This window comes from Acomys russatus, chromosome X (assembly GCF_903995435.1).
Source record: "Acomys russatus chromosome X, mAcoRus1.1, whole genome shotgun sequence".
NCBI lineage: Eukaryota > Metazoa > Chordata > Mammalia > Rodentia > Muridae > Acomys > Acomys russatus.
In genome coordinates this window covers 102,765,040-102,836,766 of record NC_067169.1, presented here as the reverse complement: position 1 = coordinate 102,836,766, position 71,727 = coordinate 102,765,040, and the positions used below count along the sequence as shown (strand labels likewise).

At 42.7% G+C, this 71,727-nt stretch overlaps 2 protein-coding genes across 3 annotated transcripts in view; one reads left to right on the top strand and one right to left on the bottom strand.

The window, feature by feature from the left end:
- The window catches only part of Rab33a (RAB33A, member RAS oncogene family), a 14,701-nt gene extending 1,203 nt beyond the window's left edge, over positions 1–13,498 (bottom strand). The window contains exon 1 of the mRNA XM_051142039.1: positions 13,122–13,498. Coding sequence (XP_050997996.1) covers positions 13,122–13,379 — 258 coding nt within the window. The 5' untranslated portion in view covers positions 13,380–13,498. The remainder of the gene's footprint in view (positions 1–13,121) is intronic.
- A 7,769-nt stretch (positions 13,499–21,267) lies between these two features.
- Aifm1 (apoptosis inducing factor mitochondria associated 1) lies at positions 21,268–60,985 on the top strand. Of its 2 annotated transcripts, none has more exons than XM_051141036.1 (16): positions 21,268–21,532; positions 31,352–31,482; positions 37,422–37,521; positions 38,839–38,963; positions 39,089–39,219; positions 41,346–41,436; positions 48,424–48,508; positions 49,095–49,171; positions 50,160–50,268; positions 51,871–51,978; positions 52,494–52,582; positions 54,030–54,170; positions 56,080–56,222; positions 57,846–57,970; positions 60,184–60,380; positions 60,714–60,985. In XM_051141036.1, the coding sequence occupies exons 1-16, from the start codon at positions 21,430–21,432 to the stop codon at positions 60,783–60,785; spliced, it is 1,827 nt and encodes a 608-aa protein (XP_050996993.1). In that variant the 5' UTR covers positions 21,268–21,429; the 3' UTR covers positions 60,786–60,985. The 2 variants fall into 2 exon arrangements, with proteins under 2 accessions (XP_050996993.1, XP_050996992.1); XM_051141035.1 differs by lacking the exon at positions 31,352–31,482 and adding an exon at positions 29,972–30,114 and having other exon boundaries at positions 21,272–21,532; positions 60,714–60,984.
- Positions 60,986–71,727: the final 10,742 nt, after the last annotated feature.

The window sequence follows — 71,727 nt, the reverse complement described above, 5'->3', positions numbered from 1 at the left end:
ACCATGCCTGGCTATAACCAAATTTTCTAATGCTTTAAGACTGTGCTTTTGTGCTGGGTGTGGTGACGTACACCTGTAATCCCAGCCCTCAGGGAGACAGAGGCTGTCGGATCTCAGATCTCTGTGAATTTTGAGGCCAGCCTGGTCTACAGAATGAGTCCAGAACAGCCAGGGCTGATACACAGACAAACCTTGTCTCGAAACCACCCCCCAAAAAAGGAAAAGAAAAGAAAAAGAAAAAAATGAGTTACAAGTCTTGAACTAACAAGTTGCTCCTGACAGACTCGCAGAATGGACCTATTGAAGCTCAGAGTTTTAGAGTTTGCTAAGTGTTTTTTTTAACTGTTGGATGAAAATACTGAGGTAAAACGTTTAAAGGATTGTAATTTTAAAACAGTTCACAAGAGAGGGGCATGGTGGCGCCCACCTTTAATCCCCACACTCCGGGAAGCCGAGTCAGGCAAATCTCTGTTAGTTTGAGGTCAGCTTGGTTTACAAAGTGAGTCCAGGACAGCCAAGGCTACACAGAGAGACCCTGTCTCGAAAAACCAATAATAATAAGAAGAAGAAGAAAAAGTACACAAGGAGGAGCCAGGTGATGGTGGCACACACCTTTAATCCCAGCTCTAGGGAGGTAGAGGCAGGTGGATCTCTGTGAGTTCAAGGCCAGTGTGGTCTACAGCGTGAGCTCCAGAACAGGCTGGAGGGTTGGCTCAGTGTTGCAGAGGACCCAGGTTTGATTCTCAGCACCCATAAGGTAACTCACAACTTTCTGTAACTACAGTCCCAGGGGATTAAATGCCCTCTTCTGACTTTGGCTAGCACCAGACGTGCACATAGTGTGCTTTACATACATGCAAACAAAACATTCACACACACACATAAAACAATAAATCTTAAAAATTAAAAAGAATAGTGCACAGATCAGTCAAATTTTCTGGAGGGTAATGTGACAAGTTTATCAATAACCTTAAAATGTTCACAACTTCTTTTTGTTTGTTTGGTTGGTTTTTTGAGACAGAGTTTCTCTGTTTAGCCCTGACTGTCCTGGACTCACTTTGTACACCAGGCTAGCTTCGAACTCACAGAGATCCACCTAACTCTGCCTCTCAGGTGCTGGGATCAAAGGCATGCAATGTTCACAATGCTTAAAACTATAATTGTACTTCCAGGAATCTATATAAAACACATTGCAAAGATGCTGTCAAATTCTTTGAAAATAGCTTTTTGGTTTTGTTTTGGTTTTGTTTTTCGAGACAGGGTTTCTCTGTGTAGCCTTGGCTGTCCTAGACTCGCATTGTTATACCAGGCTGGCACGCACTCACAAGGATCCATTTGCCTCTGCCTCTCGAGTGCTGGGATTAAAGACGTGTGCCACCACACCTGGCTGAAAATATCTTTTTTTAAAAAAAGATTTATTTATTTATTATGTATAAAGTGCTCTGCCTGCATGTAACACCTGCACAACAGAAGAGAGCACCAGATCTCATTATAGATGGTTGTGAGCCATCATGTAGTTGCTGGGAATTGAACTCATGACTTTTAGAAGAGCAAGCAGTGCTCTTAACCTCTGAGCCATCTCTCCAGCCCTCTGTGAAAATATCTTGATCATAGAGTTATTTTTCCTGAGGGGGAAAATGTTCAATATGAGAGAAATAGCACAGACACACATACACAAGCACACACACACACACACACAGAGTAACATTTGTACCAATTCACAACTGCAATTTCAACACCCAAGAGTAAGACAAAAGGATTGTTGAGAGTTCAAGATCAGCCTGGGATACATGACCAAACCTGTCTTAAAAGACAAAAGAGAGCAGGGCATGGTGGCACACACCTTTAATCCCAGCACTTAAGAGGCAGAGGTAGTAGGATCTCTGTGAGTTCGAAGCCAGCCTGGTCTACAAAGTGAGTCCAGGACAGCCAGAGCTAAATAGAGAAAACAAAAAGAAAAAAATCCCCAGAAAACAGAAAGAAAAAAAAAAGACAAAAGAGAAGAAATGAGAAAGAGAGAAAACATATAAAAATTTTTCAGGGCTGGTGTGCTCACTTTCTAACCAAATAATGCTTCATATGATATAGTTGCAATTTTCAAAAATATTAAACATAAACGTATTTGTAGAAAAGTCTAGAATTGCATGTCTCAGAACAGTAATGGTTATTTGAATACAAGAAATATTTATTCTCCTTGGTTTTTTTTTTTTTTTTCCTTTCCCAAATTTTCTGGTTTAAAATGTGTTAGTTTGTAAGGTTTTCTTTGTCATCATTGTTGTTTTGAGACAGGGTCTTAATGTATATATATATATAGCCCAAGCTGGCCTCAAGCTTGCTACATAGCCCAAGATAGCCTCAAACTAGTGACTCTCCTGCCTCACCCTCCTGAGCGCCTGGATTATAGACATGCATCTTCTTTTCTAACTTTGCATTACAAGATTAGAAAAGATGAATCCAGCCAGTTTAAGCTACATAGCAAAGTGGAGGCCAGCCTGGGCTATATAGAGCCCGCCTTACTCCCATGATGAAAGCAAAACTAGTGCTAACATTCTTAACATTTAGCTTTATTTATCTGTTTATTTATATGAGATCTCATTATGTAGGCCAGGCTGACTTCAAATGCATAATCCTCCTGTCTCAGTCACCCTGGTGCTGGAATTACATGCTTGAGACACCATGCCTGTTTTTTCAATTTATTTTTAAATCCACTTCTTTGTTATGTAAAAGATAATTTAACTCCCTCGCTCTATTTTTCTTCTGCATCTTGGCTTTTGGGATAAAGGCCAACTTATGAAGAGAAAAATCTGGTATCAGTAGCATATGCAGAGGCATAATTCCCAGGGAGTCAACATATATTCAAGCCCAATTTTATTTTCTGTTATATATTCAGGGTCTGGACCAACAGATATTCATGCCCAGAATGATGATCTCAAGACCCTATAAAATTCTCAGTTATAAAAACAAAATTTTGCTGTGGCTACTGATTTGATTACTGTGACTTTTCAAATGAAGTATATAGTGTTTATTTGGAATTAGCAGTCAGTGAGTATAATTTTTGGAATATAATTGAATCTCATTGATGAATGAAGATTTTAAAAGACCATCATTCTGAACATCAGTTTCGTGGTCCTGGCTCTCCTTCATCATCCTCTGGCATCATTTAGTGATGCTTTTGGAATTACACCTTCTATTTGGATCTCTCTTTGACAGAAGCTCTCTGATAGCCTGGCCTGGCCTCAGTCCTTCTGTCTCAGCCTGCTAAGTGTTGGATTGCTGACATTTGTCACCACCCTCAACTCCCATTTGGATTTTCAAGAACCCTGGTCTCCCTATTTCGGGACTACAGCAGTCATTTGGTTTCTGGATGTGTCTATTCCGTTGCCCCCTGAATGCTGCTGTCACACTAGTCACCTAAATCCCTGGAAATCCCTCTTCAGGAAATTATGTAGCCCTTTACTGCAAGTGAAAATATTTCAGTCAGTCTTAATTTGACCCATTCCAACCTATGTTCAAGCTACTTAGCTGCATCTTTCTCTGTGACTTTGGGCCACTTCTATGGTAGATCTGTCTGCCTCCTCTTCCTGACCTCAATCCCACCCTTTTTTTTTTTTTTTTTTTTTTTTTTGGTAGACAAGGTTTCTCTCTGTGTTGTAGCCCTGGCTGTCCTGGACTCAGTTTGTAGACCAGGATGGCCTCGAACTCACTCAGAGATCCACCTGCCTCTGCCTCCTCCCGAGTGCTGGGATTAAAGGTGGGCACCACCACACCCAGCTCAATCTCACCCATTCTTGAAGACTCAGCTTGTGCCTCCACTTTCACCTCAAATTTTCCAGAGAAACGGCATTGTTTTTTGTTGTTGTTGTTGTTTTGTTTTTGTTTGTGTTTGGTTGGTTGATTTCAGTTTTTTTTTTTCTTTTTTCTTTTTTTGGAGCCAGAGTTTCTCTGTGAAGCTTTGACTGTCCTGAAACTCATCCTATAGACCAGGCTGGCCTTGAACTCCGAGATTCACCTGCCTCTACCTCCTGAGTGTTGCCATTAAAGGCATGCACTGCCATATCTGGTTCAAATCTTTCTTTTTAAAATACTTAACGTGTTTATTGATTTATGTATATTTTCTGTGTATGAGCGTGTTGTCTGTGCACCATGTGCATGCAGCGCCTGCAGAGGCCAAAAAAAAAAAAAAAAAAAAAAAAAGAATGGTGGGTCTCCAGGAGCTGGAGTTTCAGATGCTTATCAGCCACCAAGTGGGTGATGGGAATGAAATCCTAGGTCCCCTGCAAAAGCAGCCAGCGCTCTTAACCACTAAGCCATCTATCTCTTCAGCCCCACCCCATCTGCAAATCTGGTCTTACTTCTCTGCAATTCTCTTAGGAATTTCGATTGCACTTTGGGTCTATGTCAGACCACTTAGAATGTATGCGTGTGCTCTCTGTTCCATCAGTGCTGCTAGTCCCTTGCTGACTAAAGTGGAGGCAGTCTTTTTCTGCACTGGATTGCACCATTGAGGTAGTGGTGATCAAAAGCAGTACGGGCCTGAGTCGCCAGAACTACCAGCAGTTGTGCAGTTCAGGTATCTGCCAAAGCCATTTCAGAGAAAGCATCCATTGGTTCCACACAAAACCAAAAATCCTCAAAGACTTATTTGTTTCTGTAAGGAGAGACAAAAAAAAAAAAAAAAAAAGTTTTTTTTTTTTTTTTAATTCCTTCTGCCTCTCTAGTGCTCTGAACAGAAAGAAAGAGAGGCAGATGGGGAGAGGGATGGAGGTCAGGGGGAAGCGAACAGGCCTAGTCCAAGAATATCGTTTCCACTTGGTTCCTGATCTCCACGTCCCACCCCCACTCTCCAGTAGTCTTGACTCTTGCCTCTGTGTGAAGCTGAATCCCTATCGGCCCTCGGGCATGTGGCAGATGCTTTAACACCATGAGCTCAGGATTCTAAAAATACCTGCAAGGAACACGGGTGGGAATGTGTGAGGCGTTTGAGGCTGAGGTAGGTTGGCTGTTTGGCTTCTCCTTGGCTTCCTAATTGTGTACAGCACCCAAGTTGCCAGAGCTATAGGGAGAACCCCTCTCTCGCTGCCCTCCTCTGCCTTCCTGAAGCTACAAAGAAATCTTTGAAGTTTTCATACAAAGCATTGGCCATTCAGGGGTACTTACTGCTCCCATCCCCGCTCTCTGTAAACCACAGCCAAAGTTTTTCTGTCCCTGCCTGTGATGAGACATAAGCCTGGAAGCAGGCTACACCCAGCAGGAAAAAAAATGGAAGAATTAGCTTGTATGGCTTCAATGCCTCTGAAAGGGAAGTATATCAGTTAGGCTCAATGGGCACATGGAATGGGCTCTCTGTGTCAGGGAGTCAGTTTTCCTGTCCTCAATATCCTCACAACCCTTTCATCCTTGCTAGGGAGTGAAAGTAGATGCTTCCTCTCCTCTTTTCTTCCTTCCCAGTGGACATGGTAGAGGCCTGCCCCTTAGCTACATGCCCAAGGTCCTCATCACTCTTAGAAAGTCAGTAGAGTACAATGGAGTCAAATCAACTGGAATGCAAATCTCTGCCCAAATCTCATGCTAGTTGTGTTTCCTTTCTTCAGCATCCTCATCTGGAAAACGAAGACAGTGAGAGCAGTTGTACAGGTATGCTTCAGTGGCATTCCTTGGGTATGCATTGCACTGCCTAGTACAGATTCCAGAACCCCTGAGATGCCCAAATCATGGAAGCTCAAGTGCCCTTTATAAAACTGTGTACTGAGCCGGCTGTAGTGGTGCATGCCTGGAATCCCAGGACTCAGGGAAACAGAAGCAGGTGGATCGCTGTGAATTCGAGGCCAGCCAGGTCTACAAAGTGAGTCCAGGACAGTCAAGGCTACACAGAGAAACCCCATCTCAAAAAAACCAGAAAAACACAAAAAACAAAAAACAAAAACAAGTTTGGTGTGGTGGCACATGCCTTTAATCCCAGCATTCAGGAGGCAGATCACTGTGAGTTCGAGGCCAGCCTGGGAGTCCAGGACAGGCAAAGCTATACAGAGAAACCCAGTCTTGAAAACAAAAACAAAACCAACAATAACAACAACAAAACCAAACCGAGTACTATTTACATACTACCCTACAATCTGCTCCTACTGTTTTAAATTCTCTTATAATATTTAATACAATGCAAAAGATCAAAAATACTTGGTATGGGCTGGACTGTGGTGGTGCATGCCTTTAATCCCAGCACTTGGGAGGCAGAGGCAGGCACATCTCTGTGAATTCAAAGCCAGCCTGGTTTGCTATACAGAGAAAACCTGTCTCAAAAAACAAAAAAATACTTGGTATAATGTATTGCTTATTGTATATGTTTAGAGTAGATGCATGCACACACATATAATATATAATGTATAATATATTAATATATAATATAGATTAGATAGATAGATGGATAGATAGATAGTGTGTTTTGTCTCATAGACAAGATTTCATATAGCCCACGCTGGCCTGCTTCAAACTCCTTCTGTAGCCAAAAATAATCTTCAACTGATTCTCCTGCTTCTATTTCAGGATGAATTCTCTTTTTTCCCAAGACGGGGTTTCTCTGTGTAGACCTGTCTGTCCTGGACTTGCTTTGTAGACCAGGCTGGCCTCAAACTCACAGAGATCTGCCTGCCTCTGCCTCCCCAGTGTGGGATTACAGGAGTGTGCCACCATGAGTGGCTCTCCTGTTTCTATTTCCTGAGTGCTCAGATCTCAGGCATGCCCCACTGGGTCAGGAATTTGGGACACTGGTATTGAACTCAGGGCCTCATAGTTGCTAGGCAAGCACTTTACTTTACTAACAGATCTACACCCCCAATCCGTGCGTGTTTGTTTATGTTTTTTTGTTTGTTTGTTTGTTTTTCGAGACAGGATTTCTCTGTGTAACAGCTCTGGCTGTCCTGGAACTCACTTTGTAGACCAGGTTGGCCTCGAACTCACAGAGATCCACGGGCTGGGATTAAAGACGTGCGCCACCACCGCCCGGCTTGGTTTTGGTTTTTTGAGACAGGGTTTCTCTGTGTAACCCTGGCTGTCCTAGACTATCCTTGTAGACCAGGCTGGCCTCAAACTCACGGAGATCCACTTGCCTCTGCCTCCCAAGTGCTGGGATTAAAGGCGTGTGCCAAGACGCTCGGCTCCAATCCCTGCTTTTATTTCTAAATATTTTGTTCTCAGTTAGTTGGGCCCCATGAGTATTGAAGGCCCAACTGTGTACATTCTTTCTTCCTCTCAGGCCTGACAGGACCACTGAATCTACATAGATGCTTGACTGAGTGAGTGCAGTTTCTTCTTAGTAGCTGAGTAAATGAATACATTCTGTACGTGAAGTTCACTTTCCTCATGTCTTTAGTGGGAACCTGAGCTTCTCTCGGGTTGCTAGGATGGTCCAATGAGATGATACCAGAGAAGAAGCTGTTGTGAAATGTAAGGTGTTCAACGAATACCAGTTGTTATCATTGTCTCAGAAAGCACAGCATCTTTTAGTACTGTGCCTTGGGTCTACTGGTTCTCATCCTGGAAAGCTTGGCTCTAGGAGTTGGAACAGGGCAAGGGCTGCTAGTAGAGAGGGACAGTGAGAAAGATGCATCAACTTGCCATGAGGGGCTTGGCATTGGCCGAGACTAATTGGGGATAAATGAGGGGCACAATGAGGAGAACTGCCATGGAGGAACTGGACCTCTTTACCATTTTCTGAGGGCTGTATCTGTCTGAATGAGCTTCAGCAAAGCCCTCCACACCCTGCACACTCTTAGCTAACCTGGGTACTTTTTTTTTCTCTAGGGGACATATCTGGCATCATTCTATAAATGGGTACGGGTGTCCTTTTGTTGGAGACCAATGGCAGAAGGCATAAGTGAAAAAAGAGAAGCATTTGCAATCTTTGGTGGCTACTCCAATCGATGATGGGGAAAGTTTAAAAGAAATCTTTTTTCTCAATTAGCTGGACTGTCCCAAATGTATCTAAGAAAGCTGACACATACGCCGGGCAGTGGTGGCACATGCCTTTAATCTCAGCACTTGGAAGGCAGAGGCAGGCGGATCACTGTGAGTTCGAGGACAGCCTGGTCTACAAAGTGAGTCCAGGACAGTTAAGGCTACACAGAGAAACCCTGTCTCAAAAAACTAAAAATTGAAAAGAAAAAAAAAGAAAGAAAGAAAAGAAAAGAAAGAAAGAAATTTGACACATATGGCAATGAAAAGGTCAGAGACAAAGACAGGGCAGACACACACACACACACACACTGTGAAAGAGAGAAAGGGGAGGGGGTGGGAGGAAGAGGGAGAGGAAAAGAAGGGAAGGCAACAAGGGACACACACAGTGGTGGATAATTAACCATTAAGCCCTCACAGAAGACATGATGTCATTCTAACTGCAGGCTGCTTAGAAGGAACCCTGAGCTCAGCCTCCTTGCACTTAGTAATGTAACACAGGAAGGTGCTTTCCCCAGTGATCAGCAGAGAGGGAGAACCCTGAAGTCTGGACCATTCCTGCCCAGAGACGTGGCTGACCCACTGTGGAGGTGCTCAGGCTGTGGGAGTACCCAAACTAGACCAGAAGGGCTGCTTTCTTGAAATTTTACCAAGAATGGTTCAACAACGCCTACCCATCTCCATCCTATTCATTTGTTTCTGATGCTTTTAAGCCCGAGACAAACACAATATGGTTTAGCTAAACTTGTAGGTGACACATGCATAATGCATTGTGGTTATTAAGAGAGGCTCCACCCTTCCTTTGGGAGTTGGAAGATATCTCCCTCCTTCCTAGATTGATCAGGAGAAGCTGTCAGCTTTCCTGTGTGGTGTCCCTCAAACAGAAAACCTTCTGGGTGAAACGGACTTAGTACTTATGTACTCTTCAAAGCCTGGCAGAATGCAACCCAGAAAGAGCACAGGAAAAGACATTAGTAAGCTCTCCTTGTTGGCTTGATCTTATTTGGTCTTTGGTAAGTCACTTTTTCTCCCCGAGCTCCAATTCCCTACCTTTAAAATGAGGACTTTATATTAGAGGGGTTTCTCACCCTAAGTAAACTTTCTGGACACCTGTAATTCTCATGTCCAAAGTGAGACAGCCAAGGTGTGAAAAGTAGACTCTGAGTACGCTGTTGACTGTCATGAGTACAAGTAAAACAGATTTCTTGTTTCAATTCTTTTTTATTTATTTAGTCATGCTGAGGATAAAACCCAAGGCCTCACATATGCTAAACACACACTCTACCACTGAACTACACCCCCCCCCAAATCTCAAGAAGACAACTTGAAGGCTCCGTGGGCCATAGCCTTGAGTCCCTTGCCTAGACACAATAAGACTGGCTGCTTGATGGTGTATCATTCCCAGTATAGGGAGCTGGGTATTAGCTTCTAAAGTAGAGCCCAGGGTAAGGAGCATGGAGTCTGGATCTCAACTGAAACCTTAACAGCCACAAAAGATCCCTGTGCCCATGGGCAAGCTATTTCATGTCTCAAACGCAGTCTCCTTAGCTGTCAAATGGGGGGGGGTGATCAAAATCCTAACTTTACCCTAACAAGATGGTTTAGTACTTGGCACCCAGCCTAATGATCTGACTTTAATTCCTGATCCTTAGAGGGTGGAAAGAGAGGATTGGTCCTACAAATTGTCCTCTGACCTCCAACAGGCACATCACACACACACACATACACACACACACACACACACACACACACACACACACACTATAGTTTTGTTTTGTTTTGATTTTTGATTTTTTGAGACAAGGTCTCTCTGTAGCTTTGGCTGTCCCAGAACTCATTATCCAAGTCTGGCCTGGAACTCACAGAGATCCATCCACTTGCCTCTGCTGAAATTAAGTGTATGCCTCCATGCCCAGCCTACAATGTAGATTTGGGCGGGGGGGAGGGGTTGAGACAGGGTTTCTCTATGTTACCTTCATTGTCCTAGACTCACTTTATAGACTAGGCTGGCCTTGAACTCACAGCCTCTGCCTCCCAAGTGCTTGGATTAAAGGCCTGTGCCAACACACCCAGCTACAAGGTAGATTTTTTAAATTAAAAATATTTAAAAATCTTAAATACTAGGGTTTGCTGTATCAAATAAGACACATAGCCAGGCGCAGTGCTGCACACCTTTAGTCCCAGCATTTGGGAGGCAGAGGCAGGTGGATGTCTGTGAGTTTGAAGCCAGCCTGGCCTACAAAGCGAGTCCAGGACAGTCAAGATGACACAGAGAAACCCTGTCTCAGGAAAAAAAAAGACACAAAGTACCTAGCTTGGACTTTGTCTATTCAATAAACAGCTTTTGTTTAGTTTAGATTTATTTTTATTATTTTTATTTATATGTAGGTATGTGCACTTGTATGAATGAATGTGTGTGTGGAGTCCAGAGGCATCAGATACAGCAAGAGCTGGAATTATAGAGTTCTCTGAGCAATATCAGGCATCCTTCAACAGAGTGCCACCCCTGGGACACAAGGATGCAAGCCTAGGAGAGGTCATACACTATGCTAGAACCAAGAAAAGCCAGCTGCAGAGTCTCTACCACTCCCCTGCCAGGGTCTTTATTTTATAATTTGACAGCCTACTGTTGCTGGTAGAAGCCTAGGCTACCTCAGCATACCATACTGCACCTTTCTCTCACCCAAAGGGGAACTCGCTCTGGCAGTCATATTCAAGCCAGGTTTTGGCACTTGTTTGTTCCAAGCAAAGCATGAGGCACAATCTACTTCCTTCTTGATCTCCTGCCATCTTCCCACAGACACCCTGGTCTCTCACCAGCCAGCTTTGGTCTTGGTATTTCACTATCTTACAAGGAGGCAGGTTCCTCCTGCCCCAGGTCCCACACTTCACTGAGGCTTCTTGACGACTTTGTCCTCAGAGGTTCCTCCTTGAACTGTTACAAGGCTTTGTCCTCTTGAAAATATCATCTTCCCCCAAAAGCTCATGTTAAGCACTTCTCTGCACGTGCTGCTGTGCTGATCTGTTTCTAGTGAGTCACACTGTCACACGCTCTGCCCTCTGGGAAAAAAAAAAGTCTGGGATATTTGGCAGAGACTCAGAAACCCAATTTGGTTAAATACAGGGGTGGCAGGAGGGGAGGAATGGTTCAAAACCCTCCCCAAGGCCACTGAATGATGACTCCATCCGCCCCTCATTTCTGCTCCTCCCTTTCTCCCTCTTCATCTTCCCTTTCCCCTAGACTCTCACATGTCCTCTTTCCCAACACTCGAATTTCAGATGGATTTAACAGCTTGCCTGACTTTTAAGCCTGGGATACTCTTCAGCTCACCTTAACACTTGATTTTCAGTAAATGATAACATTAAGCACAAATGATTTTGAAGGTGTTTCAAAACGCATCTATTGATTTATTTATTTCTACTTTGGCAACAACAACAACAACAACAACAACAAAAATCATGTCTTAGACTTTGCAGTATCTTATAGCCATATAGTCAAGAAACTAGATGCCATAGAGGAAGAAGCCCTGACCTGGGCAAATGTTTTGCACGAGAGTCCTTGAAAAAGAGGACAGAAACCCACATTGACTTTAAAAGGATGAGAAGCAACCCTCCCCTCCCCCCGCCCCAAGTGGAAGAAACTAAAATAGACCACAAGTTCAAAAGAATGCACTACCTTCCCCATCCCAGAGCCTCTTCTGTATTTTCCTGAAGTGCCGTGTCTACGCTTGTTTTCTGAAGCCATTTTAAAGTGCAATCATTTTAATCACCAAGAAATCGTGTACAGTTTGGGGCATCTCATCAATCCCTCCAGTTCCCCAGTTCTTCTTTCCTTTTCACTTAAAAGGCAGGACAGGACATGTGGCCACTTTAGCTGTTTGACCAGAAAGAAGTTTACCTTCACTTCTGGCCCTCCCTGGGGTTCAAATACAGGCTCAAGCACAGGCTAGCTATGAGTCTAGAGGACTTGATATTTCTTTTCTTTTCTTTTCTTTTCTTTTTTTTTTGGTTTGTTTTTCAAGACAGAGTTTCTCTGGACTCGCTTTGTAGACCAGGCTGTCCTCGAACTCACATCGATCCACCTGCTTCTGCCTCCCAAGGGCTGGGATTAAAAGCAAGCGCCACCACACCCGATGAGGACTTGATCTTTTATAGCCCTGGTGTCTTCTCAGAAGCTTTCTATGGCACACAAAGCTGTCCTTGCCATACCCTGCTTCCTGCCACCCCTTCCCCATGTGGGGACATAGTCCTATCTTCCTGTGTTTCTACTTTTACTTCACTAAATGAACACACAAAAATATTTGAACTTGACTGATTTAGCAAACTATGCGGAGGGAGGCAAGGCACTTCCCCTGACCGTCAGATGGCTTGTTCTACCTTTTCCCAATAGGCCTTCTCAAGACAATGCCAGTACAATGAGTACTGGGCACTTCCTGCAATAGGTTCCCCAAGCTAGGAGAGAAGCAAGCATCAGGGAGGGACTGCCCCTAAAGAAGAAGTTGCGGAAATTATGAAAAGCCAGCGGTGACTGACTCTGTCTCAGTTTTTAAACGGCTCATGGCTTTGTGACATAACCATCCCCCACTTTACCCGCCGCCCATCCCAACTCAGCTTTAATCTTAAGTGTAAATGGCAATTTAAAATAAAGCAGTGTTCATGTTCCATCAATTCCCAACCTTTCTAATGCCACAGGGCTTCGCCAGGATGATTTTTTTTTCCAGCCTATTGGCACCCAAGCGGTAAAACAAAACAAAACAAAACAAAAAACAAAAACCCTCGAGATGTGTCCTAAAGTGCTTTGAGATCCATCCCACAAGACTAGAACCAGAGATGTCTCAAGCCTTCCTGTGTTCAGGGGTGCCTCTCCCGCTTAGGGTCGAGGACAATTTCAAACCAGCTTTTCCAGGCAGGAGCTGTTGGGCGCGCGGGGGATGGGGGGGGGGGGGGGGAGGAGCAAGGGGTAAGAATGCAAGCACTCTGGCTTGCCAGAAAAATTGGGTTAGGTAGGGATGGGCCCCCTGGAAGAAGCTAAAAAGATTGAGGATGTGCCCAGGGTCTTGAGCTCGGCAGGTGGCGACACAGGCAAATGCAGACATTTATTATCTCTAGAGCTAGACCTCAGGTGAAACCCCCTCCCAGGTCCCTCCCTTCCTGGACCTGACCAGCTGGATCACCTTGATCTTCTCGCCCTCGATTTCCACGGTCTTCTCCCTGAAGTCCACACCGATAGTGGCCTCAGTCTTGTCTGGGAAAGTACCCCCGCAGAAGCGGAAGGTCAGGCAGGTCTTGCCCACGTTGGAGTCCCCAATCACGATGATTTTGAAGATGCGAATCTGCACGTACTGGTCCATAGATGAGTCTAGCTCCAGGGATGCTAAGCCAGCAGCTGAGGCGGGCGGCAGGCTCCCATGGCCCAGGATGGGCTGCGCCATCTCCCCGGGACAGGGCCGGGGTCCCAATCCCACTCGAGGGCTCCACACAAAGAAAGGGCCACGTTAGTGCGCTCAAGACGAGAGAGCTCTGTGTGTGTATGTGTGTGAGTGAGTGAGTGAGTGTGTGTGTGTGTGTATGTGTGTTTGTGTGTGTGTGCGCGCGCGCGCGCGTGTCTGGAAGTGTGTGTCCGCCCGTGTGTGCGTGCGCCGGCAATGTGTGTATGTGTGTGTGTGTGCGCGCGCGCGCGCGTTCGTGAAGGGGGTGCTCTCACCCCAGGCACCCCTCCTCCTTCTCCAGTGCACCCTCCTTGCAGCTCCAAGGCACAGACACAAAAGCTTGAGAAAGAAGAAATGGAGAACGGGCCAGACTTGAGCAGTCTCCTGCCTGTGAGAGAGCTCCAGGACAGCGGGCTCAGGCAGTGCCGCGCCTTTGCCTAGACCCTCCCCTTCTGGACCCCGAGGATACAGTGGAAGGAGAAAGCCTAAGAAGAACAGGGAATGGGTGAGGAGAGTAGCACACACAACCCCAGGATAGCTTTCTCTTCTTGTCCCCAGTTCTGTGGTGGGATTCAGGTTTCACTCCCTGACTTAAGTTAGAAGGAATAGGGTCAGTGAGCAGTAAGCACAGCTGGGGAGGACAAAGAGAGCTGTACCCTAAGGCACCACTGGAGAGCTTTGGGTCCGGTGCAGCACTAGTAGGTGAAGGATCGGGGAAACCTCTCAGATACCTCTTTCATCTCCACAGCGGCTGACAGCTGTGCCGCTGTGGTTCCCTGCCTCCCCGGGTGTCTTAGGATAAAGAGGTGTTCAGTCTTACTGAGTAAGCAGGTGAGCTCTTTGGGATCCAAGGAATTGGGGAGGGGCACTGCTAGGAAGCCAGTACATGCGGTGGCTTGTGAAAGGTCCCCTCGCCGCTGAAAGGAGGCAGACACAGGGCACCGGTTTGAGTGTGTAGGGGGTGTTACTGTTTCTGTCAAAGACTTGCCAGATGTAGGGGGCGCGTACCAGGCGCCAACCTCCCCTCATCACACCACGAACACCCACCCTCTGAATGTTCAGGAGGGCGGCTCCCATTGGCTGCTACAGTCGGTTGTGTTTAGCTGGCCAATGGGGAAGGCCCGCCGCGGGAGAGGGCCATACAGAGGATAGGAGAGGGGGGAAACTAGTGAGGGACAGCTTCAGCAAAGGGGGACTTTGTTTCTATAGCTAACCATTACAGGCCTAGGTGAGAGCAATTAGGACACGGCTTAAAACCCGTATTTCCTAGAGCTCTGAGGCCTCCGTAGAGCCATAAGTTGTTGCAGGACAGCGGAGTTTCAAGGGGGAATTGGAATCCCAAGGAGGGCTCATCCACCCCTGCAAATGAATGTAGAACAAAGTGGTTGGGTCTAATTTGCCAGAAGCCTAGATTATGCTGGGAAGATGATAAATGAACACAACTTTCTTACGATGTCAGAGGGCAGCTTCCCAAGGCTTGCTAGCCATTCAACAACTTGGCCAAGACCCATATTCTTTTTCCCAAAAGTGACTTTTCAGGTTCAGAATTTGTATAAAATCAACTTAGGTACAATTTGCATACAATAGAGAGCACCAGTCTTATGTTTGTTTTAGGAATTTGCGCATCTTCCTCATATTTCATAGGCTAAGATAGCACTAAACATGCCAATAGCATCAACATATGCTAATGTCATCAAAGGCAGGGGATCCAGCAGCACGCGTGAACTACCATTTTGCATGTGAAGTTGATCTACAGAAAGAAAAAAATGTGATAAAATTCTTTTCCACTAAGGAAAAATGAAGCAATTCAGTATCTGAGTAATGTGTGTGTAAGCATATTGGAATGTGAGTGCTCAGCCAAGTTCACGTTATTCAAAATACAGCCTTCTAGTTAATCTTATTCTTGAGTTAGGAGATGTATTTGTAACCCTTTATCATTCATGTGGGTCACCCATTTCTAACAGCCTTGATTATACCAGTCAACATTAAAACCATCCAGAGATGGAGTTAGCTAATCCAACACCATCATTATGTCTACCAGCGACCATCGTGGTACAGTATGTTTGTTTTTCAATTGACTGTTTTCTACATAAGAGAAATGATTGCTTGATCATTTCTTGTAAAAAGCCTGATGTGTCTAGTGATCCATGCCCATAGAAGAGTCACTGTAATAAGCTAGGAGGGGTAGCTCAGTTGGTAACAGTACCTGCCCTAGAGAGGTAGAGGCAGGAGAAACAGAGATTAAATAAAGGTCCTCCAGCTGGGCATGGTGGCCTACTCCTTTAATCTCAGCACTCAGGAGGCAGAGGCAGGTGGATTGTTGTGAGTTCGAGGCCAGCCTGGTATACAAAGCAAGTCTAGGACAGCCAAGGCTACACAGAGAAACCCTGTCTTGAAAAACAAAACAAAACAGGTCAGTCTTGGTTACATAGTGAATCAGAAGCCAGTTTGAGCTATAGGAGACTGTCTCAAAAAAAATGAAGGGATGTAACTTTTTTTTTTTTTTTTTTTGGTTTTTTTGAGACAGGGCCTCTCTGTGTAGCTATCTTGGGCTCAGTTTGTAGACCAGGCTGGCCTCCAACTCACAGGGACCCTCCTGTTTCTGCATCCCTGAATGTTAGGATTACAAGCATGCGCCACTACCACCCCGGGCAGAAAGTAACTATTAATGTCACATCCTTTCCATTCAGTGGAAAGAAGTTCTGTCAACTTATGGGTAAAATTTATGCTAGTATAGTACAAGATACATCTCATATTTTTCGAACTTTAAGACACATCTGCCCGGGCTGGAGAGAGGCTCAGCAGTTAAAAGCACTGACTGCTCTTCCAGAGGTCCTGTGTTCAATTCCCAGCACCCACATGGTGGCTCACAACCATCTACAATGTGATCTGATACCCTCCTCTGGCCTGCAGGTATATACATGTAGGCAGAGTTCTGTATACATAATAATAAATAAATAAATCTTAAAAAAAAGACACATCTGACCATAAGATACACCCAGTTTTTAGAGCAGTAAAACAAGAAAAATAGTAAAAATAGCAATGAGATCATAAGGTGCACTCTAATCCCCTCCCCATTTTTTGGGGGGGAAAATGCATTTTATGGTCCAAAAAATATTATATATATATATATACACACACACACACACACACACACACACACACACACATCTCAAGACATACAGTACAAAAGTACTATACCATGATGGTCACTGGTCACACACACACACACACACACACACACACACACACACACACACATCTCAAGACATACAGTACAAAAGTACTATACCATGATGGTCACTGGTCACACACACACACACACACACACACACACACACACACGCACACACATCTCAAGACATACAGTACAAAAGTACTATACCATGATGGTCACTGGTAGACATAATGATGGTATTGGATCAGCTAACTCCATCTCTGAATGGTTTTAATGTGATTGGTATAATCAAGGAATAGATATATAATTATTCAGATGCTTCTGACAAACAATTATCACTTTGTAAGTTTGGAATTTTGATTTCTAGAAATATAATATTTCACAATGCAGTTTTTATCCCACTGATAGATGTTTGTTACCACATACTTTTGGAATTAGTTTGGTGAGTATATTATTACTAGAGTAAAATATAGTTTTTAATTAAAAGGACAATAGAAATGCCTCATTTTACCTATCAAAAAATTATACGTGTTTTGCACTGATTTTTTTGTTTTAATTATGCATTATTTAATTATTGTAGTATATTCAGTTGATTTATGATTGCACCTATCATATTTTTTTTTTTATTTTTCGAGACAGAGTTTCTCTGTGTAATAGCCCTGACTATCCTAGACTCACTTTGTAGGACTGTCATCATTTTGATAGCATTTCCCAAAGCTTTCTTTATTAAAAGACATGATTGAATGTGTATTAACCCAATTCATGTTTATTATTAACCTTTATTATTAACTTGCTGCTGTTGTTAAGAGATTAGATCTCAGGACTGGAGAGATGGCTCAGAGCTTAAGAGCACTGACTGCTCTTCCAGAGGTCCTGAGTTCAATTCCCAGCAACCACATGTTGGCTCAAAACCATCTATAATGTGATCTGATGTCCTCTTCTGGCCTGCAGGTGTACATGCAGGCAGAGCACTGTATACATAATAAATAAATAAACAAATAAATAAATCTCTAAAAGAGAGAGAGAGAGAGAGAGAGAGAGAGAGAGAGAGAGAGATTAGATCTCACTGTGTTATTCCAAGCTGAGCCCAAACTGCTGGGCTCAAGTGTTCCTCTTGCCTCAGTCTCTCAGTGCATTGTAGGTTTCTAGAAATAAGGAGCAATATCTGGAATGTCTTTAAGATAGAACATATATTTATTTTATTCTGGATTTGGTACTTTCAATATTTATTGCCCAGGCCTTTAATCCCAGTACTCACGAGGCAAAGGCAGGCAGATCTATGTGAGTTTGAGGCCAGTCTGGTCTACAGCATGAGTTCCAGGACTTCCAGGGTTACACAGAGAAACCCTCTCTTGAAAACAAACAAACAAACAAACAAACAAACAAACAAAAGTCACTCATTAGGCCTAGAGAGATGGCTCAGTGGTTAAGAGCATTTGTTCTTGCAGGTGAGTGGGGTTCAAACTTCAGCACCTACATAGCCAACTGTGCATAACTTCGCTTCCAAGGGATCTGATGTTATGGGAGCACCAGGTATGCATATGGTGCACAGACATACATGCAAACAGAACAGTCATACACATAAAATAAATCTGAAAAACGTTACTTGATGCTGGGTGTGATGACTGATGCCTGGATCCCCAGCATTCTGGGAGGCAGAGGCAGATGGATCTTTCTAAGTTTGGGGCCAGCCTGAACTACAGAGCCAGCTCCAGGACAGCCAGAGCTGTTACACAGAGAAACCCTGTGTTGAAAAACCAAAAAGAAAGAAAGAAAGACAAAAGAAAAAAACCCACACAAAACAAAAAAACAGAAAACAAAAACAAAAACAATCCCCTTGACAATGTTACTCACTATGTATTTTGGGACTTTGTGGGGAGCAGTCTTTTTGCCATATATTTTTGAGACAGTCTCTCTCTCTGTGTAACCCTGTCCGGCTTTCAACTTACAGAAATCTCCTGGTATCTGTTCCTCTAGTGCTGAAGTTAATGGCATGTGCCACTCCACCTAGCTTAGTTTTTTTGTTCTGTTTGTTTGTTTGTTTTTGTTTTTGTTTTTCAAGACAGAGTTTCTCTGTGTAGCCTTGACTATCCTGGAAATCGTTCTGTAGACCAGGCTGGCCTCGAACTCACAGAGATCCGCCTGCCTCTGCCTCCCAAGTGCTGGGATTAAAGGCCTGTGCCACCACCGCCCAGCTTAGTTTTTTTTGTTTGTTTGTTTGTTTGGTTTGGTTGTTGTTTTGTTTCTCTTTTTTTATTGAGGCAAGGTCTTTTGCAGCCCAGGTTTTCTCCCAACTCACTAGATGGCTGAGGATGACCATGAACTCCTGATCCTCCCACCTCTGCCTCCCCTGTGCTGTCCCTACAGGTATGTGACACCATTCTTGGCTTCATTACTTGCAATTTTAAACATTGATCTGCTGAAAAGATAATGAAACTTAGATTTATTTTTCATGCAATGAATCCTGCTTCCTGGGTTAAACTTCCTAAAATATGTCGTTGTAATTGCATCCCCTATCCCCTTCCACCAAGAAAAAAAAAGGGTGGGGGGAGAGTTTCACCACTTTCAAAAATTAGGGTCTTTTTTTGGACAATTCAAATTTGGCCTCATCACATTTACTGCCCTTATCACTACTTCCTAATACAGTAAACATGCCTTCTGTCATTGTCTCCTAAAAATGTACTGAACTTTTATTTCTGATTTTTTTTAATTATTTAAAACTTTTTGAGGGGGTAGTGTGGTACTTCAAACTGAACGGAGACCCTGGTAGTGTCAGGCAAACATTTTGCCTCTGGAGTGTTGTTTTGAAACAGTCTATGTTGCTCAGGTTGGTCTCTAACTCCTGATTAGGTTCCATGCGCTGACAAATTATAAACTTCCATCCTTAGTTCCAACAGTCTCCAGGCCAGTTGAAACAATTGGGTGACTTGTCCAAGTAGCAGAGAAAGGCTTCAACCTAGCTCCCTACGGAGTCCATGTCAACAAGCTTAAAGCCTGAAAGCACTGCTTTTGGGGCTGGAGAGATGGGTCAGTGGTTAAGAGCACTGTCTGCTCTTCCAGAGATCCTGAGTTCAATTCCCAGCAACCACATGGTGGCTCACAGCCATCTATAATGAGATCTGGTATCCTCTTCTGATATACAGGTGTATATGGAGGCAGAACACTGAGTATGTAATAAATAAACAAATAAATAAATATTTACTCTTTATTTATTTACTCTTTATTCTTTCTCTTCCATTATTTGAAAACTATTGCTCATCGCCCAGTGTGGTGACACACATCTGTAATTCCAGCACTGGGAGGCAGAGGCAGGCAGATCTCTGTAAGTTCCAGGCCAGCCTGATCTACAAAGTGAGTCCAGGACAGCCAAGGCTACACAGAGAAACCCTGTTTCAATAAACCAAAAACCAACCAACCAAGACAAAACAACCAAAAAAAATTATTGCTCATCCTTTAAGACACAGCTTGAGTATCATTTCCATATTGTTTTCCCCTAGCAGTTCCATCTGTTGCAGTGTCTCTGTTGTAAGTATTATTTAAATGACCAGTAGATCCCATTTCCCCAGCTAAACAGTCATCAGTTTTCATACTTTTCATATCCACAAAAGCCTCTTATATAGTACTGTTCAATAGCAACGGACAAGGTCTCACCACAAAGCCTTGACTGGCTTGATATAAGCCAGGGTGGCTTCAAATTTACTTGCTGTCTACTTGTCTTTGCTTCTGTCTCCCCAGTGCTGGGAGTACAGGTGTTATACCACTACACACAGCTTCACTAAATACTTAGTATGCAATGCAAATCTTTGAAAAAGGTGTATGCATTCTGCACAAGGAAGAGCAAAATACCTCTTTTCTCTGTTCTCACTCTGTATCTCCCACAACTTTCTTTCTTTTTTCACTACCTTCGGACCAGCATCTCCCACAACTCTCTAAGCCGTGCTTAGGATTTCTTTTTCTTATTTATTTATTTATTCACCCAGGTTTTCGAGACTCACAGAGACATGCCTGATTCTTCCTCCCTGAGAGCTGGGATTACTGGCTTGCGCCACTGCGCTGGGCTTCTGTTTAGGATTCCTTTAATTTAAAAAATCTGTAGGGCACAAACTTTTTTGACAGCCTTCTCTCGAACACGAAAGCCATAATAGCGCGAGACTATCTAGGGCTCTAGGTACAGCGTAGGAAATAGATAAGAAGAACACGGGAAGCACACGCCCCCTCCCACCCCCCGGGAAAAAAAACCGGCTTCACGGAAGTGCCAGTTACTTGTAAAAGATGGAAGTTTATTCAGGATTAGGGAAGTCAGGTGCGGTGACTCGGGACTTAGGGAAAGACTAGAATTGGATCACAGGAAGAGATTTAGAAAGGCTTTCGTTGCCTAAAACACACAAAAACAGAAAGTATGGTTCTGGAGTCATGTTTTGTGAAGTGCTATCAGTTCCCACAGCCCGAGCAGCGGTAGCACCACCTACAGCCCCCAGGCACAAGTCCCTCCTCGGACAGGTTTCCTAAACCGCTCGACCTATAACGGCGCCACTAACTCGCTGAAACTTGCAAGTCCGGAGGCGGGGCCCGCGTCTCTGCAGAGCACGTGGGCAGCTGAACGCATGCGCAACCCTCCTCACCGTGGGACCAATTGCGATGAGGCGCCGAGTATTACGCCTGCGCAGTAGGTTTCCAGCCTCAGTGCCTTTTTTCCACCCCTGGGCTCTAGCGGGCGGGTCTCTTTATCCAATGTCCACTCGGGGCTAGGAGGAGGAGCCTGCGTAGTGTGCGTGTGACGGGAGGGGGAGCGGCCCCAAGCCCGTGTGTGACCCGTACGACGGTGTGTGAGAAGAAAAGGAAGGAGCAGGAAGGTTCTGAGTAGCGGTTGCCGAAATGTTCCGGTGCGGAGGCCTGGCGGGTGCTTTCAAGCAGAAACTGGTGCCCTTGGTGCGGACTGTGTGCGTCCAGAGGCCAAAACAGAGGAACCGGCTTCCAGGTGACTAGCTGACCAGCCCCTTACCCTACTTCAAAGTCCAGTGGCCTAGGTGCCGGACACTCCCTGTCCCTCGCAGAGCTAGCTCCGCTGTCCTTAAAAAAAGAAAAAAAGAAAAGAAAAAAAGGGAAAACAAAACAAAAACAAAACTTCTCACACTCGCAAGAATTCCAAATTGGTGGGATAGAAACCCTGACTTTGCACACTGGGCATTCGGCACGCTTCTGCCGACCTGACCTTCAAGAGATTTGAACCCCCGAAATCAGCATGAGGCCTTCTTTTGGGAGGCTTTGCAATGTGGAGATAACAACGCTTGGCCGCACCGTATTGCCTACCGCTGCCACCGTGCCTTTTTTAAGCATTGAGATCAGATGGATGTTGTTTGTCATTTATGGGTTGTGACACAGTCCTATGCCCAAGTTGCTCCTGTAAATCAGATTTATCTACTCTACCTTCCAAAACTCCGCGCAAGAGCTGTAGATTTTAATGTCCTACGATGTGGAAACCCTGTGTTACCAGTAAGGATTCTACACCAAACCTCGCAGTAGCTCAGAATCGGTTTGAGATGATCAGACAGTGCAGTTCATGGTGCTTTTACATGCTTCAATTATTTTTTTTTTTTAAAGAACATGCTGTATTTGTTCTCTGGGAAACTGTTTCATCAAACTTTAGAGCTGGAAGGGATTTTGTGGTAAACATCAACCCACTCATTTTATGGATAATAAATTGAGGAACAGAGAGGTGAAATTACTTGCAGAAGGTCGCATAATTATTAGGTAGAGCTAAGGCTACTCTGCCAGTCTGAAACAGTTAAGAATGAATTAAGGAAAAAAAAAGAATGAATTAAGGGTGTCTTTCCACTAAGTAACCCATCGTACATCCAATATCCATGGGTTTATCTGAGCCTGGTTTGAGTCAACTTATTTCCAGCCTTTACAGATTTGTAGGAATGATTAGCCCCCTTCTACAAGGTGTATTTTTTGTTTGTTTATTTGTTTGTTTTTTTGAGACAGAATTTCTCCGTGCAGCTTTGGCTGTCCTGGACTTGCTTTGTAGACCACTCTGGCCTCGAACTCATAGCAATCCACCTACCTCTGCCTCCTGAGTGCTGGGATCAAAGGCGTGCGCTACCATGCCAGGCATTACAAGGTATATTTTAAAATCAATGATTTTTTTTTTAAGTCATCATCCTAGAGTAATTAAATTTATACTATTAAATGGTATCCTTGAGGCTTTTGTGATGTGCGTGTTTGGACAGTTTGCTCACCGTGGTGAGAGACAAAAAATATTTCTTAGGAAGTGTTATCTGCAGGGTGTAGTGGCAATGCTGGGTGTGGAGGCAGAGGCAAGTAGATCTCTGAGTTCTACATCCTGGTCTACATAGCAAGTTCTAAGCCAGTCATGGCTACACAGTTGAAACCCTGTCCTAAAAAATAAGTATTGTCTGAGTTATATCCTAGGAAGTACTTCTTTTAGATCTTAACAGTATCTGTTTTAGCAAAACAAACAAAAACCACCCCCTGGCTTTCCTAAAAACCCAGTGAATATAATTGGTATGAGTTCTGTGCATGGAAATGGTGGTATTGTAGGTAAAATGTGGAGAAATTTTACAAATTTAGTTAAGCTGAAGATACTGCCCTTTCTAATATTGTGCATTTGTTTTCCTCAGTACATAGCTTTTTACCAGAATTCTGTCGGCTAAAGAAATGTTCTCATCAATTAAATATTCATTTGAGTACAATATTAGAACTATGGAAAAATACAGACTTAAATGCTCTTTTTCCTCAGCAAGGCTTTGTTTGAAGGCAATCTCCTGTAGGAAATACTATGACTTCCTGACATACCCATCCATCTTTTTTGCACACACTTCTTTGTCTTTTGGCCATGCACCAGAGTATGACATCACCTGCTTTAAAAATGAGTGGGGGTAGGGTTACAATTTCAAAAAGAAATTATGGTTGGTACCTTCATTATAGGAATTAACTCTTTTATGGCTCAGTAGCCAATTGCCTTTAATTTGATATCTTTTTCACATAGCAGCATCTTTCATACACTTTCACAGAGGTGGGCAAGAGACAAGGTTTATATAACACTTTTCCCTCTTTTATCCCCCCTGCCCCAATACTTTGCCAGGTTGTTAGCAAACTCTCTTTTATTTTTCTTGTTTGAGTAAACCTTGAGCCTGCTTTGAAGCTATGTCATCTACATCTCTGACCATTGTTACGTTCATTTTCATTATACTTTGCTTTTTGTCCTGAAACCTCAATAGCTGCCATTGTTCTGCTTCATTTGGATTATCTGCCTCTTTCCAGAAATGATTAACAGTAACTAAGTCACAACTCTGTCTTCATCCATTACTGAGCAGCAGAAGGGGTTGGTAATAGATGTTCTGTGATAGTTTATTTATTCACCAAGCATTATGCTGCCCATTATGATCAAATTGGTCATTTAACTCCCACACCTAAGGTTCAGTTATTTGACTATTTTTCTTTATTTGGAATGATAGCATCTTTTTGGAAACAGGGTCTATTATGCAGTCCTGGTTGTTCTTGAACTCACTGTTTAGACCAGGCTAGCCTCGTAGAGGCCTGGATCTGCTTCCTGAATGCTGGGATTAAAGGTGTTGTGTATCTTGAATTTTTACATCTTTAAAGAAGAAACTGAATACCTTGTGTCTAGAATCCTAGATTGTGGATACTGCAAAATGACACAGTCATTTTGGGAGGGGGGATTGAGACAGGGTTTCTCTCGGTAGCCTTGGCTGTCCCAGACTCACTCTGTAGACCAGGCTGGTCTCAAACTCCCAGTGATCCACCTGCCTAAGTGCTGGGATTAAAGGCATGTGCCACCACGCCTGGCTGACAGGCATGCATTCCCCCCCCCCACCAGCTCACTATGAGCTAATTCTGGTCATGATCTGATGGTTCTTCTGTCTTAGCATCTAGAGTACTGAAATTACAGGTCTGTGCCACTGTGCTTGGTGACATTTTTGTTTTGTTTTGTTTTGAGACAGGGTTTCTTTGTGTATAGTCCTGTCTGTCCTGGAATCACTCTGTAGACCAGGCTGGCCTGGAACTCAATAGAGATCCACCTGTCTCTGCTATCCCCGGTTGCTGGGATTATCTGCCAGTGCCATCACTGGCAGGCTGGTAGCATCTTTTGAAACCTAGATGCATCTTCTATACTCATCCTACCTATTCAAGGCTTACCAGAAAAAAATCTTTGACAGGACAACTTTTTCTCTAAGCAGTTAATAAGTTAGATTTAAACAAATTTTTTTTTTTTTTTTTTGGTTTTTTGAGATAGAGCTTCTTTATGTAGCCTTGGCTCTCCTGGACTTTTTAGACCAGGCTGGCCTTAAACTCACAGAGAGCCTCTTGCCTCTGCCTCCCAGAGTGCTGGGATTACAGGCGTGCACCACCATGCCAAGCTGCATGTGTTAGCATTCTTTTTTCCTTCATTAATTTATTTAGTCACTTTATAGCCTAATCTCAGCCCCCTCCCTTCTCTCCTACTCCCTTTCCCCTTCTCCTCAGAGAAGGGTACCAACCGCATCTGCTACCTCAAGTAGGAGCAGGACTAAGCTCATCCTCTCCCACTGAGGCCAGACAAGGCAGCCCAGCTAGGGGAAAGGGATCCAAGGCAGGCAACAGAGTCAGAGACAGTCCCTACTCCCACTGCTAGGGGACCCACATGAAGACCACACTGCACATGTCTAGGGAGCTCAGGTTCCATCCACGCATGTTCTTTGGTTGGTGGTTCAGTCTCTGTGAGGCCTCCCCCATTAACGTTCTTCTAGATCATGCTTCCCAAAGTTGCCCAGGTGTGTGAATTGAGTAAAGGCTATAGCTTAGATCTACTCCAGGATCTGCCAGAGAGACTCCTGGGAATGAGAGTGAATAAAGCTCCCCAGGATAGAGCCCTGAGGTCTGTATTTTTAACCCCTGGAATCTATATTTTAGCAAACTTTTAGACAGAATTCATATACTCAGGTATAGGAAATACTGTTTTAGATGAGTAGTGACTCCTTTCCACTGACTTAAGAATTAAGAAAACATAGGCTGGGTATGGTGGCGCATGTCTTTGATCCCAGCACTCAGGAGGCAGAAGCAGGCAGATCGCTGTGCGTTCGAGGCCAGTCTGGTCTACAAAGTGAGTCTAGGACAGCCAAGGCTACACACAGAAACCCTGTCTCGAAAAACCAAACAAACAAACAAACAAAGAACAACAACAACAACAAAAAGAATTAAGAAAACAGCCGGCGTGGTGGTGCACACTTTTAATCCCAGCCCACTGGGAGGCAGGGACATGTGGATAGCTGTGAGTTGAAGGGCAGCCTGGTCTACAGAGTGAGTCCAGCACAGCCAGGGCTACACAGAGAAACCCTGTCTCAAAAAAAGTTTTTTAAAAGAATAACAAACTCAGCAACCTTGGTTCTCTTGTGATTTGCACCAAGCATATTTTCTCATATTCCGAATAACAGTAATTACTCCCCTATCCTAAATCCAAGGACTGGGAGTCTGTGCTATCTGTTCTTGTGTCCCAAGCATCCTGTACTGAGTTCTCAGGGAAGGTTTTCTTTTTCTGTTACCTAAAGCATTTGTGTCTTTTCTAAGAATGGTTCATACAGTACTATAATTATCATTCTTATTCTTCTAAAATTCCAGCAAAGATTGGTACTTTTTAAAAGGCTGATAAAAATGGCACAGTTTCTGCATTCTTTATAAAAAGACAGCTAGCTATAGCAGGCACCTTAAATAGGTTGTGTTTTATCCCCATTGGAAAAGTTAGATTGATGTTTAGGAATCAAACTTTAAGAGCATATAGACTTCTTGGGGCTGGAGAGATGGCTCAGCAGTTAGAGCACTGTCTGTTCCTCCAGAGGTCCTGAGTTCAAGTCCCAGCAACTACATGGTGGCTCACAACCATTTATAATGTAATCTGATGCCCTCTTCTGGCCTGCAGGTGTATATGCAGTCAGAGCACCATATACATAATAATAAATTAAAAATAAATAATTTTTAAACAAAGGGACTGGAGAGATGGCTCAGTAGCTAAGGGCACTGTCTGCTCCTCCAGAGGTCCTGAGTTCAATTCCCAGCAACCACATGGTGGCTCACAACCATTTATAATGGGATCTGGTACCCTCTTCTGGTGTGCAGATGTACACGCAAATAAAGCACTCATTTATATTAAACAAATAAATCTTTTTTAAAAAGAGCATATAGACTTCTTAATCATTTGAGGTTGCTAAGCATCTCAGTGTATGAATGTGTTTCTGCAAAGGGCTGAGAGTATGGGAGTAGCAGGATGTGAGGCCTCCAAAGAGGAGTTTGCTGGCTAAAGTATTGCTCTAGAGATACTCAGTGGTACTTAAAGTTAACATTTTTTTTTTATTAAGCACCACGAAATTAGTGGGATCTGGTTAGAAATCCTCTCAAAGAATTCGTTAATGTTCAGTCAGTGTTGTAGTTGTAGTTTATACCTGTAATCCCAGCAGGAGGATTGCCCAGACTTTTTAAAAAGATTTATTTATTATTATATATACAGTGCTCTGCCTGCATGAACACCTGCAGTCCAGAAGAGGGCATCAGATCACGTTATAGATGGTTGTAAACCACTGTGTGGTTGCTGGGAATTGAACTCAGGACCTCTGGAAGAGCAGTCAGCGCTCTTAACATCTGAGTCATCTCTCCAGCTCCGGATTGTCTAGATTTTAAGGCCAGCCTGGGGTACATAGTGAGGTCTAATCCTGCCCAGTCTACAGTGTGAAACCATGTCTCAAACAAAACAAATAGGAATAAATGTCCAGTCAAAGTACTGGGGAGGCTGAGGTAGGGGGATTATGGGTTCAAGCAAGTCAGGACTACATAGCAAATTCTCATCTCAAAAAAGAAAGCAACAGCCCCAGCACTCAGGAGGCAGAGGCAAGTGGATCTCTGTGATTCGAGGCCAGCCTTGTCTATAAAACAAGTCCAGGACAGCCAATGCTTCACAGAGAAACCCTGTCTTGAAAAACCAGAAAAAAAGAGACAATGAGAGCCTGGCATTGTGTTGCATATCTTTAATTCCAGCATAGGAGGCATGCAGATCCCTGAGATTCATACCAACGTGATCTACAGAGGAAGTTCCAGGACAGCCAGGGCTATACAAAGAAACTCTGTCTCAAAAAACCAAAACAAAACAAAAAGCAAAAACAAATTATTAGGCCCTATCTAGAACTACTGAGTCAGAAGTCCTGGGGTTAGGGCCTGTTCACTGACTACCTAACAAATCCTCCAAGGAATTCTGACATTGTGGAGTTTTTGAAACACCTATGTAGATCGAAGTGTACATAGTTCTACTTAGCCAAAAATGATCAGATAGCTTCTGCTTGTCTGTTCTACACAACTGAAGCAGATTTACTTTTTTGTTGTTGATGTATTTTATTTTATTTTTTTTTTTGAGACAGAGTCTTTGTAGCTTCAATTGGCCTAGAACCACTATGTAGTCAGGCCTGTCTTTCAATTTAGGATTGTCCAGCCTCACCCTCTCAAGTGCTAGAATTAAAATTACAGGCATGACCACTCCAAGGCCTTATTTATTTATTTTTATAAGTTTTAGATATTTTTGAAACATTCTCACACTGTAACCTAGGCTGGCCTCAAATTTGCATCAATCCTCCTGCTTCAGCTTCCCTAGTATTAAGATTATAGGTATCATCTACCATATCCAGAAGTGTTTATATATATTTTAAATGGCCAAGAAGACCTTAGTATCAGACTACATTGTAATAGTTAAGAAGCATATATCCCAACACTCAGGAGGCAGAGGCCAGCCTGGTCTACAAAGCGAGTTCAAGGCTACACAGAGAAACTGTCCCGATAAACCAAAAAAAAAAAAAAAAAAAAAAAAAAAAAAAAAAGGAAGAAGAAGTATATAAAACTTAGGTTTTAGTGGCTATAAATAAAATTTTATTGGAACATACACCTGTATATTTTGGGGACTGCTTTCATACCTCAGCAGAATTGAATGTTACAGAGACCAGACCAGCCTACCCACAAAGCTGAAAATATTCACTATTCTAAATCAGTAGTGAACTGTGAGGAATAATCTGAGAAGGCACTAGGGCCGGGCCACATCTGAAAATGTCCGTGTCCACTGGGGAAAAAGAAATCTGCAAATGTCTCACATTTTCGCTTTCACAGGATGTCATGATCATATGATTATTACATACTGTTAAGTAGTTGTACATAAAAATGACTGTGTTATCTTGAAAGAGAAACCATAAGACATTGGCTGACACTTTTAAGTTTTGTCATTCTGGAATATACTTTATAGAATAAATTCTTCAGACATTTGTGAAAGGTTAAGTTCACTATGAAATTTTTGTTCTGACTTCCTTCTGAAATTTAATGTTTCTTTCTTTTAGGACACATTACTCTCACACAGGACAGAACTGTGTGTTCCAGGGTTATGTTTGAGCAAGTTTTGAGCCATGTAGATTGTTCCTGAAATGGGTATCATAATGTCTCAGGTAGCCTGTGGTCAATTTTGAATATTTTTAGCCTTCTGATTCTGTTGGTTCCTCATCCATGGATTCAGCTAATCACTAATCAAAAATATTTTTAAGCCAGACATGATGGCATGCGCCTTTAATCCCAGCACTTGGGAGGCAGAGGCAGGCTACTTAGCAAGCTCCAGGCCAGCCAGGTTACATCATGAGGCCTTGCTTCAAAAAATAAAGCTAAATAAAATTTAAAAGCATATCTATACTAAACATGGGCAAACTTTCTTTGTGTGTTTTTTTTTTTTTTTTGGTTGTTTTCCCTAAACAATATAGTCTAGCAGCTATTTGCATGATATTAATCATTATAAATAATTTAGACATGGTTTGAAGTATATGTGGTGATATGTGGTGTGGTGAAATTCCACACCATAGTCTATAAGAGATTTGAGTATATGTGAATTTTAATTCTTTCTGGACATCTGGAATCAAAGCTTCACAGATACTACGGATGGCGATCTTCTAAATAGGTTATCTCGGTGTTTACTTCATTAAGGGTGAAGTTGTAAAGATAATTTGATGAACTGTTCAAATTTTTTACCACCTTCCTGGAAGCTGTGACTGTCTTCATTGGATAACATTTAAATTGTACTCTTGAGAACTCAGCAGCTAAGCTGGGTATGATAGTGTAGGCGTAGAATAATCACAAGCTTGAGTCCAGCTGGGGCTATGAAGCACAACCCTGCCTCAAAATAGAAGTCCTATAGCCAAAGGGTGTGCATAACTATCTGTAGTATTTATGTGTACAGCTTTGATTATATTCTTCTTGGTCATAGACAATAAACATCATGTAACCCAAGGTATAGTTCTTGATTTCTATAGTACATTGCTATTTAACCATAAACAAGTGTTAACTATTCTGTTTGTGTGTGTGTTAACAAATTGTGTTCCTTTAGGCAACTTGTTCCAGCGATGGTGTGTTCCTCTAGAACTCCAGATGGCAAGACAAATGGCTAGCTCTGGTTCATCACGGGGCAAAATGGATAATTCTGTGTTAGTCCTTATTGTGGGCTTATCAACAATAGGAGCTGGTGCATATGTAAGTAAAAAAGCAGCTTGTGTAGAGAAGCTGCCAGACAGCTCCCATTGATAGACACAGTGCTACTCTGCTTTCAAATGTTTGCAACTAACTCTGCTTTCTCCTGTAGGAAAAGTTCCAAAAGGCCTTCTTTAAGGTGTCTTTGGGAGCCCATTTAGGAATGGCTGATATTTGCTCTCATGTTGATTGATCTTTGCTCTTTTTACTTTGTCTTTTTATTCTTTGCTTGAAACTGCTGTGTTTCCTTAGGCTTGACTAACCCACAAAATTACACTTGTTCTCTTGATTGTGATGAAGTAACCTATAGACAAAGTCAAAATTCTTTGCAGCTCCTAAGCACAATATTTGATTTTAATGTATTTGTTAATTTTGCAAAGATTTTTTCTTAGATTGAGATTGACAGTTTCAAAAAACACCTTTCAATCAAAATAAAATATTAAGCATTCTTAAAAGGAAAAACTAAATCCCTATATGTCACTCAAAGACTAAATTATAGAAATGGGGCTGATATCTCCAATTGTAGAACCAGAACATAATTGCTTCATACTGTTAGCACAATTGCGTCTCTTTAAAAGAGCTGATCATCTTAGCATGTCACAGAAGATTTATTCTGTGGGCATTTTTTTCTTTTAGCTTTGCAGAGTGTACTATAAGGTTGAGTGAGTTGACTTTGATGACGCCTACCAACAGCTTGATCAAAGAGAGCTGTTCTCTTCACATGTTAAGAACAAATGGACAGGCGCCATTACAACCTTAGTTCTTTCTCTGCTCATAATAGTAAAATGATTTTGGTCCTCTGTCACTAGGGGGGCATGAAAATTATTTGAACTTACCCATATCTTCATATCATTTTAAAAAATTTCTATTTAATTAATTTCTTCAGATTAAAACTAAATTGTTATCTCATCACTTGTATCCTCCCGTTCCTCCCTCCTTCCTTCCCTCCCATCCTCATATCTTAACCTGAGTCCAAACTGCACAAGAAAAGTAGCGAGCTCCTTCCTGCCAGTTGTAAATCAAATCAGAACAAAAAATAGAAAAAAAATATCTGCCTGATATCTTGACAAAGGAGGCATTCTCCAATCCTGAAGCAACTTCAAATTTTTTTCTTTTTCTTTTTTCTTTTAGCACAGTAACCAAAATGCTTCTCTGCATTTGTATTAAGTGTTTATTCATTAATACTTAGTGCCTTTTCTATTTCCTTTTGTCTCTTTCTTGGCCTTATGTTTACCTACAGTTGTACAGTGTCACCTCCTAGGATCCCCTTCTAGAGCACTAGCGTCTACAGGTGCTTCTGGGAAAGATCGCAGCAGCCTAGTGTACTTCTTAATTGTAGGAGCAACAGTGACTGGGGCAGGAGTTTATTATGTAAGATGCTTATACTAAAATATGTTTGAGGGTTGGGTGGGTAAGACCATGCCACTAATAACTTGGTTCATAGAATATAGTAAAATATTCGCAGCATGTGCTTTCTATAGATATTTGTTAAAGGGACATTGTCAATCACTAGAGAGTCCTCAAATCTCATTTTTCAAACCGTTGAAGTTATACTAGATTGATCTAAACCTATAACTTTAAAGCCAATTTTGAAACTTTTGTCAAATTTGTGCTTATTTGTATGCTGCTGCGTTATATTGTGCTTTAGTGCTGCATGTCTAACAAGACAATCTCAGTAACTGTTGACTATGCAAGGCAAGGGAACATGAGCGCCATCTACTTTCCATCATTTTAGATAAAATGTAATTTTTCTGTGTTGGAGGAAGCAGTGAACTCAGCTTTTACTGTGAAAGGCATTGTATTGAATGCTTCTGAGGAGATCCTCAAAGCCATAGAGACTGGAGTATTTTCCAAAACCACCCACAGTCTACTTCAAGCTAAATTCATTTGGCAGTGTCCCTTTTGTCACCTCTAATTTGGTCAAATGAGTGGCTGAAGCATTCATGTAGAGTGCTTTCTTGAACTCCTCTCATTGATGATTCGGATACTACCCTCTGAGCTTTAACTTTTCCATTTCATGCTTTTCACTTTTTTCTCATCACTTCCACCCCATTTATTTAAAAATAATTTAAAGTATTTTCATTAGATATGTTAATAATGAACCTCTGCTTTTTGTTGCTAACCAGAGTTGAATGACCCCACAGAGTTAGGCATGGAGATATTCTTGGTGCCAGGCCACAACATGGGCTGGCCACTGTTTCTTTCTCCTGTCTCAGAAATATCTACAATGCCAGTCGTGGTAGCGCACATCTGTAATTCCAGCACTAGGGAGGTGGATCTCTGTGAGTTCAAGGCCAGCCTGGTCTACAGAGCGAGTCCAGGATAGTCACAGCTACACAGAGAAACCCTGTCTCAACAAAATAAAGCAAAACAAAAAAATCTACAAAGTGCAAACTTCTCTCAAGTCATTCAGTTAAACACTTCATTGCCTTTTGTGTTTATCCAACACTGGTTGCAATAAACCTATTATAATGGCTCCAGGTTAAATGATAAGTTTTTGTCTACACTTATCAAACTCATCTGTATACTTGTGTTTCAGGTTTTTAATAGTGGGAAACTTATCAAGTACCTTAATTTTTTTCTCTGAAATTGATATTAGTCATAAGAGAAACTTAAAATCAGTGTCCAGATTTGGTGAGAGTTTATAGCTGCAAAGTAAATAAGGTTCAGGGCTGATGAAATGGCTCAATGGATAAAGGTGCTTGTCGCCAAGCCTGATACCTGAGTTCCATCCCCAAACTTGCATGATGGAGAGAGTAAGTTGTCTATCCTCTGACCTCCAGGTACATACTGTGAACTCACATGTGAGCACACACAAATTAATGCAATAAGCATAATGTAGTGCTTATATTTGTTTCTCAGACTGTCATAAACAAATACCACAAAATGGCTTTAGCTACAGACATTTATTTTCTCAGTCAGACAAGGTTAAGTTTCTGGTGAAAGTTTTCTTCATGGCATGCATGTGGCCAAACATCCATATTCCTATGTCCTCACATTGGGGTATGGCAGTGTTGAAAACCAGTTAGGTCCTGCTGGTGTCTCTTTGCTTTTTTGTAAAAGCTCTATCTAACTTGTCAACACTCCTGTCTCTAGATACTGTCATTTTAGCAGTTTCTAATTTGACTATAATTACTCCTATATTAAAGATTCTTTATCTTCCTGGTCCTCTTTGCCCCAATGGCTTTAAAAAACACTTTCTCCAAATGTACAGTAAGAAATGAGGTTTAGGGGGCTAGCGGTTAAGAGGACAGGCTGCTCTTCCAGAGGACCTGGGTTCAATTTTCAGTACCCACATGGCAGCTCAAAACACCCTCATGCAGGCAAAACACCAATGCACATGAAATATAAACAAATAAATAAATCTTAAAAAAAGAAATGCAGTTTATCTTGCAGCCTGTAAAGCTACAAATACATAAAATGCAGTAAGTTTTTTTAAAAAAACATTTGTTTCTTTATTTTATGTATATGAGTGCTCTATCTGTATATACACCTGCATACCAGAAGAGGGCATCAGATCACTTTATAGATGGTTGTGAGCTGCCATTAGATTGCTGGAAATTGAACTCAGGATCTCCGAAAGAGCACACAGTGCTCTTAACCACTGAGCCACCTCTCCAGCCCCAAAATGCAGTAAGTTTTAACCAGTGATAGTCTTACTGGGTAGGACATAAGTTATTGATCTCCCATGTTTTCCCCCTACTAATGATGATCCTAACCTACAGCTAGATCTCATAGCACACTAATAGGTTACAAACATTGACCTTAATACTCACATCTGCTGCTTGATACAAACATGAACTCCTGATTAGCACCCACGTGAGTGTTTTTGCTAGTGACTCCCTCTAATAACCCCAGATAGGTCCTTTAATCTCAGTCTTTTACTAGTTTTCAGTGAACCATCTCAAAGTGGTCTTTAGAATAATTAATGAGGTTGAATATTTGGGCTCTTCACCACTATTCAAGAGATAGAATCATGTTGCCTCAGAAAATGACCTCTTTTCAAATTCCTTTTTAGTTAAAGAAACACGACCGTACTATTTAGAAAGGTTGTCTCCACTAACATTTTTCATAAACTTGTAGTATGTCTTAGCCTAACATGGATTTGCCCCCACCCAATTGGAAATCTGTATAAACTAGGAATACAGAAACCCTTTAGGGAATATAATTTGTTATTTAGTGGGTATATAAACTAACTTTCACTTTAGAACATTGAGCTCAAAAGCTCATCTATTTCCACATCTAACCTTAACAGCCCTTTCTCCACTGACTCTTCTCTCCACTCTTTTCATGTGTGAAAACATCAGGAGATACAGAACAGCTTAGACCATTTCTGTATGACCCTCTCAATATAAGCATAGCCCCAGTCTAGTTCCCGTTCACTCCCGTTGATAAGAGTAAACCCTCTGTATTACTCACCTCTCAGGGTTTAGGTTCCCCATTTGCAGCATGCCACCTAATGAGATGCTCTGTGAAGTGGTTGTAGAATGGCTTTTTTTCTTTATTTTTTTCTTTTTGTGTGTGTGTGTGATATTAGAGATCAAAACCAGGGCCTTGTGCCAAACGTTCTACCATGGAGTCATAGCCCTGACCTCATAGGAATATGCTTAGAGTATACTTTATGATACTTGTTCCAGTTGTCCTTATTTCTACAATTGCTCTGATACTTCATTTGCCCACTTGAGATACAAAAGAGCAAAAAATTGGGCTGGGGAGATGGCTTGGAGCTTAAGAGCACTGTCTACTCTTCCAAATGTCCTGAGTTCAATTTCCAGCAACCACATGGTGGCTCACAACCTCTGTACTGAGGTGCCCTCTTCTGGCCTGCAGGTGAGGTATACATGCACTCATACATAAAATAAATAGTCTTAAAAAAAAAAAAAAAAGAGCGCTGGGTGAGGTGGCACACGTCTTTAATCCCAGCACTCTCGGGAGGCAGAGGTAGGTGGATCTCTGTGAGTTGGAGGCCAACCTGGTCTACAAAAGCAAGTCTAGGACAGCCAAAGCTACACAGACAAACCCTGTCTCGAAAACAAAACAAAACAAAAAAGAAAGAAAGAAAAAGCTAAAACTCGTGATTAGAGGACATCTTGGGCTCAGTTAGTAGAGTGCCTAGCACCTAGGAAGTCCTAGGTTTGGTCTCCAGAAGTGCATCAGTCAGCCCGGTACATTGTTGCATGCCAGTATCCCAGGATGTGAGAGATGGAGCTAGGAGGATCAGAAGTTCAAGAACCCCCAGCTTCATGAGACTCTATCTAAAAAAAGTCATTCTTGTCTACCACTTCTTACATTTTAGGTAATTAATATTGCTTGGCTATAGTGGCACATTCCGTTAATCCCAGCACTTGGGAAGCAGAGGCGGGTAAATCTCTGAGTTTCAGGCCAGCCTTGTCTACAAAGAGAGTTCCAGGGCAACCAGGGCTACATAGAGAAACTGTGTCTCAAAAGATCCAAATCATCATCATCATCATCATCATCATCATCATCATCATCATCTTTGAGACAAGGTCTCATTGGCTGGCCTCAAACTCACAGAGACCATCCTGTCTCTCTATGCTAACTGATGGAATTAAAGACTCGTGCTAGCATGCACAGCCCATTATGTATTTATTTAATTGGGGGGGGGGTGGCTTTTTGAGACAGGGTTTCTCTGTGTAGCCTTGGCTGTCCTGGAACTTGCTCTGTAGACCAGGCTGGCCTCGAACTCAGAGATCCACCTGCCTCTGCCTCCCAAGTACTGGAATTAAAGACGTGTGCTACCACCACATGGACCCATTTTAATAATTAATTACTTTTTAAAAGATAAATGTATTTATTACATATGTAGTGCTCTTCCTGCATGTGCACCTGCACACCAGAAGAGGGCACCAGATCTTATTATGGATGGTTATGAGCCACCACGTGGTTGCCGGGAATTAAACTCAGGGCCTCTGGAAGAACAGACAGTGCTCTTAACCACTGAGCTGTTTCTCCAGCCCCTGATTTATTCATTTTTGAGATCAAGGTCTCACTGTATAGCCTCACTGGCCTAGACCTCATTTTATTGACCAGGCTAGGTCTCAAACAGAAATCTATATGCCTCTGCCTCCCAAATGCTGCGATTAAAGATGTTACCAAAACTGTTAACTTTTATGAAAGTTACCAATTAGGGCTGGGGAATATAGCTCAGTGGCTTGGTATGCATAAGGTCATAGGTGATTTACAGCTACTTTTTTTTTTCCGAGACAGGGTTTCTCTGTAGCCCTGGCTGTCCTGGACTCACTTTGTAGTCTAGGCTGGCCTCAAACTCACAGCAATCCACTTGCCTCTACCTCCTGAGTGCTGGGATTAAAGGCATGCACCACCAATGCCCAGCTTTTTTTTTCAAGACAGGATTTTTCTATGTAGTCCTGGCTATCCTGGACTCTTGCTTTGTAGACCAGGTTGGTCTTGAACCCACAGAGTTCCATCTGTCTCTGCCTCCCAAGTGCTGAGACTAAAGGTGTGTGCCACTTGGTGCTTCTAAATATTTTAAAAATAAGTTAAAAGCCACTTTTATAAAGATAAACAACAGAAACTAGTCATAATACTAAGATAACCTTCCTCAATTCGAAAGTATAGGGGAAAGAGTATATTTGAATTCTAACAGGTTTTTAGTGAAGAAAGTATTTGAACCCTTAAGAATTATTAATTTATAGTGTTTCTAAGTGAGACTCCTACCCCCTTAGTTTAGAAAAAGTAAAAACTATTCCTGGAAAGATTAGTTACATTTTAATAGGATACACCTAATCATATATTTCAATCCCTGGCAACTTCTGAAACATCTACCAGGAAGATGTATTTCCCAGTTTTTACCTAGGCCCATGTAGGTTGATTTTACAGCTAGCACCCAGCACAGTCCAAAACCTCTTTCTGTACTTTAGCTATTTCTATACTTACTAACATTACATTTCCTTTTCTTTACTTCTACTTTCTGAGTTCAATATCAAAAAAGTTTCTAATCAAGAGTCCTAGAAAATCTGAAACTGATATTTTGATCTGCCTTCAAGTATTCTTTCCTCACCAAATATGTGTACACTGAATGGTTTTATTTCTTGAGAAAAGAAGTTTGGGCTGGGATAAAGCTCAGTGGCAGAGTGCTTAAGTAGCATGCAGAAAGCTCTGGGTTCCATCCCCAGTGCTAGAAAAGTAAAATTCTCCTCAGTAGTTTTGGCATACAGGACCCAACCTCAATGTAGACAAAAGCTTCTCATTTAATTGAAATGATATTAACTTTTAGTATGACTTAATCTGTATCATGAAATAAAGTTTCTCCGTGCTTGAATCTACAGGCTTACAAAATTATAAAAGAAGACCAAAAAAGATATAATGAAAGAATGTCGAGTTTAGGACTGACACCAGAAGAGAAACAGAGACGGGCCATGGCCTCTGGTAAGCATTCCCTTACCTCTCTTCTGTATGATTGGAGATTAAATAAGGAAAAGTGACAAAGGTTGAGGTGCTATGATTTGCTAATATCCTGATGAAGTGTAATAGTGTGAGATTGTAAGCTTCAAGACTATGGTTTTACCCCACAACAGAGAATACTTTACTAAAGTATTCGGTTGCCATTTCAGTCTTGAGAGTAAAATTCATCATTGTGGGTGCCTGTCTTTCTTTATATGGGCTTTTTAAAGGGCAAACTTGGTGAGGAAAAACTACAGAAAAAGATAGGAAAGCCATTTTTCCAAAGACTAAACCTTTTTTAAAAAATATTTATTTATTTATTTATTATGTATACAGTGCTCTGCCAGAAGAGGGCATCAGATCACATTATAGATGGTTGTGAGCCAGCATGTGGTTGCTGGGAATTGAACTTAGGACCTCTGGAGAATAGTCAGTGCTTTTAACTGCTGAGCCATCTCTCCAGCCCTGACTAAACCTTTTTAGTCATCTTAATTCCCCTGACTTGGGTTTTGAGTTGTTATAGATGTATTTGTTTTCCTGTAGCACAAAGCTCTAGTCTTGACTCCCATTTGATTCACTTGGATTTTTAAAGAGGAATATTTCAATCCTTTAATAAGCCCTATAACTCTGAGTAGGGGGTCTATATTACTCTTTTCGCTAATGCCTCCTTCTTCATGAACATTGTATAAATCCCTAATTGACCTCCTAGGTGTTTCTCTTTTATTGCTAACAGAAAGTGCAACTGAACTTGATAATTTCCTGGTGGTCAGTAGAAAAATAATAATGGCAGAAGCCTTTAAATACATGTTTTCTAATATATTTGAGAAATAACTAGCCAGGTGTGGTGGTGTTTTTATGTAATCCCAGCATCTGAGAAACAGAAGCCAGCCTGGGCTACAGAGTGAGACTATATCTTAAAAAACGGGGAAATACAGAAAAGACAGTTAAGGTAGTTCCTAGATCCAGTATAGGCCTAGTAAATGAAAGACATTGATCAACCCATTAATCACCACTAGTAAAAGAAAGGAATACTTGCTTTCACTCCTCCTACCGGAATATTATGAAGATTGTCTTGTGGGTTTCTTTTCATTCTTTTTTTTTAAGTTCTGGCTGTCAAACCCAGAAATCTTGGACATGATCGGCAAGCTTTCTACCACTACGCTATATCTTAAGCTCAATATACTTTAGATGAGTATAGGTGTGCTAGTTTTATTTTTTGTAAAGGGTTAAGACAAATGCAAGGTGGCTTTCTGAAATAGTGACCAGGAAGAAGACTTACCCTGCTTGTTCTGTTGCTTACAGCTGCAGAGGGAGGCTCAGCCCCTCAAATCAGGGTACCAAGTCACGTCCCTTTCCTGCTGATTGGTGGAGGTACTGCTGCTTTTGCTGCAGCTAGATCCATCCGGGCTCGGGATCCTGGGGCCAGGGTAAGGTGCATGCTATTTTGCTTGGCATAGAGGGTATAGTGGGCAAGCACTTAGCCAGCATGAGTGCTTTGACATTTGCCACTTAAATTACTCAGCTCTGATAAGTATTGTTTTTGTGTCTAAAGGTCCTGATTGTATCTGAAGACCCCGAACTGCCATACATGCGACCTCCTCTTTCAAAAGAATTGTGGTTTTCAGATGATCCAAATGTCACAAAGACACTGCAGTTCAGACAGTGGAATGGAAAAGAGAGAAGGTATGTGTGCTTATGTAAAATGGACCTGACTGACAATTTTAGCTGAGCATAGGGAGCTGGTTAGGATTTTGTCACTGACCACAGATGATAATAGGAAGGATGTACATGGAGGTCTGCTATTGTGTATACTTGATCAGGCTCAGAGGCAGCAGACCACAAAGAGCATTCTAGCTTCTGTTCCCCAAAGTACCAATAGTCAGTGGTTTAGTGCTGGACTGTGAGGTATTAGGGTTCCTATTTCTGGGACCTTCAAGTTTGATTTCTCTGCTAGAGATTAGCTTATTTGGTGTCCTCATTTCTTTATAAATGCCTAGGCATGTCACATAAAAGCAAGTGACACTGATTTTTGGCACCTTTACTTAATTTTATGTATGTGTTCACATGCCCCCCCCCTTTCTCTCTGTGTGTGTAAACCAGAGATCAACTCTTCTTGTCATTCATTAACTGCCATCTCCTTTTTTTTTTTTTTTTTTTTTTTTTTTTTTTTTTTTTTTGAGACAGGTTCTCTCCATGCTCTGGGACTCAGCTAAATAGGCTAGGCTGGCTAGCCAGTGAGCATCAAGGATTTTTTGTCCTTGTTGGAGTTACAGGTGCATGCCACCATGCCTGGCTTTTTTATGTGGGTTCTGGGGCTAAAACTTGGTTTTTATGCCTCACTTAACTGAGCTGTCTCTCCACACCATTAATAGCACTTTGACACTGGCTGGCATTCACATTGTGAGGGTAGACTGGGAATATTTAAAGAAGAACCTCATTTTCCGAAAGTTCGCACAAAAGACACTTGGAGCTAGCTGGGCGTGATAGTGAATAACTGAAACCCCAGCATTTGAGAGGCTGAGGCAAGATAATCAAGAGTTCAAGACTAGCCTGAGGAACAGCCTTTGTCTCAGAAATACAAAGCAGATGAACAAGCTGGGCCCACATGGTGGTGCACACTTTTAATCCCAGCACTCAGCACTTGGGAGACAGAAGTAGGCAGATTGCTGTGAGTTCTAGGCTAGCCTGGTCTATAAAGCAAGTTCCATGAGAACCAGGGTTATGTTACACAGACAAACCCTGTCTAGAAATAAACAAACAAACAAACAAACAAACAAACAAAAACGTTGAGTCTTAGGGCTATAGTCCCAGAAGCTTTTTTCTTCTCAAGAACTCCAAGTCTCTCAATTCCAGTACTGTTCTTGGTGCTCCAGTGTTTTTATCATTAATGATTCTTTGATTTGAACAAAATTTTACAAACTTGGGCGAGAGAGATGGCTCAGCATTTTCGAGCACTTTTTCTTTTTGCAGAGGACCAATATTCAATTTCCAGCAGTCCCACATTGGTTTTGGAGCCATCTGTAACTCCAGTTATAGGGAATTGGATACCATTTTCTGACCCTTGTAAGCACAGACATACATGCAGGCAAAACCTACACACACATAAAGTAAATACATCTAAGAAAACTTTAAATGCCAAAATATGTTTGCCTCCCTCATCTTTACTATTAGGTTCTATTTTCATGCAGAATACATACTTTGAATTAAGTTATCTCTGCTTAATGTACCATAATTATTTACTTAATTTTTTAAAAATTTGAGTTCTCACTTTGTTGCCCTGGCTAGCCCCAGACTACTGGGTTCAATTTGGAGTTTTTTTGTTTTGTTTTGTTTTTTGAGACAGAGTTTCTCTGTTTTAGCTCTGGCTGTCCTGGACTCACTTTGTAGACCAGGCTGTCTTTGAACTCACAGTGATTTGCCTGCCTCTGCCTCCCAAGTGCTGGGATTAAAGACGTGCACCACCAATACCAGGCAACATAATTCTTATTGGAGATATAGGCTGTCCTGTATAGCACACATCCTTGTTTCTAGCTACCAGATACAATAGCACCCCCTTTTAAGTAACCCTAACCCAAAATGTCTCCAGAAATTGCCAAATGTCCCATGGGGCTAAAGTTGCACCCAATTGAGGACCACTGGTGTATAATACTTCCCAATAAGCAAGTTACCAGCAAAATCTACTGGCTAGAGACCTCCTCTGGAAAATGTGCCTGAATTTATTTTTCATGATGGACATCATTTTACTAAAGCTATAGGGGGAGCCTGTAGCAGTTCCAGATGCTTATGATTTTCTCCTTTCTCCCATGCAGCATCTACTTCCAGCCACCTTCTTTCTATGTCTCTGCGCAGGACCTGCCTCATATTGAGAATGGTGGTGTGGCTGTCCTCACTGGGAAAAAGGTGACGCCAGTTGCTTTCTTTGTTGAGCTCTAAGTAGTTACCAGCCAGCACAGTGTTGTGCTTTTCTAATACAGTCCATGTTTCCTCTCTCACTGTCGTTCATCAAAAGAAAAGTCAAAGCATTTTAGGACTAATACTGTTGAGTGTCTGTGTGCGGAAAGCCCATAGCAAAGCCTAGAGTAGGAAGCTGGCTAAGCTTTTCTAGAGAAGTCCATTGTCAGATACTAGAATCCTAAAAGTTCTTGTCACTTTTGTTTGTGCTTCTGCATTTTTCTTCCTTCCTATTATTTTGTTTTATCCTTCTCTGCAATTATTGATAACAAGAGATTAGACAAAATTTTCAGCACAATACAACACTTCCATCATAACATAGCATGGAAAATACTGTCAGACTTTAGGGAGAGCGGTTATTGGAGGATGTTTTGTGCTTTATTTTTATTATAAAAACAGCAGACTACAGAATATGTTTGTAAACTACTGGCAGTGTTTCAATAAAGGTGATGCTATTCTCTGAAGACGGCTGAAAGTAAAGGGGATGAGGAGCACAAATGGAAAGATTGATCTTTGACAACTTCTCCCATAATACAGACTTAGAATGTGGTTAAACTGGTAGTGGGACATGTTAAATAGGGAAAACAAAAATAAACAGGAACACAGATAATTGTATCTCACAAATGTGTTAGAAATATGTATGCTGAGAGTTACTAACGGGAGACATGGGCAGTGCACTAAATGCAAGGAGAAAAAAAAATCTTTTTTTTTTCCGAGACAGGGTCTCACTGTGTAGCCTTGGCTGTCCTAGACACACTTTGTAGACCAGGCTGGCCTCGAAACTCACAGCGATCTGTCTGCCTCTCCTCCCGAGTGCTGGGATTAAAGGCATGCGCCACCATGCCTGGCCCCCCAAAAATCTTATAGACCTAAAATCTTATTAAAATACTTTTTAGATTTATTTATTTTTATTATGTCTGAGTGTTTACCTGTATGTATGTATTATGTATGTATGCATTGCCTAATGCTCCCAAAAGTCAGAAAAGGGATGCTGGATCCCCTGGAACTGGAGTTACAAATGATTAACGGCCATCATGTGGATTCTGGGAGCTGAACCCAGGATCGCTGGGTGTGAGTTTGGTATGTGGTGTGGGTGTAGTGTAGGAAGGGTGTCAGGTGTCCCTCTCTATTACACTACCGACTGTATTCCTTTTGAACAGGTCTCTTACTGAGCCTGAAGTTATCCTTCTGTCACTACCTCGCCTCAGTACTAGGTTTACAGACGGACTCACTACTGTGCCGGGCTTTTTTGCTTGAGTGGCAAGGATTGCAGTTTATGGCCTCATGTTCATACAGCAAGTGCCCTTACCTGCTGAGCCAGAAAATATCAGCAAATGAAGAGATGTAGATTACATACAAGCAAAGACCATTCAGGAGAAGAACTAAGCGCATAGCTGTGCTCAGCGGTACAGAAAAGCACACTTAGTATAAGGAAAGCAAACAACTAGCTACTGATAAAGCAGAAGTCCTTTTTTCCCCGCATTTTCAAGACAGGGTTTCTCTGTGTAGCCTTGGCTGTTCTGGACTCGCTTTGTAGACCAGGCTGGCCTCGAACTCACAGCAGTCTGACTACCTCTGCCTCCCCCTGGTGCTGGGATTAAAGGTGTGCGCCACCACACCCAGTTCAGAACAGAAATCTTGATTAGAGGTCTGGGGATGTAGCTTAGGGGTGGAATACTTATCTAGCATGGGTAAAGTACTAGGTTTGATCCCTCACTTGGCAAAAGAAATGATAGATTGGAAAATAAATATAAGAAGGTTTTCTTTTGTTTGTTTTTTTTTTTTGGGGGGGGGTTGGTTTTGAGACAGAGTTTTATTATGTAGCCATGCGTGGCCTGGAACTCTCTATGTAGAGAAGACTGGCCTGGAACTTACAGAGAGAGCCACCTGCCTCTGCTTCCGTATGCCAGGATGAAAGGTGTGTGCTACTCTGCCTGGCAAGAAGAATTAAAAAAAAAAAAATCCAAGTTAGGAAGTATCAAGAGACAAAACTGAGACGTTATACTAGGCATTGGTTATGGAAGGCTTTTATGCCATGTAGGAGAGCTTGACCTTTACTTATACTGAGGAGCTGGTGACACTTGAACAAAGAGATAAAATACTTGAAATGAACTTTAGATAATTACTGTTGACTATGACATGATGGATTTCAAGGGAATAAATACAATTAGAGATGGAGGGGCCAGTGACATGGTTCAGCAATTAAGAACAGTGGCTGAGCTGAGTGTGGTAGCACACATGGCCTTTAATCCCAGCACTCTGGAAGGCATAGACAGGCAGGTCTCTGTTAGTTCAAAGCCAGCCTGATGTACAAAGGAGTCCAACACAGCCAAGGACACAGAGAAACCCTGTCTCAAAAAAAAAAAACAAAAAAAAACAAAAAAAAACAGGAAAAAAAAGCACTGGCTGCTCCCCTAACAGAACTAGGTTCAGCCCATGGCATCCACATAGTATCTCACAGCCATCCAAGCACATATATGGTACGTGTACATAGATGCAGAATGAACATCCATCCATATAAATTAATTTTTTGAGACAGGGTTTCTCTGTGTAATCCTGGCTGTCCTGGAACTCGGTCTGTAGTCCAGGTTGGCCTCAAATTCACAGAGCTCCTCCTGCCTCTGCCTCCAATGCTGGGATTAAAAGCATACATCACCACTGCTGGCTGTAAAGTATAATTTTCAAAAAGAATAAAGATAGACCATCTCAAAACTTATTTTAATAATTCAGGCAAAAGATGATGATAGTTCCACTTAGGATGGTGGTGGTGATGATGATAATAAACACAAGGACTATAAGGACTATATTTAACATTTATATAGTACCTATTTTAGCCTCTTTTTCTTTTAACCTTCTTTTTAAGATGGGTTCTTATGTAGCACAGACTGGTGTGAAACTCATTATATAGCCAAAGATGACCTTGACCTCTTACCCTCCTGCCTTCACCTCCTGGGTGTGGAGATTTACATACATGTACTGCCATACAGGGTTTTTTCAGTACTGGAGATGAAATCCAGGGCTTGATGCATGCTAAGCAAGCACTCTCAGCCCGAACAACGTCCCCTGCCCAGTGACTCTGAGTTCTTTTTTACAGTACTGGAGATTGAACCTAGTACTCCCTGCATGCTAGTCAGACACTCTACTAGCTGAATCTTATAAGCAAAGGTTTTAAAAAATGCTTCATGTTCATTATTTCTTATAGTTCTTTTGTCCTTACAGTAATCTTGTGAAGTTGTATAAATTCCATTTCATAGAGAAATTTTAAATAACTGCTCTAAACTTGTACAACTAATAAACAAGAGACAGAATACAAACCCCAGCTTATCTGACTCATGAGTTGGAACCCAGAAATTCTGACCAGAGCCCAAGTTTCCAATAATAGATTACTTCTTGTGTAGCACTGTGTTAGATGCCCAGCATAGGGGAAAACGTGATCAGAGTGAGGGACTTGCTTGAGGGATGCTTCGGAGAGAGAAGAGATAAAATTTCTAGTGTGTGTGTCAGAGTAGATAATAGTCCCCATGCACTGGGGAAAACATTTTAAGAGGAAGATCTGGCTTAAGGGGAAAGATAAAAATCTGTTTGGACACCAGGCATGATGGTGCGCGCCTTTAATTGCAGCACCTGGGAGGCAGAGCTAGGCAGATGTCTGCAAATTTGAGACCAGCCTGGTCTACATAGAAAGTTCCAGGCCAGCTAAGGCTACATAATGAGACCCTGTCTCAAATAACAACAAAAACAACAGAAAAGAAGTTACAGAGAAGTACAAGGAAATCTAGGACAAGGGCAGGAAGCAGAACATGACCCACAGTTTTTCTATTGCCAAGGAACATGGTAAGGAGAGAAATATAAGGCGTCCCTTTCAGGTTTTCATAATACTGCCAAGTTAAACCACCCTGTAATTTTATTTGTTTGTCTTTTTTTTTTCTTTTTTTTTTTTTGAGACAGGGTTTCTCTGTGTAGCCTTGACTATCCTGCACTCGCTTTGTAGGCCAAGCTGGCTTCGAACTCACAGCGATCCACCTGCTTCTGCCTCCCAAGTGCTGGGATTAAAGGTGTGTGCCACCACTGCCTGGGCATCACCCTGTATTTTTTCTTTCTTTCTTTCTTTTTGCTTTGCTTTTTTGAGACAGAGTCTCTCTGTGTAGCCTTGGCTGTCCTGGAGTATCTTTGTAGACCAGGCTGGCCTCGAACTCACAGTGATGCACCTGCATCTACCCCCCAAGTGCTGGGATTAAGGTATGCACCCCCATGCCTGGCAAACCACCCTGTATTTTCTCCATGGGTATATGCATGTTCACATTGTGTGTACTCATGCATGTAAAGGCCAGAGGTTGATAGAAGGAACCTCTCTACCCTATTTACTGAGCCAGAGTCTCTTGTTGAACCTAGGGGTTACTGGTTCTGCTAGTCTGCTAGCTGGCTCACTTGGAGATCCTGTTTCCACCTAGCCAGCACTAGGATTATAACTGGGTGGCTACAACTGCACAGTTTTTATGTGGATATTGGGGATCCAAGTGCTTTATTTACTGAACCATCTCCCTAGCCCCTACACTATTCATTCAGTAAATTTAAATGGGCTAGCAAGGTAGCTTAGTCAGTAAAGTACTTGAGGATCTGAGTTCAATACACAGAACCCATGTAAACAAATCCAGGTGTGGTAGAGCGTATTTTTTTTACTTTCTTTTTTTTTAAGATTTATTTATTTATTATTATGTATACAGTGCTCTGCTTGCATGTACTCCTGCAAGCTAGAAGAGGGCGCCATATCACATTGCAGATGGTTATGAGCCACCATGTGGTTGCTGGGAATTGAACTCAGGACCTTTGGAAGAGCAGGCAGTGCTCTTAACCACTGAGCCATCTCTCCAGCCCCCGATAGAGTGTATTTGTAATCCCAGTGCCTGGAAGGCAGAGACTGGTGGATCCCTAGGACTTGCTGGCCAGCCACCCTAGCCTGTTTGGTGAGTTCTAGGCCCTCTATATGAGACCTTGTTTCAAAAGATGGTGGACAGGGACAGGGCTTGAGGAACAATACCCAAGGTTGTCCTTTGTCTTCTACATATATGAATACACACACCCATACATACAGACATGAGAAAACACACACACACACACACACACACACACACACACACACACATATACAAACACACACCCCTACCAAAATTCCAATGAAATTTTGGCATGGTAGGTCACCCTTTAATTCCAGTATTTTGGAAACTGAGTCAGGAGGACTGCTAAAATTTTGATGCCAAACTGGGATATAGTATAGTCAGTTGTAGACCAATCTGGGCAAAAGAGTGTGACCCCCATCTCCAAAAACTTAAAGGCCAGAGGTATAGCTTAGTGGTACAGAGTTTACATGGTTTGATCCTCAGTACAGTAAAAGTAAGTAAATAAAATGAATGGTTTTTATGTGGGTGTTTCATTTTTTACAATCAGCAGAGAGGCAATTGGATAAAAGTTTGAAGAGGAAGTAGAATCAAAAATTGATATTACTGGACATAATGGCTTGAGGTCTAAGATCTCAGAAGAGGCAGAGGAGTGAGCAGACAATTGTCAGGGGAAGGTTCTGAACAAGAAAGGAATGGCTAGACACACAAGAATAGAAAGGTCTCCTTACTCCACAGCTAGAAAAAGGAAGTTAACAAAAGTATGGATCAGTTTGTATGCATATGCGCGCGCGTGTGTGTGTGTATGTATGTGTGTGTGCAGGTAATGTTTCATGTATGTCCAGGTATTGACATTGAGTGTCTTCATAACCCACCTTATTTTATTTTATTGAGATAGGGTCTCTCACTGAACCTGGCACTCACTAATCCAGTTAGACTGGCTACAAACCTCTGTGGTATGCCTGTCTTTGTTTCCCCAGCAATGGGGTTACAGACGCATTGCCACTGTTTGAAGCCAGCCTGGTCTACATAGTAAGTTCCAGGACAGCCTACATAGTGGGACCCTATCGCAAACAAACAAGCAAACAAAACAATCAGCCTGGGGGAAATTTGTGGTAAGATATTTGAGGTACAAGTAGCATTTTAGGAAATAACAAGAGTTTGGATGTGGCACTGAGGAAAATAGGAGCCAAGTTCCAAAGTCCTTGAGATAAGGAGCAGTGGCAGGAAGTGGTTTACTAACAGTGATTTAAAGGGATGTAGGTAGGTTTCATGCAGAAGAGGATGGGGGTAAATACTCTAGAAGCATCAGCAACAACCACTCAGGAACTATGGAAGAGGAGAATACCTATCTCTTCCTGGCTTGTGTTATGGAGTGTGAAAATGAACTGTCTCTAACATTGCAGAGGGATAGCTGAGTTTCACTGAAGACTAGAAGTTGGAGAAAGATTCTGCAGAGATGTTGGGACTGTAGTAGAGTTGTTAGCAAAGAAATAAGGATTCTAAATGGCAAGACAGAAAAGACTTTCTCCGTTGTCCGTTTCTATAAATCATGATGGAAGGTTGGGAATTCAACTGATGCTAATGTTGGTTGTTTAAAGAAACTGGGTCCTGCTGGGTGTGGTGATGCACGCCTTTAATCCCAGCACTCGCAAGGCAGAGGCAGGTGGATCACTGTGAATTTGAGGCCAGCCTGGTCTACAAAGCGAGTCCAGGACAGCCAAAGCTACACAGAGAAACCCTGTCTCGAAAAACCAAAAAAAGAAAAAAGAAAAAAAGAAAAGAAACTGGGTTCCTAAAACTATGGTCCCAATAACTACTTAGATACAATTTTTTAGTGGATCATTTTTGGTCAAAACTAATGGTGACAGCATAGGTTCAGAGGCTTTTTTGTGGGCATGAAATGTTCTAGAATTAGATAGTGGTAAATAGATTAAAAACCAATAAATTGTACACTTTAAAATGGTGACTATTATATCACAGTAGTTTTTCATAACTTGTTCGTGTCTACCTTTTGTGTGTATGCATGCAACTGTACCAGGTAGTGCAGCTGGATGTAAGAGGCAACATGGTGAAACTTAATGATGGCTCTCAGATAACCTTTGAAAAGTGCTTGATTGCAACAGGTGAGTATTTCTGGAGGCGGCTGTTTTCTCTACTATGGTAGCTCATCCAAACTTTAGAGTCTAGCTTTCTCTTGAAAAGATATTGCAACTTATTCTTAGGAAAACGTATACCCAGTCTCTAATGTAGTTGTCTTCTTAACTTGGGTGTGTGATGTTTTTATTTATTTGCAATTTTTAAATAAAGTTTGTTAGAAAAAAGTGGCTATTGCCTGAGTGAGTTTGAGGCTAGCCTGATCTCAGATTGTAAGAGCCTATCTCAGAAAACTGACAAGAGATACACACACCATGGAAGTAAGCCTTTTTGACTTGACTAGTCATTGAGGCTAAGTCCCCTAGAAGGAGACTCAGATCTGTTTCTTAAAGGAAATGGATAAGAGGCCCGCTGTGAGGCAAGCTGACTTATTTGCTGGTCACTCCAGGGTAGTATTAGCAGCAGCAGCAGCAGCCACAGCCACTACCACAACCACCACTACTGCTGTGACACCAAGCATCCTTCACCACAGTCAAAGCAGAAAGCGCTCCTACCTTTAGGGGTTTCTTGGGCTAGCTCCTGCTTATAGGTTGAAGGATTTTCCTTTATTTCCAGGAGGCACGCCAAGAAGCCTGTCTGCCATTGATAGGGCTGGAGCAGAGGTGAAGAGTAGAACTACACTTTTCAGAAAGGTAATTCTTTAGTGTTTGCTTTGTGTTTTTTTAAAAAGGTAACACACTTTTGTGGCTCCAAGTGCTTCCTCCTGTTGGGAGACCCAAATTCTGTTTATATCTCTTCTCCAGATTTGTTATCTAGCTTTGAACAAGTCACTTCTCCCTGCACCTCCAGGACTTCACTCAAGGGTTCTATGCTTCTAGGAGAAAGCTATGTTTGATTTTTATTGCTTACTATAGTTCTGATTGCCCTTCCACAGTTGTTTTCTCTTGATGTATTTGATCCAGCAGAACTCTTTGTGGTCTCTGGGCATTTTTTTCATTACGAGTACTTTGTGAAGACTTTGGTGCAAAAGGTTGATTATACAAGGAAAAAGGAAAAGGAAATTGTTTGCTTCTTCACACTATGCCTTGCTAGTATTTTCTAGCCACACTTAGGGATAGTGGATGAAGTTTGTACTGTTTTTTAAATTCTTTTTTTGTTGTTGTTGTTGTTTGTTTTTTGGTTTTTTGCGACATCGTTTCTCTGTGTAGCTTTGGCTGTCCTGGACTCACTTTGTAGACCATACTGGCCTTGAACTCACATCGGTCTGATCTGCCTGCCTCTGCCTCCGGAGTGCTGGGATTAAAGGCATGCGCCACCTTACCCAGCCTGGCCTGGCCTGTTTTTTAAATTCTTGATTATTGTGCTGAATAGTTCTTTGTGTGGGAAGTTGTCTTTTGCTTTGCAATGTTGGCAGCATCACTGACTTCTCCACTAGAGACCAGGAGCATCTTATCCTGACAGCCAAAATGTCTCTAGATACTGCCACATACCCACCTTGAACTGGGGAGAAAAACTGCTACCAGTTGACAACCACTGTTGCTAGAATGAATGTTACAACAGAGAAAGATATTCACATTAATAACTTAGAAGCTATAATTGAGCCACTTTGTATAAGATGTTATGTGCAAATGTCTGTTGCAGAAGAGGTAAGGGAAATATTTTCTTGGATTATTATTGCAGATTGGAGATTTTAGGGCCTTGGAGAAGGTCTCACGGGAAGTCAAGTCCATTGCAGTTATTGGTGGAGGCTTTCTTGGGAGTGAACTGGCCTGCGCACTTGGCAGAAAGTGTGAGTACTGACAGTCATCCTTGGTTTTCTTTCTCTAGTCATATTTTACACATCTTGTTGAACTGTCACAAATTCTAGAAATATATTTGCCAGGAAGAGTTCAAGGAGCTTGATCAGTGTTTATAGAATTAGTCCAGGCATGTTGGCACATACTTACAATTGCAGCACTCAGGAGACAGAAGCAGGAAGATTTTGAGTTAGATTTTAGACTGGCTTACATAGTGAGTTTAAGGCTAGCCTGGGGCTATAAAGCAAAACCCTCCCCCACCTCACTCCTCCCCCTAAAGAAGTTTATTGAATGAAAAGCTAAGAACTAAGATCAGGACAAGGATTTCCATCTAGGTAGGTTCTATCATTGTGATAAACACCATGACCAAAAGCAGTTTGGGGAGGAAAGTGCTTATTTGGCTTGTACTTCCACATCATTGTTCATCACTAAAGGAAGTCCGGGAGGAACTCCATCAGGGCAGGAACCTGGAGGCAAGAGCTAATACAGAAGCCATGGAGGGGTACCACTTACTGGCTTGCTCCTCATGGCTTGTTCAGCCTGTTTTCTTTCTTTTTTCTTTTTTTGAGACAGGGTTTCTTTGTGTAACAGTCCTGGCTGTCCTGGACTCACTTTTGTAGACCAGGCTGCCCTCGAACTCACAGCGATCCGCCTGCTTCTGCCTCCCAAGTGCTGAGATTAAAGGCGTGCGCCACCACCGCCCAGCTCAGCCTGTTATAGATCCCAGACCACCAGCCCAAGGACCGTGCATTCCCACAGTGTGCTGGGCCCACTCACATCAATCATTAATAATAATAATTTTTTAAAAGCCCTACACACTTGTCTACATATAGTTTGATGAAGGAATTTTCGCAATTGAGGTTCCTTTTTCCAGATAACTCCAGCTTTTGTCAAGTTGACAAAACACAAAAACTGTAAGGTCAGTCCCCCAGTGACCAGAAAGTTGTCACCTAAATAACAGCGGAGCTTTCTTTCCTTTCCTGTACCTTCTCCTCTAAGACTCTTTAAAAATCAGATATTTAAAAAACTCGTTTAGGAAGGTGAAAAGGGCCATGCAAAGTAGAGAACTGTGGATTTGTGAATTGTTGCAGTTGTAAAAAACCAAACGCTTCCTTCAGGAATATCATGGTTTCCAGCTAAACAGGTCTGTGGGTTCTGCTTTGAGTGTTTCATAACCACTGTGTTTCTGTCTTAAATTATATTTGTTTGGTGGGGGTGAGATGGGATGTGATTATGTGAATGCACATGCCTTGGTGCACATGCTAAATTCAGGGTATCTTTTGAGGAAGGTGCTTCCTATTCAGAGCTTGAAAAGCCCTTATATAAACCTCAGGTGACCACATGGGTGGATGTGCACTAAATTCACAGCTGGTAGCTTAATCCAGGGAAGGAAGCTCTGACACCTGCTGTCTTTGCCTTGAATAAACTCAGCCATCAACACCCTCTTGCTTGAGTGCCCCACAGGCAAGAGCTATGGTCTGCTTGGCAGCTTTGCTCTGCCTTTAGTCAGGATTGACTAGCTCTCCTTTACCTCTCCCCCTGTCTTCCTGGGATTGGCTTTGGCCTTCTATAACTAGTTACCCTCTTCTTCACAGCTCAGGCCTCGGGCGTGGAAGTGATTCAGCTGTTCCCTGAGAAAGGAAACATGGGGAAGATCCTTCCTGAATACCTCAGCAACTGGACCATGGAAAAAGTCAAGCGAGGTAGAGAGACCGTGTCCATAAACTCCTTTCTCTTTTTAAAAAATATTTTATTTAATTTTAATCTATGGGCATTGGTGTGAGGGTGTCAGATCTTGGAGTTACAGACAGTTGTGAGCCTCCATGTGGGTGCTGGGAATTGAACCCAGGTCCTTCGGAAGAGCAGGCAGTGCTCTTAACCACTGAGCCATCTCTCCAACCCCAACTCCTTTCTTTTGAGAGTAACTAAGGCAAAGTTAGTTTTGGGGGGAACTCCTTTGATGTAATTCCTGGCACCTGGCAGAGGAAATGTTTCACTATTGCTCAGTCAGACAAGGTCACAAGCATTTCAAATCTGAGGTACCACATTCCCAGACATGCTGGAAACAGACTGTGTGTAGGTTCTTGTAGTTCCTCAAGGCTGCCTGCATGTGAAGATGACTGATTTTACTACGCAGGAGGCCTCCAGCCACCTTCCTTACTCTTCACAGAGGTCCCAGCCTTGTGAGCTCAGTTCTCGGTCTCATTTGTCTTTACAGAGGGTGTGAAAGTGATGCCCAATGCAATTGTGCAATCAGTTGGAGTCAGGGGTGGCAGGTTACTCATTACACTGAAAGATGGAAGGAAGGTAAGGTTATGCTGAAAGATGAAAGGAAGGTAAGGAAGAACAGATAGAATGCCAGAAGGCCTTCTAGTCTGTCCTTTCCATTTCCCTTTTCTCATTCTTTACTTGACATCACTGCTTTGTGTTCTTAGCAGCTACCATTAACAGCTCCCAATTTTGAGAGTTAACAGAATGATGAAAACCAGAGTGGATACCTGTGAACTGTTTTCCCTTAGCCCCTTCCTGACTGTGTTAGTCTTTAGTCCTGCTAGGGTAATAGATTTCTGACCAGGTGATGTGGATTACATATGGAGCTTGTAGGGGTGAGGGGGTGTTCTTACAAAAGCAGAACTTAAAATCTATTTACTAGAGGTAAGTTAACCCATGATTTTTTAAAAGATTTATTTATTGTGTATACAGTGCTCTGCCTGCATGTACATACACCTGCAGGCCAGAAGAGGGCACCAGATCTCATTACAGATAGTTGTGAGCCACCATGTGGTTGCTGGAAATTGAACTCAGGACCTCTGGAAGAGCAGTCAGTGCCATCTCTCCAGCCCCCATGACTATTTTTTAAAGCTCTAATACTGTTTTCTTTATTTTTCATTTTCTTTGTTTTGAACAGTATTGGGAATTGAACCCATGTCCTTGTGCCCAGCATACTACACAAGCATTCTACCACTGAACTATACCCCAGCCCCTTGATAGAAAAAGCCTGAGTTATTGGGCTCCTGAGGACATTAACTTTTTGAAAATCTAATTTCTTTTCTTTGTTTCTTTATTTCTTTTATTTCACCCTTTGGTTTTTGGCTTTTTGAGACAGGGTTTCTCTGAGTAGCCCTGGCTATCTCACTAGGTACATCAGGCTGGCCTCGAATTCACAGTGATCTACCTGCCTCTGCTGCCCAGAGTGCTCGGAATACAAGTTTGTGCTCCGAGCCTAGCTGAAAGTCAATTCTTTTTTTGTTTTGTTTTGTTTTATCGTTTTTTGAGACAAGGTTTCTCTGTGTAGCCTTGGCTCTCCTGGACTCACTTTGTCGATCAGGCTGGCCTTGAACTCACATCAATCCACCTGCCTCTGCCTCTCAAGTGCTGGGAGAAAGTCTAATTCCTTTTTTGTTGTTGTTGTTGTTAATTTATTCAGATTATAGCTAAATTGTTGTCCCATCACTTGTATCCTCCTGTTCCTCCCTCCCTCCTGCTTTCACCCTATTCCCCTTCCCTAGGTCTATAATCAAGGGATACCTCCTCCCCCACTATATGGTCATAGGCTATCAAGTCTCATCTTGGTAGCCTGCTTATTCTTTCTTTGAGTGCCACCAGACCTCCCCACCATGGGGAAGTGGTCAAATATGGGGCACCAGAGTTCATGTCAGAGGAAAGTCTAATTCTTAATGATGTGATATAAAGTTGTGATGTGAATGAGCATCAGTGAAAACTGGTAATCAACTGAATTACTTTTTTCTTTCAGGTGGAAACTGATCACATAGTGGCAGCTGTGGGCCTAGAGCCTAATGTTGAGTTGGCCAAGACTGGCGGACTGGAAATAGATTCAGATTTTGGTGGCTTCCGGGTAAATGCAGAGCTACAAGCACGTTCTAACATCTGGGTGGTAAGTATGCTACAGCATAACCTTTTGTGAGTCATTGCTCTCAGCCTGTAGGTGTGCTAAAGCTCTGTAGGCATGGTGGTTCACTCCCATAAACTCAGCACTTTGGAGGCATAGGCAAGAGAATCACCACAAGTTCAAGGCCATCCTGGGTTTCAGAATAAGCCAGCAAACCCAGTTCATTAATAGCTTAACCAAACAGAATCAACGTGTTTGCTGGCCAGGGAGAGCCACTAGAAACTTGTGAGGTGCTTGTATTAGAAGAGCACATATGGTCCCATCTGCAAGCTATGGCAGAGTGAGAAGAGCAGGGTGTGTGGCTGTAGCTCAAAGTCCAGAGAATGTAGGCTGAAGCAGTTTTCCAGCGTGTCCCCTGGAAAGGAAAGTCATCCTGTTTTCATTTTCAGCTATTTTTAATACCTATTATGATAAAAGCAAGACTTTTGTATCTTGGAACTATGAGGTAACTTCCCTATTGCTAGAAAATTGCAATGTATTGTTTGGTTATGGATTCTGTAACTAAGACCATAGGTGCTGTGAAGGGATATTTTCCTCTAAGTCTGGAGTTTCTTGTTCTTTTTTTTTTTTTTTTTTTTGCCTATTGTACTATGTATTCAATGTAGAATACACAGACAAGAAGGAAAAAAGGGGGTCAGTTACCTGTAGCAACCAGAAATGTTTTAGTTTATTTCCTTCCTTTGTTTTTTTGAACATAAGGGTTTTTCCTCCTTCGTTTTATGTGGTTGTGGTAAGCCTACTATATATAAACACTTGTATTCTGCTATTTTTCGTTTAACATTATAAAAGTAAGCGTTTTCCTTGTTGGCTAGAGACTCTGTAAACAGTTTAATGATTACATAATATCCCATTAAATAGACTTCATAGTTTACTTTGCCGTTGTTCACTTATTGGATTTTTAGGTTGCTTTGGAGGAGTCTGAATAGCTATAAAAAAATGAACAAGAGTTGGAGAGCTCAAACACCACATCCTGCATGAAGCTGGCCCTGTTCACCCCTAGCTGAGGGTTCTTTGAAACACTTAGCTTGTTGAATCTATACCTCTTCTAGGGTACAGTACTTGTTTACATTCCCTTGAAGTTAAGAACAATGCTGTATCGTTCCTGTACTGGGTTCTACACTCCCCATAGAAAAGGCTCATGCTGCTTTTAGCTTACCAAACCATATATAAGAACCCAGCTTTTGTACATAATAAATACTCCTTTCACCACTTACTGACTGACTACTGAGTGTTAAAAAAAACACAACCACTTATCTTAGAAACAACTTCTAGATAATAGGCAGTCATATCTGAAAACCGTTTTCCACATAGAGAAGCGAGTATAGTGGTGAAGGTTTATGATCCCAGGACTAGGGAGGCTGAGACAGGACAATCATTAGTTTGAGGCCAGCCTGGGCTATATATAGAGACCCATTCTCCAAAGTAATGAAAAGAATATTCCTCAACACTCCATTATTAAGTAGCCTATCTGCTAGAATAAAATGGGCAGAAAGAGGCATATATGAAGCAAAGAAGATTTAGGATAGTTTGTAGAATATAGAACAGTTTCTTTAAAAACCATATTTCACGTGTTTAGGAATGATTCTAGCTTATAGATGGAAAATATTAACATTGCAGGGTCCTTTGGGGCCCAAAGTTTATCTTCTTCCTTTAACTTGGTTTTTAAAAATACATTGGTTCAGGCCAGGCGGTGGTGGCGCACGCCTTTAATCCCAGCTCTCAGGGAGGCAGAGGCAGGCAGATCGCTGTGAGTTCAAGGCCAGCCTGGTCTACAAAGCGAGTCCAGTACAGCCAAGGGTACTCAGAAAGACCCTGTCTCGAAAAAAAAAAACCCAAACAAATAAACAAACAAACAAAAGAATACATTGTTTCCATAATATATTTATTTCCAAAGGCAGGAGATGCTGCATGCTTCTATGATATAAAGTTGGGTCGAAGGCGAGTAGAACATCATGATCATGCTGTTGTGAGTGGAAGACTGGCTGGAGAAAATATGACTGGAGCTGCTAAGCCATACTGGCATCAGTCAATGTTCTGGTAATAGTTCTGTACTTTGGCAACACAGCTGGTTGGAACTTTGTATTAATGAGCTCAAAAGAGAGTTTTTGATTTGGTTTCCTTGTCCATTTACCTTTTTTGTTTTGTTTTGGTTGGTTGGTTTTGTTTTTTGAGACAAGGTCTCTCTGTGTAGCCTTGACTGTCCTGGACTCACTCTGAAGACCAGGCTGGCCTTGAAGTCACAGAGATCCACCTGCGTCTGCCTCCCTGAGTGCTGGGATTAAAGACGTGGGCCAATGTGCCCAGCCTATTTACCTTTCTACAGAAAGGAGAAAGTTCTACCTCATGTTCATACTGTCTGCCCCTAAGGGCCATTGAATAAAAGTACCCTATTTGACATGCATAAAATGGGTGGAAATTGCACCAGTGTCTGAGAAAGTAAGAGTTTGACCTATAGTAATTGGTATAGAAGTGTAGCCTTAAGAATAGGCAGCAGTGTATTTTAATTATTCTTTACTAGGATCCCTAATTTATTATAACCCCAAGCCGGGCATAGTGGTGTATGCCTGTAATCCCAGCAGAGGCAGGCAAATCTCTGTGAGTTACAGGTCAGCCTGGTCTACAAAGTGAGTCTAGGACAGCCACGGCTACACAGAGAAAAACCCTGTCCTGGGGAGGTGGGGGTGGCGGTGGGGCAGAGGAGATTATAATCTCAAGCCATAATCATGATGTGCCTGTCCCTTGGATAGCCTTGTGAAGTGCCTGGCAGATTGAGAAAGATATATGTAAGGGAGTTGAAGTGGGGTGGCTCACCAAGTGCAAAAATTGTTGCCAAGCTTGATGACCTTGCTTTAATTCCTGAGATCTACATGGTAAAGAGAACGTACTTCCACAAGTTGTCGTCTGACCTCCACATATACCATAGCACATGCATGTATCCATGCATGCACACACAAGAAAGCAAGCAAAGGAAGGAAGGGGGAAGAAAGAAGAGAAGAAAGAAAGAAAGAAAGAAAGAAAGAAAGAAAGAAAGAAAGAAAGAAAGAAAGAAAGAAAGAGAAAAAGAAGTCACTCCAGGTGAAGGCTAAGAAATGGTATTTTAAGTTAATAAAACCATAATCATTAAATTTTAAATTTCATCAAATAGGACACATTTTAAAGCTATAAGAAGGCAGTTTTAATGTGAGTTAAAGAAAAGCAGATAGTATCAAAAGTAGGGAACCTGAACCAGATGTGGTGGTGTATGCCTATAATCCCAGCACTCTGGAGGCAGAGGCAGGCAGATCTCTATGAATTCAAGGCTAGATCTACAGAGCTAGTTACAGGGAGACAGGGCTACACAGTGAGACCCTGTGTCAAAAACAAACAAATAGAAAAAAAAGGTGGAGACCTATCCAACCCCATATAAGGTGTGGGATTAAAAAATTAGGAAGTTTAAATCATTATATGGGTATGATGTGTGTAGTAATTTCTTGAGGGGAAAATGCTGTTTGAGATAATCCTGCCCTCAGATGTCCTGGTGACAATAAATCTGTTTGGCATTCCTCTTATTATAAAGCGGGAGTTATTTGAGCATGAAAGTAGAGTGTTATGAAGAGAATGTGCTACCATGCCATTCCTTATGGTCCTTTGACAGATGTCTTCTTCTCTTTCCTTTCATAGGAGTGATTTGGGTCCTGATGTTGGCTATGAAGCTATTGGTCTTGTGGATAGTAGTTTGCCCACAGTCGGTGTTTTTGCAAAAGCAACTGCACAAGACAACCCAAAATCTGCCACAGAGCAGTCAGGTAAGGAAACCCAACCACTCCTCTAGGAAGAATGTTGAGAAGCAGTGGATCTGATTCCCCTGAACAAGTTGACTCTGTGTGGGCAAGAGGGAGCTGGCATCCAAAGCCTCTATATTGTGCTTTAAGGGTAACCAAACCCAAACTTCCCATTCTTTGGTGCTTTGAGATCCTGGTCAAAGTCCAGACTCAGGTATCGTAGGTATCCATCCTAGACAGTGGGCAGCATCCTGATTAGTAACTCTAGTTTGTTTCTTGGGGCTGAGAAAATCTAACTGATGAAGCAAAATTGAACTTTTTATTTTCTTTATATTGCCTGTTTCATAATAATATTTAGAACCAGGTATGAGAACCTCAGCTTAGGGCTTGCTGCCTTCCCTGGACCCTGGGAAGTAATGAATTGGGCTAAGGAGTTCTTAAGCTGACTCTAGTTCCAGTTGTCAAATCTGGGTCTGCTTCAGATAGGAAGTACCACTCTCAGAATGGGTTTTCCTCCCACAGGCATCCCTTTCATTAGCTCCTTGGCCTTATTCCATGACCTTGGCTTAAGTTATTTAACCATCTTTTTTTTTGTTGGATATGTTTCATGGACAAGTCACGTTTTAAAAAGGAGAATACAGTACATTATCTGTAAATTCAAGGTCAGTCTAATCTACATGAGACCCTGTCTCAGAGAAGAAAAAACCCTGAATTCTATCTAACTGGAAACATTTCATTATCTAGATAGCTGTATGTAGCTAGTGTCTACTGTTCTGAATTGTGGTTCCTAGTTTGCTTTCTATTTCTGTAATAAAGAACATGACCGGATGCTACTTGGGAGGGAACAGTTTATTCAGCTTCAATGTCCTGATCACAGTTCATCACTTAGGGAAGCCAACACAGGAACTCAAGCAGATACCATGGAGGAATGATGTTTATGGGCTTGCTCTCCATGGCCTAATTGGCCACTTATACAAGGAAGAACCACCAGTCAAGGATGGTACCCCTAACACTTGTGGTGGGCTGGTCCCACCCGTGTCAAACATTAATCAGGAAAATGCCCCACAGACTTGTCTGCAGGCCAATCTGATAGAGGCAGATCTTCTCAGATTACTCTCGCTTCTATTAAATTGACAAAAAAACCAAAACAGCAACAACAACAACAAAACAACCCGAAAAAACTAACCAGTACAATCATGAATGCTTCTTAGAGAGGTTCAAAACCGTTTATAATTTGGAAAGATCCAAATGACCTGGAAATGTCTATAGCATAAAATGTAAATGAAGTAGTAAAGTAGCAAAGTGTAAGGTCGTATTCAACAGTGCCCAGGATATAGGAAGCAAGAAAGAACTTCTCTTGGCTCTGTTACTCAAAAGTGTCTGGAGAATATGCTGAAGAATTTAAAACAAAAAACAAAAAAAACAAAACCCATCTAAAAATAGCTTGAAGCCAGTTTTGGGGTTGTTTTTGTTGTTGTTGTTATTGGTTTGGTTTGTTTTTTTGTTTGTTTGTTTGTTTTGGGTTTTTTTTTTTTTTTTTTTTTTTTTTTTTTTTTTTTTTTTTCAAGACAGGGTTTCTCTGTGTTAGTCTTGGCTATCCTGGAACTCACTATGTAGACCAGGCTAGCCTCGAACTCACAGAGATCCACCTGCCTCTGCCTCCCAAGTGCTGTGATTAAAGGCATGTGCCACCACCGCTGGGCTTTGAAGCCAGTTTCAAAAGAAACTTTTGAGCTGGCCTGGTGGCACACACTTTTAATCCCAGCACCCAGGAGGCAGAAGCAGGTGGATCTCTGTGCGTTCAATGCCAGCCTGGTCTACAGAACAAGTCCAGGACAGCCAAGGATACATAGGGAAACCCTGTCTTTTAAAAAATGAAAAGAAAAAAAAGAAACTTTCCAGGTGGGGGAAATAGGTCAGTTGGTAAAGAAACTTGCCTTGCAAACATGAGGAGGGAAATTAAGTCCCCAGAAATGACATTTGAAATTACACATGCTTGTAATTCCAGCACTGGGGATGCAGAATTTCCTGGCCAGTGAGCCTAGCCTATTTGGTGAGTTCCATTGAAAAAGGTACTGACTTTGAAAAAAGCAGTCCCGAGGAATGATCCCTGAGGTTGCCACGAGCGCATACACATGGTGTACCTAAACACATACAAAGATATTTGCTTTCTAGAGTTTTCCAAGCTCAAAATGACTGAACTTTGGTTTTGTATTTGTTTGTGGGATTGGCCACAGGAACCGGTATCCGCTCGGAAAGTGAGACTGAGTCCGAAGCCTCTGAAATCACCATTCCTCCCAGCACCCCTGCAGTGCCACAGGTCCCTGTTGAAGGGGAGGATTATGGCAAAGGTGTCATTTTCTACCTCAGGGACAAAGTTGTGGTGGGGATTGTGCTGTGGAACGTCTTTAACCGAATGCCAATTGCAAGGAAGGTAGGTGCTTCCCGTGGAGGAAGATGGGAACTGGAGGTTGGAAACCATTCCTGTGCCTTGATCAGGTGCCCTGGGATGCATTGTCCGCCAAGGTCAGATTGTACTTAAGCAAAACAAAGGCATAGCCTTGGCTTAGAACCATTTCTTTTTTACTTGAGACTTGGCTGAATGGCCTGAGACTTGTCCAGCTGCTCATTTGGGGTTAGTAGAAAGTTGTTCCCACAATCCCCTGCCAGTGCGTAACTGGAGACTAGCCCAGGCAGCCCCATTGTGTGAGTTAGGGCTGGGCGCACATGGAATGAGTTAAAAACCTATTGTTACTCTCTCCCTCAGATCATTAAGGACGGTGAGCAGCATGAAGATCTCAATGAAGTAGCCAAACTTTTCAACATTCATGAAGATTGAAGCCCTATCATGGAATACACAAGCACTTTTTCATCCCTGGCGAGGGGTGCGGGGGTTGAGTGGATTAAAAAAGAAGTCTTTTTTTTTTTTAATTCAGCATACTTTCTCTTTATGTAGGAGCAAGAATCGAACAAGCCTTTGTGAATATTTTCATCTGTATAGATGCATATCAAAAATTAAAATCTGATTCTTTTATATTTAGTTGTTTTATTTTAAAAGAAGTCGGTAGATGAAGGGGAAAATGTGTACATTCCAGCAAGCTGACTGCAGCTACTACCAGATGTATGATTTTTCTCAGCCATGCATGTGACAATTTATGCTAAACTCCTGTCAGCTCTCTATAATCCTGCCCCCCCATACCTCTCAGCCCACAGCACTAATCTTATTTTATGTGTATGGATGTTTTGCCTCTACATATATCTGCGTACCACTTGTGTGCCTGGTGCCCATGGAGGCCACAAATGGCCAGTAGATCCCCTGGGACTAGAGTTATATCCTGTTGTAAGCCACCATATGGTATTGGGAACACTGGTTTACAAGAACAACCATGCTCTTAACCACTCAGCCACCTCTACAGCCCCATAAAGAAAGGATTTTTTGAGGTAGGGTCTCACTGTAGCTCTTTCAGCCCAGAGTTTTCTGTGTGGACCATGTTGGCTCCATGATCTGACTGCTTCTGTTTCGTAAGCATGGGCATTAAAGGTGTACACTACCTTGCCCAGCATGACAGTTCACTATTTCTACGAAGATTTTGCTTGACCTTTTCAAATCCAACCTTATTTTTGGTCTTGCTACTGACCCATTGCTTCCTGGAAGCAGGCACCATGGCATTAAGGTCTTTGTCATGTCTGCAGAAGCAAAAAAGCTCTGGTTTGTAATAGGTACTTAATAAATTATCACTGAGTGAGTAAGCAAATACACATAGTAAAAATTCAGCTTTCTAGTGAACAACTAACTGCTCCAGAATTGGCTCTTTATATTCAGACTGACATGTTTAGAGGTCAGTTGTGATGATGGCACATGCCTATAATCCTAGCACTCAGGAGGCTGAGGCAAGAGGATTGCCTCAAGTTTGGACCATATAGTGAGATCTTTTCTTTTTCTTTCTTTTTTTTTTTCTTTTTTCTTTTTTGGTTTTTTCAAGACAGGGTTTCTCTGTGTAGCCTTGGCTATCCTAGACTCACTTTGTAGACCGGGCTAGCCTTGAACTCACAGCAATCCACCTGCCTCTGCCTCCTGAGTGCTGGGATTAAAGGCATGTGCCACCACGCCTGGCTGAGATCTTTTTTTTTTTAAATCATTTTAAATTTACTTCTTTATTCACTTTATATCCCTATCACAGCCCCCTCCTTCCTCTTCTCCCAGGCCCACCCCCTTCTCCCTTTCCCCTCTCCCTTTTTCCTTAGAAAGGGGGAGCCACACTACCACCACCAACCTGCCCAGGCACATCAAGTTGCATCAGGGCTAAGTGCATCCTCTCCCACTGAGGCCCAGCTAGGGAAAAGGGATCCAAAAGCAGACAACAGAATTCATGTGAGAGCCAGTCCCTGCTCCACTTGCTAGTGAGATCTTTCAAGAAAAGAAAGGCCAGGCAGTGGTGGCATATTCCTTTAATGCTAGTGCTTGGGCAGCAGAGGCAGGAGGACCTGAGTTCGAGGCCAGCCTGGTCTACATCATGAGTTTCAAGATGGCCAAAGATATACAGAAAAACCTTGTCTTGAAAAACCATAAGAAAGAAGGGATGGAAAGATGAGTCAGTTTCCCCTCCCATCACTTCCCCATCACCTCTCTCCCCAGATCATACTCTGCCTTTTCCCTTCAGAAAAAGGCATGCCTCCCATGAATATCAACCAGCCATGGCAAATCAAGTTGTAATAAGACTAGGTACCTCCCCTCATATTAAGTCTGTACTAGGCAACTTGGTAGGAGGATAGGGGTCCCAAGAGCAGGCAAAAGAGTTAAAGACAGCCCCTGCACCATCTATTAGGAATCCCACAAGAAGACAAAGGTATACAACCATAACCTACACAGCGGGCCTAGGTGTGTCCTATGTATGCTCCCTGATGTTTGGCTCAGAGTCTTTGACCCCCTATGAACCCTGGTTAGTTGATTTTGTGTTTTTTCTTGTGGTTTCCTTGACCCCTTTGGCTCCTACAATCCTACCTTCCCTTCTGCAGGATTCACGGAGTTCCATTTTAAAACATGACATTATCAAACTCAGGCACAGTGGCACATGCCTGTAATCCCAGCACTCAGGCAGAGGCAGGTGGATCTCTGAGTTTGAGGCCAGCCTGATCTTCAAAGCAAGTCCAGGACAGCCAAGGCTAAACAGAGAAAGCCTGTCTTGAAAAAAAACAAACCAAATGAACAAAAAAATCTTATCTCAAGAGGCAGAGGCAAGCAGATCAGTTAGAGGCCAGCCTGGTCTAAATAGCAGGATGCATACCAACCAGGGCTACATAGTGAGGCCTGTCTTTTTAAAAAATCAGATTTGTAGGCCAGGTGTGGTGGTGCACACCTTTAATCCCAGCACTCAGGAGGCAGAGGCACGTGGATCTCTTATGAGTTTGAGGCCAGCCTGGTCTACAAAGCGAGTCCAGGAGAGTCAGGGCCACACAGAGAAACCCTGTCTTGAAAAAACCAAAAAAAAAAAAAAAAAGATTCGTATTTGTTTTATGATATTTACAGTTCAGTTTAATTCTTTGGCAGCAATTGTCTTTATGTCACTCTAATACAATGAACTAAAAAAATAAGTGACCTATTCCATCTATTCAATGTTCATTGCCTTCTATGAGCGAGGTAGGAGCCATCTTTGAAAAATGCATAAAATATGACCATGGCTAGGTATGGTGACACATGGTTTTAATGCCATGTTGAGGCCAGTTTGGTCTACATAACAAGTTCTAGACCAGCCAGTCAAAAAAATGTACAGTGGGATAAAATTCAGTCATTAAAGTGCATGTCACACAAGCAGTAAGCCTGAGGACCTGGATCCTTAGAACGCATGTCAATTTCAGGTAGCTGTAACAACAACCTTATAATTCCAGTGCTTTTGAGGTAGTGACAGAATTTCTGGAACAAATTAGCTAACTGATTAACTGTTTCAATGAGCTCTACGTTCAACTGAGTCTGCCCCAATGAATGCAATGGAGATACATTGAGGACTTTGACCTTTGCCCTTCACATGCATGCTTGCATACAGGCCCAGGCACCTACATGTGTATACTCACACATATGCAAACATGGATACATACAAATATTACATACACTTGGAAAATTAAAGGAGCTGTGCAGAATGGTGCATACCTTTAGACCCAGCACTCAGGAGACAGAGGCAGGCAGCTCTCTGAGTTTGATACAAACCTGATCTAAACAGTGAGTTCCAGGCCATGGAGGGCTACACAGTGAGGTACTATTTCAAAAAGAAAGGGGGTGGAGTGGGGGAAGAAGTTCCTGTTTGTCACCAGCACATCAATTCCAAGTCCATGGTCTCAGCTCACCCTTCCTGTCTTTATCATGTCTCATGACATCATCATCATCACCACCACCACCACCATCATCATCATTATTAAGACAGGTCATTATGATGACGATGATGGTGGTGGTGATGATGACAGGTCCTGCTTGGCCTGGGACTTTATGTAGACCAGCATGGCTTCCCAAGTACTGGAGGTAAAGGTACATAGTGCCATCCCTGGTCTTTAATATACACATGTACACACACACACACACACACACACACAGAGGCCATGCACACATGTACACACATGCACCTGACTTACCATGCCCTGTAAACTTTGCTTTGCCATTGCCCCTTCTCTTTCACCTATCCAACTCCCGTTCCTCTTTCAAGCCAAATTAAGCCCTGCCTTGGACACTACATGACCTCTCTTATCTCTGAGTTCCAGGTGCAATTATTACCTTACTCTTCGTTGTTCTTTTAACTTTTCAAAAAAATTCGTCTTACACTTAATTATTGTGCATCTAGCATGCCATAGCTTATGTGTGAGGTCAGAAAACAACTTTCAGGAGTCAGATCGCTACCATGTGAGTCCTGGGAATCAAACTCAGGTTGTCAGGCTTGACAGCAAGCACTTTCACCTCCTGAACCATGTCAGGTCTGTCTTTTGCTTTTTTGTTTTTTGTTTTGTTTTTCGAGACAGGGTTTCTCTGTGTAACCCTGGCTGTCCTAGACTCACTTTGTAGACCAGGCTGGCCTGGAACTCACAGAGATCCACCTGCTTCTGCCTCCCAAGTGCTGGGATTAAAGGCGTGCGCCACCACCGCCTGGCTTGTCTGTCCTTCGCATTTTTCTTAGTCCTTGGTTAACATGTTTTATGCATATTAAAATTATTCAATGTAGCTTTCACATATATGCAATGGCATACACTGATCAAATCAAAGCTCCTTTCTCCACTCTCATATTTCCCAAGCTTCCAGTAATCATTTCTTCACTTTCAGACAATTTATTTCTAGCTGCTTTCCATCTATGAGATAGAATATGGCCAGGAATGGTGACACACACTGTTAATACCAACACCTGGAAGGCAGAGGCGGGTGGATCTCTGTGAGCTAGAGGCCAGCCTGGTCTACGGAGTGAGTTCCAGGATAGTCAGGTCTATATAATGAGACCCTGCCTCAAAAAACCAAAAAGAAGAGAGAGGACAAATTAATTGCTCTTTGTTTGGTTGGTTTGTTTTGTTTTTCAAGACAAGGTTTCTCTGTGTAGCCCTGGCTGTCCTAGACTCGCTTTGTAGACCAGGCTGGCCTCCAACTCACAGAGACCCGCCTGCCTCTGCCTCCCTGAGTGCTGAGATTAAAGGTGTGTGCCACCATGCCTGGCAGTTAATTGCTCTTTTACCTTTTCTTCAATTTAAATTAATTTTTACAACTGATACATCAAACACAAAACTTGTGATTTGAGATGTTTTAATTTTGGCTTATGTATATACACTGTATGATTTTCTTTCTTTTTTCTTTTTCTTTCTTTTTGTTTGTTTTGTTTTGTTTTTCTGTGTGTAGTCCTGGCTGTTTTTGACTCGCTGTGTAGACCAGGTTGGCCACAAACTCACAGAGATCCACCTACCTCAGCCTCCCTGAGTGCTGGGATTACAGGTGTGCACCACCATGCTTGGCTCTGACATTGCATGAGTTTCAAATCAGGGTAAATGTATCCCTCTCCTCACCCCCAATGCTAGATAAGGAGCTCATAGCCTTGGCTGTCGTTGATCCATACCCTCAACACATAGCTTTTTTTTTTTTTTTTTTTTTTTTTTTTTTTGCTTTTTCAAGACAGGGTTACTCTGTACAGCCTTGGCTGTCCTGGACTCACTTTGTCGACCAGGCTGGTCTCAGACTCACAGAGATCTGCCTGCCTCTGCCTCCCAAGTACTGGGATTAAAGGTGTGTGCCACCACCGCCTGGCTGCCACTGGTCTTTATGACATTCTAAATGACATAAAGCTGTCTCAGAGCACAAACTGTCCCTCTCCACCCCAAGACCTTGACCTCATGCCATAACCCTGAAAACCCAGGCAGAGTGCTCAAAGAGTCCTTCCTTGGTTGATTGGATGATATTAGGTAACAGGTTTGGTTGTAAAACGAACCTCTTACAGGCTCTGATCTCTATAATTCAGATTGTCTATGAAACGATATTCAAACCCCCATCCCATCACCCACTGCCATAAGTTGCCACTTACCCAGGGTACATTTTTCTTTCAAGACAGGGTTTCTCTGTGTAGCCTTGGCTGTCCTAGACTCACTTTGTAGACCAGGCTGGCTTCGAACTCACAGCGATCTACCTGCCTCTGTCTCCTGAGTTCTGGGATTAAAGACATGCACCACCACGCCCAGCCCCAGCAAACATTTAATCAGCCTAGGCCATGGAGAATCACAGAGTCTGATTTCTGACTTCACAGGAAAAACAAAACAAAACAGTGCCAGTTGAGATTTAGCCTCAAGTAGCAAATCTGTCATTAGCAGGGCCACACCACAATGCAGGAGAGGGCAAGACACACCTTGGGATAAAAAGTCAGAACTTTGCCAGAACACCAAGTATCTGGAGCCCACCCTTTTAACTTCAACCCTGTTCTTTCTACCATTTTCCAACTGTTATCAGATGGTACCTTTGCACCTCTTAATGCTGATGCTAGCCTGTGCTTGGCGACCACTAAGGCTTGGAACAGGATGTCCTAATTTTTTTTGATGTCCTAATATTTCAAGACTGTCAATATGGAACTAATAGGAGATTCATTTGATTGGAAAGGGGTCAGATCAAGCCTCTGTATGAAGGATGAGGTCAACACATGTGGTTTCTTTTCTTTTCTTTTTAAACAAGTCCTGTTTTGGAGACAAGAGACTTACGACAGAAAGGGATGGGGGTGGGAACACCCAGTGACCTCCTGCAGGCTGCTTCCTTGAAGGAGAACCAGCAGCTTCTCTAGAGACCCATTTATACAAAGGAACTCTCCCTTCCCTTCCCCAGCTACCTCTTCCCTTTCTCACTCCTCTCAAATTTGGCTGCTGCAACATCCCTTCTGTCCCTCCTTCATTGACTCCACCCAAAATGGAGTACCGTGTTGCTTTCCAGGAGATTGTTGCGGTTCCATCCCAACACCTCACTGTCCGAGCAGAGGGAAAGTCCTGCTGGGACCATAGTAGAAGAAGTAGGTCTACTTTTGGCTTCCTTCCTATGTTATCAGGAAGTTCTGGTGGGCACAGACACATATACACAATACCACACACAGATAGATACACAAAGCCCAAGCCAGTAATGACGTCTCCCTGCCTGGCTGGTTCTACACATGGGTGTGACTGGGTCATAGTACAGGGAGGGTCGAAATACTTAGATACTGGACTGCCAAACTCTGGTTGTAAACCAGAGATCATCTCAAAACAGACAGTTTGAGAAGGGAAAGTAACCCTGTCACCCGGAAGCTGGCTTGGCACTATAGGGAAGGCCTTGTTATGGCTAGCTAGCAACTGACATGGCATTCATAGGTCCAAGTATGGCTTTCAACATAAAGTCACAGGATATTGGCATCACATAAGGCTCTGTGTGACCATGATGAATTTGGATAAAAATGAGACTTTTGTATTGTGTGCCTGCAGGCAAAAACATGAGCATCGTCGAAATCACAAGAAATGACCAAATATCCCTGAGCCTGGGTAATCTGAATGACTGCTACATTGCTACCAATCATAGCTTCAGCTCTGCTCTAGTCTACCCTCCTATTAAATGAGATTTGTTAAGATAACCATGCCAGGCTGGGTATACACACCCAGCACTTGGGAGGCAGAGGCAGGTGGATCTCTGAGTTTGAGACCAGCCTGGTCGACTAGTGAGTTCTGTGACAGCCAAGGCTACTAATGAGACCCTGTCTCAAACAAACAAACAAACAACCAAAGCAAGTCAAATCAACCATGGGATGACTCCTCCATTTTGGTAGTTTGTGGCTAGCCTGGTCTACTAGTGAGTTCCATGACAACCAGGGCTAATAATAAGACCCTATCTCAAACAAACAAACAAACAAAGCAAGCCAGCCAGCCAGCCAGCCAGCAAGCCAGCCAGCCAAACCAATCATGGGATGACTCCTTCATCCTGGTAGCAGCTAGTCCTGAGCAAAGCCAAGCTTCCTTAAACCTTCCCCACAGCCAACATCCTCTAAATCCCTTGTGGCATCCTCTTGGTTCCCACGGTGTGCCACCTTCCTTGCTACAATGAGCAATGAACACAAGCCATTCCACTGCAAGCCTATTCTTCCGGGCTTTGGCTAGAAAATGCTGACAATTTGGAGACAAAAGGTGAGCTCCTAAGCAGGACCATTCCCAGGCAGAGACCTAGGGGAATTTTGCCTCATCTTGGCCTTTCTTAATCACCTTACATAGTCCCTGAGGTGCCTTCAAGATCTGCATCTTGGTTTGGTTCAGGAAAGCTCAGGAGTCACATCCCCAGACAGGTTCCTGTCTAGAATGTCTGGACACTGGCAAAGCCACCCAGAGATGCTGCACGAGGCGCAGTTAATATGGGCACTGAATTTGGAAATGCCTGCAGAAATCTATTCATTTGAGTAACATTTGTTAAACCTTTTCTGACAATTCCTGCATATCATGGTACTAAGTTAAGTCCTGGAGATAAGGAGATGAGTCATATATAGGCCCTGCCTTCAGTGGCTTTATAACCTGGTGGCAGACACAGACACAGCAAAAGGGGCTGTCAGTGCAACACAAGTGCTGGGAGTATACTGTGCGAATGTCAAATGGAACTTCATTGCCTCTCACATTGCTTTATTGTCCTCCCACTTCAGTGACTAAACCTCTGATTGCATCTGTTCTATCATTCCCTATGAACAAAGCATGGAGTAAGCTATGCTTAATAGAAGATAGAGTCTAAAGTCCTTTTGCCCAGTCTGGTCACACAGCTCTCTTCCCTTTTCTTCAGGCCTTTCACTCTCTTGCTTTCCTCCTGAAACCTTGAGCGTTCTTCTTGCTACCACACACTGGTTTACGGTCTCACTGTTTCTTCCTCGGGTTGCAGCAGATACTCTCTGCCTGTATGTTCTCTGCCAAGGCAGTGAGTGGATGGAGCACAGTGGGAAGAGTATGCATGGATTTGAGTGTCTGCTCTGCTACCCATCACTTATATGGCCTTTGGAGGCACTGGCCTTCCCATCCATAATGTGAAGGTGACAGAGTAGATCATCTCTCTACCTTTGCCCTATCATCCTCCGTATAAGCATATGTTTCATCTGTCCATGTTTCTCTTTGTATTTCATCTGTCCATGGCCTCCATCTTCTGTTATTCCTGAGGCCTAGAGCTGATGCTAAGTGAACCCTTGGAAAATGTTCCCCCACCATGACTCTGCTCCCCCTTTGGCTGAACTAGAGGCTTGTTGTTTGTTTCAGAGACAGGGTCTCCAGTAGCCTAGAACGTACTCCTTACTAGGATTATTGGCATGGGCGTCGTACATCACCACACCTGGCTAGCTTCAACTTTTATGGGTTTTGAATCTTTTTTTTTTTTTTTTAATTTGGTTTTTCAAGACAGGGTTAGCCTTGGCTGTCCTGGACTTGCTTTGTAGACCAGGCTGAGCTTGAACTCACAGTGATCCACCTGCCTCTGCCTCCTAAATACTGGGATTAAAGGCGTGTGCCACCATGCCTGGCTTTGAATCTTTTTGTTTGGTTTGTTTGGTTAGTTTTTTTTCCCTGAGACAGGGTCTCTCTGTGTATCCCTGGCTGTCCTAGAACTCGCTCTGTAAACCAGGCTGGCTTTGAACTCAGAGATCCACCTGTCTCTGCCTCCCTCCCGAGTACCGGGATTAAGGCTGTGCACCATCGCCACCCAGCTGAGTCTTTTTTAACCTAGGTAATTATATCTGGCCCTAGAAACCCTAGAAATTGCATTCTGCCTGATTTTCCCTCCATGAATAAGCCAACAGCTTCAAAACTGGTCACTATGATATTTGACATTCTTTTAGCCCTGAAAGTAATGTTTGGCTTCAAACCCAGAATTCAGGCCCAGCCCCCCACACCCCCACCCACCCGAAAGCTAAGTGTCGTTCTCAGGCATAACATTGTGCACACATTCCTACCCAGCCATTTAAGAACTCCAATCCCCAGCAAATACCTTGCACATCTGTTGATGGAGAGTTACCATAATCCAGGTGGTTCTCAATTTGTTGTGAATATAGCATTTTGGAAAGCCCCTCCATGCCATATAAGCCCAAAGCCTTGCCCTTACACCACTCCCTTGCTGTTAGTCCACGGCCATTTCCACACTGACCATGGCCTTGGCAGCACAATGCCCCGAAGTACAGTGTGATAAGTAAGCCAGGAAGCTTGTAAAGTTCTGCACTGAGCTGTTAAACACACACACACACACACACACACACAGAGAGAGAGAGAGAGAGAGAGAGAGAGAGAGAGAGAGAGAGAGAGAGAGAGAGACAGAGACAGAGACAGAGACAGAGACAGAGAAGGAGGGAGGGAGAAACTATGTACAGGATTGGGCAGGGGAGTTGTACACTCTAATTCCATGATTTGCTACATAAGAAATTATGTTTTGCAGGGTGTGGTGGCACATGCTTTTAATCCCAGCACTCAGGAGGCAGAGGCAGGAGGATCTCTGTGAGTTCGAGGCCAGCCTGGAATACAAAGTGAGTCCAGGACAGCCAAGGCTAAACAGAGAAACCTTGGGGGCTGGAGAAATGGCTCAATGTTAAGAGCACTGGCTGCTCTTGTAGAAGACCAGGGTTCCAGTGCCAGCACCCACCTGGTTGCTCTCAAACATTATACATGTAAAATAAATGAACCTTTTAAATAGAAGGAGACCATGCTCCTCATCAGAGGTCCAGCTTGAAGCTGTCCCTCACATCCTACCTGTGCCTGAGGCCTTCAGCTACCGCGTTGAAAGAACATTGCAAGCAACAGATGTGAGATTCTGGCTTCTATCCAGTAAGACAGGCCAATTGGCCAATCTTTCCACTATCCTCATATAGTGGTACAAAAGGAAACGGTGAAAACCTCCTCAAAGTGCCCTCCACCTCAACCTGAACCTGTCCAGTACCAAGTTCCAGAAGGAACAGGTACGATGATACATCGGGTAAACATCTTGACTCGATTAATGGTCCCAGAACAGTTCAAAGCTCAGGGCACAGCCGGGCATGGTGGCCTAAGCCTGTAATCCCAGCACTCAGGGAGACAGAGGAAAGCAGATCTCTGTGAGTTCGAGCCCAGCCTGGTCTACAAAGTGAGTCCAGGACAGCCAAGGCTACACACAGAAACCTTGTCTCAGAGGGGGAAAAAAAAAAAAAAAAAAAAAAAGGCCCAGTCCCTTGGTGATACACACCTTATTGAGCCACCTGTATTCCCAGCAAGCCACGTTCAATGGTACAGAGGGCTCCAAAGATAAGAGCCCTCCCCCACTTTCAGAATTTCCTAGG

Bases quoted from the DNA above. Each gene is read 5' to 3' on its own strand.
- Aifm1 (XM_051141035.1), top strand. From the start codon at position 21,430: ATGTTCCGGTGCGGAGGCCTGGCGGGTGCTTTCAAGCAGAAACTGGTG. The intron at 51,979-52,493 runs GTAGAGAGACCG...TTGTCTTTACAG, and splicing joins CATGGAAAAAGTCAAGCGAG to AGGGTGTGAAAGTGATGCCC. The intron at 52,583-54,029 runs GTAAGGTTATGC...TTTTTCTTTCAG, and splicing joins CACTGAAAGATGGAAGGAAG to GTGGAAACTGATCACATAGT.